The sequence below is a fragment of the Magnolia sinica genome, chromosome 17 (assembly GCF_029962835.1).
Source record: "Magnolia sinica isolate HGM2019 chromosome 17, MsV1, whole genome shotgun sequence".
NCBI classification, from domain to species: Eukaryota; Viridiplantae; Streptophyta; class Magnoliopsida; order Magnoliales; family Magnoliaceae; genus Magnolia; species Magnolia sinica.
The window spans coordinates 69,133,229-69,205,317 of NC_080589.1; the positions used below are offsets into that span (position 1 = coordinate 69,133,229).

Genomic DNA, 72,089 nt, shown 5'->3' on the forward strand with positions numbered 1-72,089 from the left:
TCGGGGTGGGCGTGCGGCTGGCAGTGGGCAGAGAAAGAGAAAAAAGGGAAAGGAAAGAGGGTGCGTGTGGTCAGATAGACACTCTAGGGTTTGTTTCTTATTTTTTTATTTTTAAGTTTAAACTTAAAACTTATATTAATAATATATATATATATATATAAAATAATATATTTATTAATCGAGCCAAGTCGAGCTCGAGTTCGAGCTTTGAATCGAGTCGAGTTGAAATGCCACCTGGTCGAACTTGGCTTGAACTCAACTCGAGCTTCAAATAAATAGCTTGGCTCAGTTCGAATCAACCATTCAAGCCGAGTCAATCCGAGCTGACTCGAGCCGAGTCGAGCGAGCTTTTCGAGCTAGCTTGACTCGTGAACAGCCCTATGTATGATACATGACTTTGTGAGCATCCAAACAACTCCCAATTGAGAAAGAAGTGAATTGTTAACTTAGAAACTCTAACCATAAAATTCCCGACCATCGAATAAGATCCTTTTAAGTTGAGAGCTAACCGTCTGATGGATTGACGATTTGCTTGTTTGTCTAAACATTCAACTGGGTTGAAAGAACATGTTTCCCCACATGATACTCATGGAGATATTTAGAGGTGGGATTGGGCTGGGTCAACTCGTGGGTCAACTAGCCCGAACCGCTTTTGAGGCGGGTTTAGGTGGATCTAAGTGGCCGATTTACTTACATGAGCCATGCTCGTAAATGGGCAAGACCAGATGACCTGACTCAAAACTTAATATATTTGGAGTAGATACATTCACGTCACAATATATGTATGTTTGTATGTATCCACTAATTGGATTGAGCTGTCATACTTTTGGTTCCATATTCCATTCTTAAACTCATGTGTGGTCGTGTTGGGTTGGGTCAGGTCAGGTTGGTTGAGCTCAACCTGAATGGGTTGGGTCAGGTTGGGCTTCAAGGGTAGGGTTTGTGGCAAAAATCTGGATTCATATCGTAAATGGGCTGGGCTTGGGCTGATCTTGACCCAGGCCGGACATGACCCATTGCAAGCCCTAACTCATATTAACACACCGGATCCAAAGGCAAAAAGGAAGAACATCTAAGCCTTTTAACTTCCATAAATTTCTAAACCTTTTCGTGAGATGAATGTCACATGTAGATCATCTGAACCGTAAAAAAGGTGGACTACACCATAAACATGGCATGGGACGAAAATTAGGATGATATATTAATCAGGATGGCTGCATGTTCAAAATAAATGGATGCATGATGGTTTCACTTAATGTAAGGGTGTGGATTCCCTAGTATGTTGGACGGTCTGGTTTTATCTTGAGGTTATCTGTTTGGTACAGCCTACCTTTTCCATGGCTCAGATCATGTATGCAAGTGACACATAGCGAGGTTGTATGTAAACAATTTTCAAACTCAAAATCCAGTCCTTTTTTTTTTTTTGGGCATGTTTCAGATACACAGGGGGGCTAGAAAAGGGAGCAGGAGAGAAATGGAAGAATGGACGATGTTCCATGCTCTTGACTGGACCCAGGTTTATCCATCAATGCATGATTTAAATAATAAAATTGAGCCCTGGCCTAATCCAGGCCCAACGAAGACTGCTTAGTGTTCACGTACGGCATTATATAAGTTAGCTTTGTGCACATGGGACTTTTAATAACACAAGCTCAGGACCAAAGAAAGATGTAACCGTCATGCATGGCTGCTTGGGTCTGTTTTGGACTAGGCTTAGACCTATTCGCCTAACTTGGGGGCCCAGCTTGGGCTCGCTTGTATATGGCCCCATCGACCTAGTGATACAGTGACTTTATCCATGGTCTTAAGTTGTGATGGTTGAAGTGGGTCCCACAATGATATTTAAGTCACATCCACCTCAATCACCAAGTGTTTAATTCCATTTTAGCCATACATCCAAAAAAAAAAAAACAAAACCCTTAAATGATCATCTCAAAATCTCATATGGTTTGTGGCAGTAAACGAATAGCCCAGGGAGAGAGAGGGAGAGAAAGAATAAGAAGAAAAGAAGAAGAAACAACATGAAAATATCTTCATTCATCTTCCTCAATCCCTGTCAACCTGCAAATGTATGGTAGAAGATGATTTAATATAGATGCATGGTTTAGATTTTACAAAATACATCACTGGTGGACCCCACATTGCTAGAACATACATCTATATATAACTTCCCTATTCTAAATTTTCGTTTTGAATTTGGTCCAAGTACATCAAAAGTCAATCAGATGGCCAGCAATTGTATGGTTTTTGATTGCCTAAATCTCACTCTGGGTGAACTTCATGATGATGGGCCTACTTATTGGGTGGTTCGAAATGTCCTACACATGACACATGGTGAGAAAAGAAATGTAGTTTGCGAACTGCCAGTTTTAAATTACGTCATTGTAGATAGAGTGTCACCACCCAAAATTATTCTAGCAATTCGATTTCAGTTTGTTTTTGAAAGTTCAAGATGGTGGTGGGCTGTCTACTGCGAATTTAATCCACACCGTCAAATGATTTTCCTGCATGGTGGTGATACATACCCTAAGGCAGTTACTGCAATCAAAACCTATGTGGGGCCCTCCAAGCTGTTCAAAAAAATGAGGCAGAATCAAAACTTAAGTGAACCACACTGTAGGAAATAGTGGGGATGGAAATGCCGGCCATTGAAACTTTCCTGGATTGTTTATATGCCATCCAAACCGTTCATAAGGTCAGCCTAACTGGGATGAACTAAAAACAAAAATATTAGCCTAATAAACGCTTTGTGGACCTGCGATTAATACCCTAACATGAGCTGGAGAAATGGTTGGATGGGTTGGATCTCGCACGGACATCTTGGTGGGCCCGGCGTAGCTTCCCACTGTAGTGAATTCCTGTAGGTGGGGCAAAGGCAAGAAATAAATGATCAATATGAGATTCTCCTACTGATTTTCATGACATACCTGTTTCGGTTTCGGATGGGAATAAAAGGTTTGTGATATGCAAAACTCATATCTTTAGCGTGACTTCTCCTGTTTTAATGTGATTTTGGCTTATAAAAGTATGATATATGTGATGGAATTCCACTACATCAAGAAAAGGATGAGATGCATAGATATGTTACAGTTTCCAAAGGTGTATATATATATATATATATATATATATATATATATATATATATATATATATATATATATTACTTCTCTCTTGATTATCATTGTTTAACATAATTATTTATTTGTTTGTGATTGAATAGTGTAAATTTACTCAAATAGCATTGAAATATTGGAGGAAACCAAAAATACAATGTATAACTCATAACCTACAAACCAATTATGAATTTAGCAACTATTGGCATTGGTTATAGGTGATTGATGTGATTGCAAGATCAATAAACTAGGGCACATAAGTATTAAGTTGATATTTGTGTTTTAGCCTCCATTGAGGTCTGTGTTATGAATGGGTGGATGGATGGCATACATATACAATGCATAGATTGAGTTGGGCCCCACAGTCAGGGCCTCCCCACCAGTCCAACAAGTTGGATGGACGGTTGGATATGATGTATATTTTTTTAATCCATACCGTCCATCTGTTTTTCGAGCTCATTTTGGGCCTTGGTATACAGAAAATGAAGTAGATATGAAGCACAAGTGGACCACACCAGGAAATAATGGGGATAATCATACCTAGCATTGAAATTTTCCTTGGTCCTGTAGATACCTAGGCACATCCGAGTAAACTGCTGCTGAATCCACCTGACGAACTGAAACATATCAGTAGCCAGAAGAAAAGAAAGCAAAAGCGGAAACACAAATATCAGCTTGATCAAAACATTCTGGCCCAGGAAGTTTAAAATGGTGGGTGTTCAATCACCATTTTTTCCTGTGGTATGGTCCACTTGAGCTTCAGATCTACTTTGTTTTTCGTGTCATACCCTAAAACGAGGTGGAAAAATGGATGGATGGTGTGGATAAAACTTCATACGTCATAGTGGGCCCCACAGCACCCAACCGCTTCCAGTACGACTAAACTATGTTGGGCCCACCATGGATGATGTTTAATTTTCATCCAAACTGAATTTTGGGACCACGCCCTAAAATGCTCTGACAAAACAAATGGATGGCGTGGATACGATGTATACATCACGGTGGGTCCCACAGACTCAGGACGGAATCCGATTACCAATTTTTCAAGAGAAGTTCATGTGTACCCAATCCACTTCCATGCAGACCGGACGCGGATTGCGTCCTACCCCGCCTGGACGGTAATCCGTCAGGCAGGGATCTCTGGGGCCCATCGTGATGTGAGTGTTTTATCCACACCGTGATAATCACAGTGATTAGCACAGTGATAATTTCCCAAGAAGTTTTAATGGTGCATGGTGGGCCCCACAGATCCCTTACCGATCAACTCAAAAAAAGAAGAAGTAATCTACCTCTTTCATCATCCGCGTTTTTCATCATCGTGATGGCTTCTTGTGAATTTCATCATGGTGACACTCCTTATCATATTTATTTCCGAATGATTCGAAGCACGCTTGACAGGGATACTTCATCTTGGATGCCTGCTTTTCATATGAGCATTGCCGGCCTTTAGATCACTGATTTGAGAATCACAGTACGGGCATTTCTTAGGGGTAATGGGAGATAGTAGATGAATATCGAAGGAGAAGAAGTATGAATCTCCTATCTTTTTTCTGAGAGGGAGAGATCTTGATTTCTTCTTGGAAAAGAGAGAGGGAGAGAGGGAGAGAGGGAGAGGGAGAGGGAGAGTTTTTGATTTCTTCATGGAAAAGAGAGAGGGAGAGAGGGAGAGGGAGAGAGAGAGGGAGAGGGAGCGAGCGAGGGATTTGCATTTGAATTTCTTCTCACGGTGAGAACTGGTTATATGTTCTTCGCATCCTTTTTCAGATTTTATCTACTAACTGCAGTGGGGGCAAGAATTGGCGGAAGAAGAAGAGGGAGGTTATTGCGGGAGAGTTCTTCAGAAAATGCTTCTGATTTTTGCCTGAGATTGCGATATAGTTGATATATCTTTTAGATTTTTGAAAAGATTTAAAGTTTTTAGAAAACATTTGATCTTTTCCTTTTGAGTTTAAGATCTCTCATTTTACAAACGTGGGAGAAGTATTCTTCGGTTTATGAGGAACACTCTTGTCATAGCCTAGACCGGATCGATCGCCACATTTTCTCGATCCAGATAAGAGTTTTTCTAATTTAGGATTAACTTGGGCATATTTTCAGGTTTCCTTTAAACTCAAGAGAGAGCAGACTTCATGTTTTAATTGTTCGTTTTCAGATTTAAGAATTTCAAACTGGAAAGTTTTAAAATCTAAATTACATTTTGTCTTTTCAAAACAATCTGAAATATGAGACTTTTCTAAAACAAGAGATTCATAAATTTCTTTGAGTTAAAAAAATTTCTCTTTTTGAAGTTTCAATTTCACAGCAATTTTACAACTTTCCTTGTATAGGGAATTGTAAGCATCTTGAAGATCATCTTCATTTTCATATTCACTATTTAGATTTTCTTCATTAGTCGAGTCATCATTATCTGAAAAAATGAATTTAGCTAGAGTTATAAGGGACTTAACATCACACGTTGACTCAATTTCAGAATCTTTTGATTCAGAAGAGACTTCAGAATTAGAAGACTCATCCCAAGTAGCCATCATACTTCTTTTTTTGACTTGCCCTTATTAGGATATTTGTTAGCTAAATGCTCATACTCATCGCAGTTGTAACATTGACTGTCTTTTAATGATGTTCTAGTTTTTTGTTTATGTTTCTTTTTATCAAATGCTTTTTGAAAATCAACCCTCTTTTTACTTTTAAAAATTTTATAAAATCTCTTTATCAAAAGAGTCATATCATCCTCAGAGTTTTCTCAATCAGAGTTTAAATCATTTTTATGAAAACCATTTTAAAAAGTTTTTAAAGCAATAGATTTACCTTTTGGAGCTTTAAAGGTTAACTCATAAGTCTGTAATGAGCCAACTAATTCATCAACCCTCATATTGTCCGTATCATGAAGTTCCTAAATTGTGGTTACTTTAGAATTGAACCGTTCATGAAGTGAGTGTAGTATTTTAACACATATCTTGCTTTCAGAAATTTTATTGCCTAAACCCCACATAGAGTTTATAATGTCATTTAATCTGGTATAGAAGTCCATGAACATTTCATTTTCTTTCATACGTATTTCCTCAAATTTAGTTGTAAGGATTTGTATCTTAGATTTCTTGACAATTGAAGTACCCTCATGTGTCATTTCCAATATATCCCAAGCATGTTTTGCAGAATCACATGATATAATTATTTTGAATTCATTCGGTAATAGTGCACAAGTAATTGTATTTAGTGTTTTAGCATTTGCACTACTCTCAGTTTTCTGAAGTGTGGTCCAAGAGAAATACGGTGTAATTTTCATAGATTTTGAACCATCAATCCCGATTACTTTCAGTGGTAGGAGGGGTCCATTCATTCACTGTAGATAGCCACACACTTTCATTCATGAATTTGTATTAATTCCCTAAAATGATCTCACCAAACGGATGGACGAGGTGGATTTCTCACAAACATCACAGTGGCCCCACCTAGCCTTTCGCAGGAAATCCGCATCCTCCTCTACGTAAGAGAAACGGATTGCGTGGTGTGTGACCTCGGTGGTTTGTTGACATTTCCAAGTTCTGTGGGCCCCCTAGTGATGTACGTTTTATATCCAATCTGTCCATCCATTTTCGGAGATCATTTTAGGATACAAAACAAAAACTGAGATAGATCCAAGGCTCAGGTCGGCCACACCCTAGAAAGAACTGGGGACAGTGATACTCACCGTTGAAACCTTCCAAGCCCACCATAATGTTTTTTTGGATAAATACCTGGATCACCATAATGTTCATTTGGATAAATACCTGGATTAAGAGAAAAACCTAATATCTGTTTGATCCAAAACTTCTGTGGAGCCCAAGAAGTTTTCAACGGTGGAAAGCATTGTCTCCAGTGGTGTGGTCCACCAGATATTTGAAATTGCCTCTGTTAGGACCTCAAATATTATTATAAAATGTATTTACATTTTGGATATAACACATACATTATTGGTGGGGTCCACGAAACTTAGTGACATCAACGTAACACCGAGGTGGCACACCGCGCAATCCGCTTCAAAGGGGGAGAGGAGAGCTGTAATTGAAAACGGCTTCGGTGTATCGCGATCCCTGACCGTGGAGCATTCCGTGATTTATGTGCCTTACATCTACGCCGTCTATACGTTTTGAAAGATAATTTTAGGGCTTTGCCCCAAAAGTGAAGCTGATCCAAAATTTAGGAGGACACAGCTCTGGAAACGGTGGTGACTGAATACCCACCATTAAAAACTTTTAGAGGGCCACCAGAATGTTTATTTGTCATCCATCCCGTTGGCAATGTTAAGGTAAAAGAGACTGGATGAAAGGACCATATAAATATCATAAATATCATCTTGATCCAAAACTTTTGTGGCCCACAGTAATTGTCAATCACCATCTATTTTTTTCAACTTTATCTTACTGTATGTTCCAAAAAACGAAGAAGATACAAATTTAAGGTGAACGACACCGATAAAAACTTTTCGTAAGACACTAAAGTTTTGGATCAAGATGATATTTATATTTTCATTTCATCCACAAAAGAATTACATGACATGCACATGGGTTCGAGCAACCGCCAACAAAAAGCTAGACGAGGCCTATCGTAAAGGATCCCTAAGGTGATAGGGTAGGACGAGCTACTTTAGCCACTCTACCTAGCTACACCGGGTTGCACACGCCGAATTTGCCAAATACCACTAGATTGACAATCGAATTTCCATTTTAATTTCATTTTTACTATAAATAGTAAGTAATTCAAGTGAGCCCCACCAAAGGAAACAATTTGGAGGGTGAGCTTTTTATGTACACTATTTTCAATTGTGTGATTCGCGCGAATCACGGATGGAGCTGATTTTCAGGCCCTAGGACTATCATGGGGTAAATCACCTGATGGTTGAGTGGATTTCACATTAATGCCACAATGGGGCCCGCAAGCTAATCATTTCTCTACTTCCTTAAGTAACATTTATTAATTCTAATTTCTCTTTCAATGAAGAAACTACTAGCTACCTACAACTAGCGTAGAGAGAGGAGATATCAAGAGAGGAAACTATTTCCTTTTGCCATGGCCAACCAGAGTTTTGGATCTGGATGGAAGTTTGGCATGGGGGGTTTGACGGGTGCCTCATCATGTGAACGGTTCAAATTTTGTGCTCATATAACGTGAGATGAGTTTTCAAAAAGTTATCATAAGTTCCCGTGAAAAATTGGTGTGCAGGTGAGCATTTCATTTCACTATATATGTATAGAGAGAGAGTGAGTCATGCTTACATGCATGCTTGTGCACTTGCACACCTTTGCATAGGTGCCATGGGCCCAGAATTCGAACGACCCATGTGATGTGGCACCCCATGAAACCCCTATAGCCCAACTTTTAACATGATCCAAAACTCTGATGAGCCGTATCAAAGAGAGAGGCAAATCAAGGGATGAAACTATTTTCTTTTACCATGGCCCACAAAAGTTTTGACAAGAACTTACGCAAGTAGAGTCGGGCATCAAGTCGAGTCGAACTAAGTTAGGGCTAACCCAATCCGATCCAGTTTTGAAATAAACCTGACCCAAACTCGACTCAACCTGGTAGCGAGTCCAGCATGCCTAACCCAATTCGAGTTCGGCCTTGATGTAGAGCAGGTTGCGGACAGCCAAGATGGATCAAAAATGGAGCGGTCGATAACAGAAGTGATCCAGACCGTCAGACCTTAGATCGAGCATATCTCACAATCCAAAATGAGTTGTCGGGCGTAAAATATACGATTTCGGGGTAGAACGAGCTACTTTAGCCACCTAACCTGAATTTGCGAAACCCGGATTAGCAAAATACCCCTGGATCGACAGTCGTTTCCCTATTTTAATTCCGTTTTTACTATAAATAATAAATTTTAATTTCATTTTTACTATAATATAATAAATTTTAGTTTGATTATAACTCTTCATCCATTAGGCTTTAGGAGTTGGGGAGTAGTGCCCAACGTGAAAAGAGCTTAGAATAATTAAGATAACGGCTTGGTGAAGCCAAATAAGAAACTATTTTTGGCGAAAAACCTTGTGCACTAGTGGACATCATGACCATCTATAAATATTAAGTTTCCTATTTATGGTAAGCTGTGAATTTTAGGAGTTTTAGTTATAATTTGCTTTTGATTTCACTCCCATTGCTTGGTATGCCTATTTAACAGGTTGTGAACTCATTTATTTTATTCATTAATCAATTTCGAATTTTGTAAAATTTATTTTCTATTTGCTTGCTTTCTTTCTCGTCGATTCGAGAAGCCTCTGCGAGGAGTCCAGAGAAGTTGGATTCGGAACAGTTATCCTCTTGAGGAAGACGGTGGTCGACCTCATCACGTCATCTCTGCGTCAAGCCTGGACTAACTCGAACCAAGTTGGGTCAAGTCAACACCGTGTCAGTTCCGTTGCAGCGGATAAGTTAGATTCGATTTAGGTTTTTATATAGACACATAAATCAAAAGAATGACTGCTTTAAAAATAGATCAAAAGATGGCACTAAATTTAGAAATATATAGAACACAATTTTGAATGGCCTGGTGTTGAAAACCACACACACTTGATGATCCTAGACATGAAAATTTGCAGCCTTAGGAAAGCTAAAGACTGGTAATTGCCTTTGCTTGGCATTCAACGACGAAAAAATGACAGGCAGTGAACTTCGGATCAGCCCGGTGAGTTCTCAACCACAGGCAGTCCATTGATAGTTCCTACTCTAGAGAGACGTTCATATCGACCAACCTACCAGCTGCCAAAATTTTCAGAAGCCAACACCAGGCCTGGCCTTGTTGACAGCCCTATAATTGAGGCAAGATCAACCTCTAGAAAAACAAGTTGAATTAAATCTCAAGTCCAGATTTAGAGAGGAGGCAGCCTTCTTTCGCATTCCTTCAGTTCTCCTACCCACTAACAGAGAGGGGCAGGCCTCTCAATCTCAGAAAATCCCAAAAAAATCCATAAATACTTCTATTGTGGCTCTGTAAAACCCTTCTGTGAAGCCAATTGAAACAAAATAAATAGCCACAGAATAAAAACGGCTAGAATGAACAACAGCAGAACAGACCAAACTACAACAACCCGACTTTGTTATCACCTCTGCAAAATAAACAGCATGTCTACAGGAAAGCACGTCCACACAGTACCAGAGAACTGATGAATAGCGGATATGTTTTCTGCTTTGTAGTTTTCAAAGGGCGTTGCAAAGGACGTGTGTTTAAGGGCAGAAGGTTCAATCAAGAGATGTATCTTTCCTGCTGCTCTTGAAGAAGCCGAGCAGAAGATTTTGCATCCAGGTAGAGACTGCTCACTTCCTCAAGATCCGCCTTTAAGAATAGAAACAAGAGAAGGATCAGATGGTATGAGAGAAATTCTAGGAGCCAACAAACACCATTGAGATCGAGTGATGAAATTCATACCTTGCAGATGTTATCTCTACCGTTCATTTTAGCCACAATGCTGGCAGGTGCTAACAGCTGAACTGCATGCCTGAGGAAACAGAAGAAAGCTTTACATACTACCAGTCGTGAAACTCTAGTTCACTGGAAATGAAATACACCTCATGTGTTTGAGAGGGCACAGCATGTAGGTCTGAGCCTGTGAGGTGCATTTCATGCATATCAACAAGCATATGAACAGAAATGATGGCGCATGGATGGATGTATTTGCGTGGGTACAATGCATGCATGATACATGCAAAAGAATGGGAGTGTCAAAAAAAAAAAAAAAAAACTAAACAAATGTGTAGGTAGTTCACATGCATGATGGACATTTGTGTGCATATAAAGGGAGGCAAATGTGTATATGAGGGGGAGAATGTGTATATTAAGGGCAAAAGGCTGCAACATGGATGGATATGTGGTAGCAGATGTGAGTGCATCTAGGTGTGAGAACACATTGTATGTGTCTAACATTCATGTGCATGTTGAGTATTTGAACACCCGTGTATCATGAAGATAAAGATTGAGTACAGCAGTGATGGGGACATCACGCGCACATGCACACGCATGCCGCCCCCCCTACGCACGTATGCAAGGAGGAGGAGGGCCCCACCGTCGATCTGGATTGATGACGACGTCCAGGGAGGGCCCCCTAATTAGAAGACTGAGTTTTGGTTCTTTAGAGTGGGCCCAATAGTCAAATAAAGCCCATCATGGGTTCTCATGATCGTGGCCCACTAGTCTGATTAGTCTCATATTTTAGGTTTTGCTTATTAATGTTATTTAGAATATCATGGACAGTTTATATTACTTTGATTAGTTATTATTTGTGTTTACTTCATCGCTAAATAATAGGTTGTGCACATTGCACGAGTTTTAGGAGTATAGGATTTTCTTATAAATAAGCACCCCTTGTAGGCTTTTTTTCTCAATGAAGATTAATAAAAATTGCAGCGTTTTCCTACTCCTTTCCGAGTTATGAAAACCTAGTTGGGTGCGAAGCCCTCCCTTCTTCGAAGGGCTAACTACCGTGGTGCAAAGCCACATCTATCCCGATTTGCTCTTATCTGCTACCATCTACCCTTCTCATCTCGCATAATCATCTGCGCTACAAATCTGTCCTTTATTGCAGCAATTTTCCTTTCTTCAGTAGAATTCCATAATCTGGCCCTGCAGGAGGGGCTGAAACTTCGGTGGATCACCACGCCTAGACTGTACATCGGATCGACTTGAAACTTCGACGTTTTGAAGCTCAGCCCTGGCCAACCAAACCCAAGAGGGCATTTTTTGGGTTCGTGGGCCCCACACATGTGCGGCCAACCATCAACGCACGTGCGTCAGGCCCAACCTGTTGTCCACACACGTGGGCTGGTTACGGGTTCTCTCTCTCCTCTCTTTCACTCTTCTCTCACCTGATTTTCTTAACCCTAACCCTAGATTGTCCTAAATCTCCAATTTCTATCCATTTTCTTTAACCCAAGGGTTTCCCAAATTGAACATGTGACTCCCTTGGATTAGAGAAATATTTCTATGCATGTGTGAATGAATTTACTCTCCTTTGAGCATTGTTTGGCCTATAATATTAATTGTTTCAGCTCTAGCATATGTAGGCCTGGACCCGCATAGATTTCCCTTGTTGAGTTCTTGACGTTATGTGGGATGTGGAATTTTGTGTGATTGTGTTTGAACTAGTATGATCTGAAGCCTGGAATTTCGTATATCATATTTAAATTTTCATGTCCTGGATCAAGCAGCCAGTTCTAGAAAATATGCCATTAATAATAACCATGCACAAAGAAACAGATTGTTGAGACATGAAAGAGTACATGCACTTAGCATAGGAAAACTGATAGGACAGATGCGGCATAAGGAATAAAAATATATAAATAAATAAATCTTAATAAAAAGAGGACCTTAAAGATGCCTGTTGCCCCATCTCTCCTAGGTAAGCAAGACTCTCTTCATCAATGACCAGTTCCTCAACCTGGGCGCGGATTGCCAATATCTGGCCACAACCCACAGAAATGATAAAAGAAAAGAATTCATAGTACAATGAAATCACCATAATTGAATTTTTACAGAAACAGAGAAGTAATTGAGCATGAACCTGTATCATGTCAGCTGGACCTTAAGTTTCTGTCCGTATAATCACAAGACGGTCTTACAGGTCAACAGGTTTGCCATGTGGACTGCTCATATCAGTTCCCCTACATCATATGCATTGAAGAAAAAAATAGCATAAGCTTGCAGGAAGATATTGCAGATTAATGCTAAAAAAGGCATGTAAAGATTTCTAGGAAGGACACAATTCAGATAAGAGAACAAAAAGTAGGATCTTCCAAGAAGCAGTGTTACATGTAAAAGCAGCTGATATATGTGAAAGCAGTGTTCAAGAATGAACTAGCTAGTGGACCAAAAATGCTAACAAATTGACTTGCTTTGAAGTTTGAACAAGCACTGAGTCCCTAGTCCCAAACCCTTGATTATTCAAAATAGACCCACTTGATGGACTTGGGCACTTTTCATGTGATTGACGACTTACTCATCCACTCAGCCAAACTGAGCATGGAAAACAAATGACTTTTCATGGAATCAACTTTGAGACCTTTTCACATTTCATGAAAGCCTAGAGTTTCTCATTACCTGACATTGCATATTCCTCTGTTCGTAGCAAAAATTACTATTGGTGATAGTGAGCTTTCTAGGGCGCGGTTAAGGTATGAAAAGCATTCCATATCGAGCATGTGAACCTGCAAATAGGATATGTCAAACCAGAGGAACTGTGAAAACTAACCCATGTAGGAAATGAAAGAGGCTTGAAAGGAAAGGGCACCTCATCAATGAATAGGACTCCAGGGACAAGCTCTGCTACCCCTTCATCGATATATCTGTTAACAACCTGTTAACCATGTGGTTTTTTCAGAAGGTCACACATTTCCACCATCCCACTATACATATTTCCACTGGACTCGCTACTAATTGCCTAAATACGATGAATGGTATCTAAGGCTGCATTTGGGTGCTCCAAACATCATGAGATTCCATGATATTTCATGATTAAGCAGCCTCGTTTGTTGCAAAATTTCATGAAATTTCATGATATTTTGTGCAAGAAAACGCAGCTTAAAATAATGAATTTACATTAAAGGCCATATTCCATGCAAAGAAGAGTGGCAGAACCTTGTTAATTTCTTGTCGTAGCTTTTCAGTAATTTCAGTCTTCCTGGGTTTCATCATCTGGCCCATGAGCGATAATATATCTTGCCCTCCTTGTGGGCGAGCATTTGCAGCATCCAAATCATGGAGTGTAACATCCTAGCAAGGAAACGAAAAATAAACAATCAGAACATCTCAAAAGAGGGAGAAATGGGTGGGGGGGCATAAAACTTATGGTACTTATGCAAAGAGAGAAGTACTTGTGCAAAGAGAGAAGTGAAGATATTCATCACGTTATGGTCTACCATAAGCCCATTCAAAGATCCAGAAAAGAAAAACTGCCAGTCTATCATGAAAAGAATACTCTGCATTTGGTTTCGCCAGCATGAATACAAAAATCTGAGCCAAACAGTGACTTCAAGTCTTTTGGGTCCAATAGTAGAAAAATTATGAGGCCCACAAAACATATGCTGATATAATGACCACAGGCCACCATTAAATGCCATGTTTCAAAAAGGACTGCCTGTATGAAGAAAAGTGCCATGGGACAATATTTAGCAAATGGCTAATTACCATCTCCTAACAATACATTTTTTTTCAATGGATCTCCTAGCAATATATTTCAAGCTCTTAAACTAAAAGACAACTAAGGGGGCATTTCGTTGCAACTTCAGCAAAGGAGTTTTATTCTGAAGTCCTATCCTATCAGCTTCCAAGTAAATATAGCCATGGGTAAAACACTATTTTGCTAACTTTTAAAAAGTAGCTTCTAATTCTACTCAAGACCTGCTTTTAGCTTATAAGGTTGGCTTCTTTTGCTATTTGTTCGTAGGACAATTGATGGGCCCACATGATGGAGTCCAAGTCCATGTAGGCACTACCTTTATTCCATGAACCATAGGTAAACCCACGGGAGGGTTCGTCTAGTCTTAGTCATTGATTGGTCCAACTAGGCCGATATTGAAAATCAACGGCCTAATTGGACCAATGTTAAAGCCGAATGATCTAACTCATACAATACTAAAGATGAATGGTCAAATTGGACACATATCAAAGACAAACAGTCAAATTAGTCCAAATTAGCCCATTGGACTGATATTGAAGATGAATGGTCTAGTTGTGTTCAAATTGGAGATGAATGGTCCAATTGAGCCGATATTGAAAATCAACGGCCCAATTGGATTGATTATCAAAGATGAATGGTCTAATTCAAATAATATTAAGGATGAATGGTCTGATCGGACCAATATCGAACACAGATGGTCCAATTAGTCTAAAAATGAAAATCAACACTTCGATTGGATCAATTTTAAAGATGAACTATCCGATTGCGTTGAAATTGAAGATAAATGGTCTAATTGGTCCAATATTGAAAACAAACTGCCCGATTGGACCAATGTCTAGTTTGAATATTCTGATTCGAGTAACATTAATATGGACGGTCAGATTAGGTTGATATCAAAGATGAACAGTTTGAATTGGCCAAAATTGATGATCAACGGTTCAATTAGGTCAATATTGAAGATGATTGGCTCAATGTTAGATATTAATGGCCCGATTTGGTTGATATTGATGATCAACAGTCTGATATTGTAGATGAACAGATCGATTGGATCTAATCAGTCGTTCATCTTCAATATCAGACTGTTGACCATCGATATTGGCCCAATCGGATCATTGATCACCAATTTCAACGCAAGCAGGCTATTCATCTTTAATATTGATCTAATCCAATTGTTGATCTTCAATATCCACCCAAACAGACTGTTGATCTTCAATATTAGAAAAATCCGATAATTCACCAGTAATTTTGGCCCATTTAGAATGTTCTTCTTTGATATTGATCCAAGCATACTGATGATCTTTAATCTCCACTCAGAGGGGTCGTTCATCTTCAATATAGGTCCAGTCAAATCGTTGATCTTCAATTTCGGACTAACCAGACCGTTCATCTTTGATTTTAGTCCAATTGGACTACTCATCTTTAGGATGATACTATCATTCCAATCATATCATCTGGATTTACATCAGTCAAATTAGGCCAATCATGTTCAACATTGACCCAATCGGACCATTCATATCTAATTTCATCTCAATCAGACTATTCATCTTCACTATTGCTATCAAGTGGTTTAAAGTTGTTTTTGCCTTAATTAATTTGGCTAAGAGTGAATTCATGGGTAGTGATGTCTCTCAGGAAGAGGTGTCCTGGTTAGCTGATATCTTTGGTTGCTGGGTTGGCTCCATTCTTTCTTACATGGGCCTTCCTCTATGCTTTGGGAATCCTGCGTAGCACCTATGGGATTGGGTGGTTAGAGAATGGAGAAGAAGCTTTCTCCTTGGAAAAGCAAGTTGCTCCCTCTTGGGGGGCAGGTTTACCTTGACCAAAGCCTCCCTCTCTAGCCCCCCCTTTTACTTTATGTCCATGTTTCGTTGTCCCAAGTCAGACCGCGGCAAGGAGGTGCCTCGACCAAGAAATTCCATTTGCTCAATTGAAAAGAGGTTTGTTGTCCTATTGCCAAAGGGGGTGCTGGCATAAGGCGTCTCGATGTGGTTAACTCGGCCCCGCTAGACAAGTGGGTTTGGCATTCTGGAGTGGAGGAGTCCAGTTTGTGAAGGAAAGTCATTGCTACAAAGTATGGTTCTTCCCCCATGGGCTAGTGGATCAAAGATTCATCTTTGTATCAACCTCCTTCATTTGGAAGATTATCACTCGAGTTACTCTGTTAATGTCTGCTGGTTTGAGCTTTGCAGTAGGGAGGGGTCCAGGGTCAGATTTTAGGAGGATGTTTGGTGCAGAGACTCTTCACCATTGTTGTCATGTGCAATCGCATAGGCGCATATGCGATCGCATGTGCGCATATCCATATGCCGATCGCATATGCGATCATGGCATATGCGATCTGGCACATGCGATCGCATATGTTGCATATGTGAAAATATGCGATCGCATATTGGTCATGGAAAATTGAATTCTTATTTTTATTTTTATTTTTTTGCAAAAAATAATAATAATAATAACATTTTATCTATAAAAAGGCTTCTCACTATTCTCTTAATCTCTCTCTCTCTCTCTCTCTCTCTCTCTCTCTCTCTCTCTCTCTCTCTCTTGGAAGTTGGAAGATCAAGATTCAAGCACTTTTAAGTTTCAAGGAAGATAGCTTGTTGATTTTCTACCATAATAAATAAATAGCTTGTTGATTTTGTTGTTACTTCTTGTTAACTATATTGTTAAATGTGAATGACTTGATGTTTAATTGATTTTATCTCTTTCAAATGTATTTTAAATATGTAAAATTAGTTATCTATTAACTTGGAAAAGTTCTCCTCATTTTCTTATATTTTTGAATTTTTCCCTAACACACACACACACACACACACACACACACACACACACACACACACACACACACACACACATGATCACATATGCGATTCGACAACATTACTCTTCACTTCTATCATCCTTCTCTGCTCTGGCTAGCCTCTGCCTTGGGGAAAATATCTCTATGGCCGGTTGTTTTCGAGCCAAAATTCAAGGGGAGTGGGTTCCTCCTTGCCACCAGGATTTATATGATTTTAAAATCGATGATCTAGCTTCTCTTCTTTCTTGCTTGCAGGGATCTCACTCTCCAGGTGTGGAAGACTCTCGTTTGGCGCTTCAACAAATCCAGTATCTTCTTGGTGCGATCCTTTTATTCTTTATTGTCCCGGTCTAAGACTGGGGGCTTCAATAGTCACATTGCCAATGTGTGGTCTTACAGTGCTCCTCCGAAGATCATTGCCCTTGCCTGGTTGGCCAAGAGAAATTGGGTTCTAACTATTGACAATCTTTGTAAGAGATCCACGACGTAGCCAAATGCTTCTCCTGTGTCTAAGTACTAAGGAGTCTGGGGACCATTTATTTATCCATTGCTCCTCCAGAATGGTGTGGTCCAGCATTCTTTGATCCCCGAATGTTTCATGGGTGATGCCAAGTTCGGTTGAGAGCCTATTCCATTCTTGGCACGTTGGAGGAGGGGGTTCCCTTGGTATTTGCGGATGGAGGATTGCCTTGCTCGCTGTTCTCTAGTCTATTTGGATCGAAAGAATAATCGTTGCTTAGTGGCTATATGGTCGGGGTTCTTCATAGGGTTGTCATGTATATCAGGGAGTGGGCTACCTAAGTATGTAGTTTCATGGGTTTGTTCTATTTTTCATTTGTCTCTTTTGTTTTTGTTTCTTTGAATTTTTGGTTGTTTTTCTTTTTTCAGCCTTGGGCTTTAATAAATTGAATCATCTTTCAAAAAAAAAATCTTCACTATTGGTCCAATTGGACTGTTGATATTCAATTTTAGACTATTCAAATTGTTCATCTTCAATATCATTTGAATCAGATCATTTTGGCTTAGACATCAGTCTAATCGGACCATTCTCTTTCAATATCAGCTCAATCTGACTGTCCATTTTTAATATCGGTCCAATCGAACCATTGATATTCAATATTAGACTAATTAGGTCTTTCATCTTTGATATCAGTCCAAACAGGCCATTCATTTCTATTATCATTGAAATTGGACCATTAAACTCAGATATCAGTCCAATCAGCCCATTAATTTCAAAATTGGACTAGTTGGACCATTTATCTCCAAATTCAACATAATTGGGTTGTTCATCTTTAATATCCACCCAACCGGACCATTGATCTTCAATTATTGGCTAAATATTCATCTTTTATATCCGCCCAATCCGACCATTCATCTTTGGTATCGTCTGGAGTTGGCCATTCGCCTTCGACATCAGTCCAATTGGGTTGTTGATTTTCAATAAACCATTTACTACAATTTCAACACAACCAAACCATACATCTTCAACATCAGTCTAATCAAGGTGTTGATCTTCAATTTTGGCCTAATTAAACCGTTCATCTTCTTTTCTTTTCTTTTTTTGAAAGATTAAAACCATTCATCTTTGATATTTATCTAAGCTAACCATTCATTTTGTATCGTTCGAATAGGACCATTCAGGAACAACCATCTAATGTCCACACATATGATTACAGATCGAAGGTGTGGCCCACATGGACCTAGACTATCTATCATGTCGGCCCAACAATTGTTTGACTCTGAGAGAGAGAGAGAGAGAGAGAGAGAGAGAGAGAGATATGTCCCCCCTTACTTTTCTTGGGAAGCACTTCTAACCTACTTTTCTTGTGGTTGTGTCAGTGTAGTTATTTCTTCCTTGGGTCACTGGGTTTCTTTTCTCAGCCTTGGGGCTGTGGTTGTATTTTTGTCCTTTTTTCTTGTTTTTATGCTTTTCTGGTTGTTGTTTGTTTCTGCTCTTCTTCTTTTTTTGTAACAAAATTTCTCATCTTTCCAAATAAAAAAAAAAAACTACTTCAAATTCATTAGAGAAAGGTTCTCATAAGAAAATGTTCCCAAACACCTTTACACTTTAGAACAGCTTTTATTTTAAAAGAGAAGCTACTAAGTAGCTTCTGCTAGTGTTACCAAATGCACCCTAAAATCCTACATGGCTAGCAATGCTGACTCTAGCATAGGATTTTGAACGTGACTTCAACGCACTACATTCTTCTACCATTAGACCAATCTTATCCTTGATGATCTAATGGCCCAACACTAACTCATCTACGAATTTACCTATGCACACATCCAATGTTTCAAATAAAATTTACCATTGCACTAATATTGCCATTACATACCACACAAATTATTCTTGTTATTTTTATTACGACTTTTAGTAAACAGGTCATGAACAACTTTGTACAAGGCCACACATGCAAATCTGGCACAGGGACATGCATCAGGTGGGTCCTAACACCATGTAGATGATGTGACCCAAAAACATGACAGTTTACTCATCAGGTAAGCCACATCTCTATGTTAAATGTGGACCATTCACAATTTTTTAGACTGTTCATTGTTCCCACACACGCATTGCCCACCTGATAAGCGGACAAAGCCTGATTTTTTAGTGAGATCGTCTACAGAGGACAACCGATTCGCAGCTAAATGTCATGTGCACATGCAAGATTGAGACCAGCAGGAGAGTATCCCCAAAGGACACCTCTATCCTAAGAACACCCTTTTTAGCTAGAACACATGCCAGGTTGAAAAAAGGGAACTTGACGACCCACAGATAAGTTTCTCATCTCATCCACCCACTCAGCTACTATCCAAGAGTACTCAAATGATGAGCTTACAACTGAATGACATTCAACAGATCACCCTCAAGCACTAAAGGCCCTGAGTGCACACGTAATGGCTCTTTGACCGCTGTCCAAACTCCGAAGAGTTCATGTATCCACCTCAGAGGAGTTGCAAACCCCAGCCAGGCCTGAGACATCCTTTCTCACCCCTCCATAGCTGTCCAATGTTAGACCACCCACTCCTGCCAGACCAGTTTCCCAGGGAATAGCCATCAGAGTTTTTAATTAAGCAGTCCAATTGATGGAAGACTCCATCTGTTCACCAAAGTAGATCTCTTCTCACATCTTCAACACTTGACCCATCCTCTTAGAAAATTGGCTTTTTTAAATCCCCCCCAACTCCTGACAAACTACCAATGAGGCAACTCTTCCCTGGCTTTCTTTCCACAACTCTTTACGCTGACTCCCTTTTGTTCTTAAAGGCACAATTACATTGCTCCTTGCATATGGACCATAGAATATCCCAAGAACAAGGTGCCAGATCATGCAGCCTCTAAAAGATAGAAACCCAAACCCCCGAGTTTCCAACAGCTGCTATGGGAGACACTGTGGTAGCAGGCATGACCAACTCCACTCCAAACAATCCCCAACAATAAAGAATACTGACACTGAATGGATGAGTAGATGGTCCACAGACTCCGCATTAGTAATAGGAAGAACGAGCTTTCTGTATGGACTATGGAGATGGTCTGCTGGAAGAGTTTTATCAAGGCCTGCCTCCCAACAAAAGCTAATGCTCTAGGGTTGGACCCTTTTTTTCCTTCTTCTGAATGGTTGCCTTGCACCTTATGTTTGATAATGGCAGATGCAACCTACCGGGCATCTCACACACGCACCTTAATATATATATATATATATATATATATATATATCTATATATATATATATATATATATATATATATATATATATCTTGGAATGATGTATATTTATAAAAAAAAAAAAAAAAAAAAAAGGGTGCACACAAGAAAAAGAAAAGAGAACAAAAAAAAAAACTATAAATTTAAAACTATCAAGCTCAAATTGCTGTGAAGCCATGAATCAGTACATTATAGACCAAATGGACGGAGCTTAGGGACTGAATACAGGGAGGAAGATCAAAAGGGGGTTGCCTATCAGCTCAAATCTACGACGATGAACCCGTGTCAGCTTTTACTCCATATTTTGAGAACACGCCCATTATCTTCAATCTCCTGGCGGATCCAGGGGCTTCTAATCTTAAGGCCTTGTCAGATTTTTCTTTGACCATTTGCTGCTTCCATACCACTCGATTCTTACTCCACTGCTTAGGGCCCATTTGGATACCGCCAAATAAGTTACTTTTCTACTTACATCAGTAGATAAGTAACTTATTTGGGATAAGTAAGTTTGGTTTAAGATCAAATATAACTTTTTTACTTAAAGCTACTTACTCACTTCAGCTTAATAAGTAGAAACCAAGAAAAGCTACTTAAGGCATAAGTAGCTTATCTTAAGTAACTTATGATCCAAACACCCCCTTAGAGACCACTTCTTTCTTTGGTCTCTCACTTTCTTCATTATTTGGCTCGGATACATTGACATGTTTGATACCCACTTTGATCTCTTCCCAATCTGAGAATGTATGCTCATCCTCCATGCTGTAAACAAACTCAGCAGAATCTTCAGTGCTGCCATCGATCGAAATTTCAGATCCTCCTTCATAGAAGGCTCCTTCCTGTAAATCCCAAGAAAGGCTATCTGCATCTGTCTCTTCCTCCATTTCAGAAACCTCGGCTAGGTAGACGGAGAAATGCAGATCGCTATTTGTTTGTAATAGTACCGTGGATTTGCAATCTCTCAAGTTATCTTTTTAATCTTACCCAACTGTATACTTTGCTAGAAATATGTCTGCACAAACCTATTGCAGTCTCTTCAAATTTGAAGTAAAGGAAGGCAAAGCCCTTGCAAACAGGGTCCCTCGTCTTTTTGTTTCCAGAAACCGTTGGCTTATATTAACAATGCCAGGAAACCCTTTAAATGCCAACTGCAGATCCCCATGGATGTTCTTTTTCTTTGGAAGGTTCCCAACATGAACCTGAATTCCATTTGGAACAACTTCAGGTGCTTTCTGCACTTGCTGTTCCAGCTTCTTATTCGAGAGAGGGGCAGCGCTCTTGAGCTTATTGATGTTGGTGAGCTGGGCTTGCCTGCTCTGCTCAATAACCATCATCAGCCGCGACATTGTTGCTGCTTTTACGCTTGCTCAAAGCCAAAATGGAGAGCATAGCTTGTGCCATTCACAGGAAGAAGGAGAGCCCTTAACCTTCCAAAAAAAAAAAAGTACAACCCTTAGTTTCAAGGATTGAACAGAGATGTGGCAAAGCACCCTGAAATTTTATCACATCCCATGTGACCTGCCTCGAGCCCAACCGGAACCTTCCAAAGGCTCCACTAGAGAGGTGAAAACCTTTCTCCTGAAAGCAGGATTGAATCCCAGCCTGAATGAAATTTCCTTTGAAAACCTCTTAACCACTTCTCCAAAATGTTCCATTCCACAATCAGCAGGAATATTTTGCTAAACACTACCCCTGCCGAGTTTTCCTTCCCATTAAATATCCGGTGATTTCTCTGCTTTCAAATCATCCACAATGAAGATTCCAAAGCAAGCATTCATTGCAATCTTGCCACAGGTCTCAACCTCAATCATTTCCACCCCGAACATAGATCCCCCCATAAAAGCTGGGCAAACCCAATTGACCCAAAGTTGTTAAATACTGCTTCCCATATTTGCCAAGCAAAGTTGCAATGGACTAGCAAATGAGAACAGTTCTCTTCTGCTTGTTCACACATCACCCATCTGTTTGCCAACTGCATTCCTCTTCTTTGGAGACTGTCAACAGTCAATATACTGCTGCAGCACACTTCCCAACAAAACAGGTTAGCTCTCATGGGAGCTCCTTGGATATTATTTCTTTTAGATGACTCCAAATTCTTCATAATGTGTTGAGATTTTAAGGCATAATCATGGATTTTTAAAGATAGTGGTTCCCTTATTATTGAAAATTACAGTTGATCAGAAAGCGAAGTACTACTATTGTCAAAGTTAAATGCTTGGACTAGTAATGTTAAAAACCTAGTAAGAACATCGACCATTTACTGAAAAGCCTAAGAATAATAGGTGTCGTGTTGAAATTGAAATCAAATTGAAAATTTTGAGTAGAACATGAAGAGGTGATTGCATCTTGGTGGAAACTTGAGGCTGACTGTAGAAACCAGTCAACTACGTCACTGAAGATCCCAAGCAAAATAAAATCCAAAAACCGAAATGGAGAGCAAAGAAAGGAAATAAACAATATGATTGCCAAACTCACAATAGAAGTTGAAAAATTGGTAAAAACCTTCACAATTCAGCAAAATTTTGTGGAAAAAAAAAACCAGTCCAACACAATGAGTCTTTTTTTCAACCCTTTTGGATCTCGTGGATCATCAATGGTGGGAGATCTTATATTAAGTTTGGCAATGCAGCTTGTCTGTCCGAAATGGTAAGATCCCATTGAAAATGGTCCCATGTGCAATTCTATGGGGAATATGGAAAGAACAAAATTGCAGAATATTTGGTAGCAAGGTTGCATTGTCAGAAAGCATTTAAAAAGAAAGAAGAAGAAGGAGAAGGAAGAAAGAAAGAAAGAAAGAAATAGTAGTCACGTTTGTGATAGAGTCGAGCCTAACTAGACCAGAGATGCAAGGGAGATCTAAAAATGATCTCCTTCTTGACTAAATAGCAGTTATCTTCAATGTTCGAAATATCGGTATCATGTCACATATCTCACCCTTGGGATACATATACGTATCAGTTATCGCATGGGATATATCGGTGGTATCGCGTAATGTATCATTGTTATTGGAAACATGGGGAAATATTGGAAATTGGTCAAATTTTTCAACAAAATTTTAGTGCTTGTTAAAAAAGACATCAATACACACTTAGAAATCAAAACGTTGCAAAAAACAAGTGCACATAATAGGTTTCTTTGTATGGGATCCTAATCTATGTGTTGTCTAACTAAAATGCTACAAGTATATTCAAAGCCTATTCATATAATTTATAAATGTACGAAGATGTGTGGAAACACAAGCAATATATTCAAAAGCAAAAAAAGAGTCACTAGATTAGGTTACATACATGTTTGATTTTATTTTATTTTTTTCCGCAACTCGGTCCTTCTCCTCCAAATCTTGAAATCGAAGTTCCCAATTCATGATTTTTCATGTCATGCAAAACATGACAAATCATGGATTTGTAGCAATTTGACACTAATTTAACATGATTTACAGAAAAATAAAATAAAAAATTGCTCACCGGATCAAACATGTGGGATATATCCCACTACTTGTGTGTTTTGTATCGCACGGGTGGGATACAAGATATATCGTGGGATATATCAGCCGATATCATCGATATTTAAAACACCGTGGAAGCCACCTCCCTCCTGGTTTTTCAAGCTCAATTTTGACTGGGAACCCAAGTCCTTCAAATTCTGGAGCTGTCCAAAGAAATGGTTGGGGCAAAATTATATTGGTCACTTACACGCCTAGAATTGAGGTGGGATCAAATGAGGCAAAGATGGTGACCCAAAGGAAAGGGCTTTGCATTTGGAATGCTCATATGCTGGGGTTCTTGTTATTGATGGCGATGCTCAAAATGCCATCAGGTAGGCTTCTCTAGTGTAGATGCTCCATGGAAATAAGCTTTTGGTATAGCCAAAATAAGGACTCTTTTGTTATATAGGAATGTTGCCTTTTAAATGCTCAAGGGAGGCTAACAAAACTGCCAATTACCTTGCAAAGTTGCAGTGACGAGAGGTTCACCCAGAATTGACTCCCTGATGATGTTTTGCTTTTCTCTTTGAGTGCATTTTAAGTTTACCATTCAAAAAAATAAGATAAAATAAAACCAGTCCAAACACATCCTATAGGCTATAAGGAGTATGTAATGCCCCCAACGGTAATTCTAATCACAGATTCACGATTGTCAATCCTATATAAAAGAGCTCTAAATAGACCAAATATAGAAGTATTGTGGCACATTAGTGTAGCAGGATTGTGGTGTCTTACTGTAGCTTGTCAGTGTAGCCGGTCCTGTAGTAGCAGTATTTTGAAACACATCTTATGTGAGCATGTGATGGTTCCACATGACTAACATGACATAGAAACCCAACCACAGCTGCATCACATCTTATGATTTATGAAGATTTATATCTTCCAATTTATGGGAACCAAGTTGTGTTTTGTGTATATGAGCAAAGAAGTAAAGCATGCACTTATCCATGTGTTAGGATTTCCACTCTAGCATATATCAAAGGCTACCTGCACAATCTCCTTCTTCTTGTGAACCTCTCCTTTGGGAAGTGGAACATACTCTTCTGCCTCAAGATCGAATTCCGTGGCAAAAGCATCACTTCTACCTACTCTTTTGACTGCACCACTATTTGCCTCAATGTATATAACATCACCAACAGCAACCTGCAGATGGCATTAACCAAAACCAACATGCAGAGGTCAACAATTAACAACGAAAAGTAGCAGGAAAAATATGCATGCACCAGCAGTAAAAAATAAAACAAAATTATTTGTAGAGTGATTTTTTTTGAAAGATATGTAGAGCGAAATTATCAGAGGATTCCAGCCAGACCATTTGATACCAAAGCAATACATTTCTGCAGTGGACTGATAAAAGAGAACTCAGAAAACAAAGAGTAAGAATGTTAAAATTTGGATCATAATATTTACATCATCCTACAAAATGCTATAATAAACCATAATTACCTAGTTCCTCAATCCTTTCTTGAACTGAAACCATTAGACCAGATAAATTCGGCATTTATCGAACAGTGAACCATTTCGACCAGAAAATTCACTGTTTGAATTGCCATAAAATTACAGGTTGGCTGCATATTTGATTCAGTTCGCAAATTGAATCAACTTGATCCTTAAAAAGAAAAAGATGATGGTGACAATGATGACAACAACAGCAACAATAATGACGGTGTCAATGATCATGATGCTGGTGTTGAAGAAGTCGTTGCTAGCAGATGATAGTGATTCTTAGATTTGCAATCGATCATTACCAACCCTACCTGCTTCCTAGAATCACAGGAAGGGAGCAAAAACACAAAATCATTACCCACGTGGCCATGCCTAAGGCTAAAGTGTTAATTCACCACCATTTTTCATTTTGTGGTTTTTCAGCTGCTTTGCGCAAGTGCATACATAAATGTCAATCTAAAGCACCTTTCAAAAAAAAAAAAAAAAACAATCTAAACCATCTGAAATATAGGGCCCATTGTGGATGACCTAATGGTTGTTCTGACGCATGGATAGAAGCTTGCAAGGGAAAGTCCATGTCAATGTTTAAATCCTAGTGCTTCGATGGATGTTGAGATTTTGTGTCTAGATTAATGGAATTGGGGTCCATGGATGTTGAGATTGTGTTTGGATGACACCTACTAGAAGTACTTTCTCTAAAGAGTATATAATGCATAGGCATTTTCACACAAGGCTCGAGTGGGGCAGCCTGTGGGATGCAAGGGCACACTCAGGGTAGGCGGCCCGTGAAAGGCGGGTGGCTCGTGTGAGGCTGAACCCATGTGATGTGGGGCCATTCGGCCGAAGACCTAACCCATGGGATGTGAGAGAATCCAATAAGCTATTAAAATTAAAATGTATAAATACCAACAAATAGCTTGCCAAGGACTTAGAGCTTCTCTCTCACTTGCTTCAGAATTATCTTGTATATTCGTGTTCTTTGGAATGAGAGAAAGACTCAATTTATAGGTAAAGATATCAAAACTTTGGCTAGCCTGAGATAGGGGCTATGAGATAAAGAGATTGATTCGTCACGCTTTATCAGTTCGAGCTTTTAGCGCAAGTGGTTAGTTGTCCTGCATCAAAGTGGTATCAGAGCGGGAGAACTCATGTTCGAGACTCCTCACCGGAGGTGATTAATGCAGGGGCATAGCAAGTGGTTAGTTGTCCTGCATCAGTATATGGCCGAAGAAATATTAAAGAGGACTGTTGTGGCACACATGCCACCACAGCAAACACGTGCAAAATCTAAACCATGCACTAACTGGGTCTAAAATGTAAAGATGCTCTATTCTCAAACGGGGCCATGTACCAACAGGTTGCATCAACCAGAGCATGGTGGTTGAATTAGGAAAGTGGAGTAGAGAGCCATTTTGGTAGATAGACTTGTCCGTGGATAGCTGCATTCCAGCCTACCACGTGGGCACAAGAATACGCAATTTTTTTCTAGAAAGCCATGTCCATGGGAAGCCTTCAGTGGGGCTCTTTTGATTGGTGAAATCAGTTTGAAAACCATGGAAAAAGATGTGATGTTTTCCCATGTTTGTGGAAGAAAATTTATCTATGGACTGGAAATAGATTTCCATTTCCATGATTTTCTCAAAAAATGGTGATTTTCATTTCCTCGGAATAACTTGTCAAATCTAGATTTTCATAGTTACGGGAGACAACATTCACTTTTTTACCATTGTCCTTTTAACATTTCTATGGAAATTACATGAACTAAAATAAACAAATTAGCATAGATTCTTTTCCACACATTTCCCTTTCCTCTTGTGTGATATTGGGGTTTCCATACCGACATTTTGGTTTCCGCCAATCCAAACAGTTAAGTGATAGCTACATCAAAACAATAGAAACCTCTGCACACATGGTAAGAAGAGTTTTCCACACATCAAACAACCCCTGAAGTAGCATTGATCAAATGACCCCCCAACAAACTAATTGGATAATTAGACAATTAAAGATAAAATGGTTCATTGTCAAAAGGCAATGAGAGAAATCAAATCGTTAGCATCATTGATCAAAGTAAATTTTGGGCTCAATGCTATCCACAATGTGGCCCAAGATTTGGACAATCATGATTTCCATACATGAATCACACATCTAGTGGATGAAGCACCACAACTTAAAATATGATGACAAATGACAAATCCAAAATAAATCAGTTCCCCAAGAATGTTGTCTCACCCTTCTCTCGGTTGATAAACAACTATTCGTCCTTCAACTGATTAAAACCCATTTTCAAATGCTCAAAGTGTTCAAGCAAAATCCAACTAAAGACAGGAATAGTTTATCTAGCCTTGACTTGAAAATGTTTTCTTCTCTCAAATCAGGGAAATATTATAGTTATATATTAGTTTTTAAGATGTTGTCTCATTCACCATACACATGTGATGCAGTGCAGGTGGGCCTAACCTATAAAATGCAAATCATGGGATCATTGTGGATGTAGCATAACCAGACATCACACTGATTGAGCATTCCTAACCATCCAAGGGTGCTACCAATTGCAATGAAAGATATAAAATGGTTAGCGGTCAACAAACCAGTTCAAATCATTAATTTGTTCAACTAACATAAATTTCGAGCAATGGCTCAGTGGTAGACAGAGTGCGTTTCAACATTGAAGTCACGGGTTCCAGTCCCATGTTACCTTAAATTTAAAAATAAATAAATAAATAACCATAAATTTTGAGCAATACTCAATCCACGGTGAGGCACACAATTTGAGAGCTCCAGATTACCATACATGTATGCAGTGTGTACAGTGGATGAAGCATTGCAATAGAAAAAATGGTGGTAAACTATCATTATTTTCTAGGACAGTAGCCATTTAAGGTAATGAGAAAAATAATTGATGCTCTTGGGGAGTATGACAGTCCACAACATGCACATGGCAACCATGCGCATGGCATACATGTACTTTGAGTCTGAGCTAACGATCCAAAGCACGTGTCCCACTGTAGTCAGACATATCATAACCCAAACTTGCACTCTGAAAGCATCATTCCAACCATCTAATTAATGGCATCAAATAGATAGTTAAAATGAAAAATAAAAAGTCCGAAGTCAATAACAAGTGTCCAGTTTCAATGTGTGTTGAGATGTGCATGTATCTATATTTTCTTCTTTCCCAAGCTGACTGGGTCCAGCAACCAAAATTGGGACTGAAATATCTGAAAATTGGATAGGCAAATCATAAATGGTGCAAGTAGATTCTTCAAATGAGATAGTTTAGTCTTTTGGTAGTCGTCCAACCTCTCAACATCCTGCATTCATTTATAATGATTAAAGAATGTCTCCCCGTCTTACATTAATTTATAATGGTTTAAGAATGTAATCCCGCCATATGGAGATCGATTATCGGCATCACTGAACTCCTAGAGAGATTATTTGTAGAACTCACTAGCTAGTGAAGGGATCCTTAAGTTCTTCACTTTGTATTGGGACTCTTATCCATTGCGGACTTGTAAGTTTTGCCCATTTGGTGCTTCCAATAATTATCTTAATATGAATCAAAAAGAAAATAAAAAAGGTGTTGCTTGTCCAATCAATCCAATTTAGAAGCATGCCCAATCTACATGGGATCCACAAACCATGAAAATATTATTTTAATTTTCAAGAAAACTAGCTAAAGTTTCATGGCATGTATCTAAATGCATCAAATTAGATCATTGAACTAGGCCAACTCAATTTGCAAATTGGGAATCTCAAAACAAACTAAAGGCCCATTTGGACACACTTCCACAAAAGGGGGTTTCCACAAAATGGATTTTCAAGCCTACTTCTTCAATCAACTTGCCGAATCAGTGAGCGGGCTTTCTAGAGCCTATTTTCTCAAGTGTGGGATCAAATGGGAGTCCGCAAAGTGCATCCAAATGCATCACACCAACTGCAATTTGGCTCAATACAGGGTTTAGGCCTCAACCGCCCCTTTCAAGGGTACATCCAAACAGGCCTCTAAATGAAGTCTACCCACAAATTAGGGTCCTTCAGAAGGTATCAAACTGCAAACAGTGTGACAAATATCACCAAGATTTTGAAAAAATCAAGATAATATTGCAAAAATACACTAAACAATATTATCACAATATCATCGCAAGATTTTCAAAATCCTAGCAGATTTATTTTAAAATATCGTGATAAATATCATAATATTAACTTAGAAAATAGTAAAAAAGCTTAAGTAATTTGTTGTGTAAATATATTTAAATTTTAAATTTATTCATTAATTTAAAACAAATATTTTATTTTCAGCAATATTTTCTTTTTTTAGAGATAACAACAATTTTATTGAGTTGTGGCAATGGTTGTGACTGCTTGTACAGAGACTGCCCATCCCGAAACAAGACCTTTAATTCTTCTAATAACCTTCTCATAGACGCTCTCTTATTCCTGAAACAACCCGAAGTAAGGCCGAGATAATCAACCTTCATCTGGCCTTCCTAGATTTTCCTACTACTCCCCCATGTGAAGCCCACGGAAGGTAATCCATTGTCTTCGACATTACCCAATAAGCATGAAGGAGACACAAAAAATGCTTCCAAACCTTACTCACAAAAGGGTAGCCAATAAAAAAAAAAAAAAATGATCAATCATCTCCGCATTCTCCATAAACATAAGGCAAACATTAGGCAGGACTCACAATCTCCTATGAAGGTTGTCTTTTCCTGATAATATCCCGAGAAAATCCTCAAATTTTGAAAATCTCTGAGAAATTTCTAGCCAAGAAATTCCTGAGAACCAGATTTGTCACTATGCTGCTAACTCATACTCTAAATGGTCAAACCGTGAACCCGGTAACTATGCAATAAACAACTATATAATATTTATTTGGAGTTTGTAGGCAACATATTGAATTATCAGTATAGAGGGGGAAAATGGTTACCTACAAATGCAAGAACAATTGAATGGAAGGAAAGATGGGATCGTTTGTATTCCTTGCCAGTAGATATTTGTATCAAGAGACATGGCGTTCGCTGTGACACTATTTGTATGGAAGTTCTTTCCCTTTTTTATATTCTAATTGATAGTTTTATCTCTTAAAAAATCCCTTGGTAATGGAAATAGTTGACTAAATTTATGGAATTTAATGAGAATAACACTAATGTATGTCGTTAATGTTCCCCAAGAAAATCTTAGTAATGTAGTTGGAAGCTCTCTAAAGTGGCAGTACAAAATAAGTAAGTTCTTTCAGGAAGGAAATCAAGAACAAAGGTAAACTTACATAATATTGTCTTTGATCTCCCCATACCCCAACCTCTCACCATCCTAAACATATATACGAAGATACAGTAGCATCTTACAAATCAAGAAGATTTCCAAATATTCCATGTTCAAACATGAATGCATTGAAAATGACCCTCTCGTTACATGCTCATTCACACTGTTATACTTGAGAAAATAAACAAACCAAAATGCATTACCTTTTCCTTAATTAAAGCATCGTAGATGGTTGGATCCAACTTCAGCTGCTTAGTTCCCTTGATTGTCTTAAGTCCAATAATTACATGACTAATACTTTTCCCATAGCCACCTGTCGTACTCTCAGTTTCTTCTGGCGAGAGTTCAGTTACCTAAAATAAGAGTGTATCCATAGACACTAGATATCAATTGTCAAATGTCAATCCAGATAGAGAGAAAACGAAAACCCTAATACAATAATTGGATGCATCAAATGTCAATCCAAATACCCTCATCTAAACAATTAAGCAGGAAACACTTGCCTCTCCTTCATAAACTTCCTTATTTTCCTTGATACGTAGGCCAATAGCCCTTCGAAAATTTTCCATAAGGACTTCTGTTTTCTTTACTTCTGACGAGTATACTTCTGAACCCACCATCGGGCAGAAGGGAACCTGCATTCATTCAGTGACATGAAAATCGAGCAAATATTGTACATGTCTTTGTTAAAAAGATACAGTTCATAACCAATTCGAATAGGAGACCAAACGGAATAAGCCCATCTTTCATATGAGGATTGGATAAATAACACATCCCAGGCAGACAACTGAGCCTTTTTATTGTGCCTTTCTACACAAGAAAAAACTACAAATCCTACTTGAGATGAAACAAGTTTGCAAAGCAGATTATAAACTTGAAGAGCTCAAAAAACTTGTATAGCCTGATCTGCAAACTTGTAAAATACAGGCCTTTATAGATCCTTTCATGGGAGAGAACGCTTCACAATGCTTAGCCAATACCAGTGGCATTTTTCCCCTTTTGGTGCCAGCATTCTGCAAATATGGGGCCCGCCTTGCAGCAGCTAAAATCATTCATGATTCATCTGGTGACCACATTGTGGATGGGTGATGGAGTAGATATCTCCCATCCAGGTGATGGACTCCTTCCAACGGTCTATGGACAATTGGTTGTGTTCAACCTTTAACTATCCTTCTTCAGACTTCAATTTTCCTGCATCATTATTTTGTGAATTGCCACCTATCCACGGTGGGCCCACCAGACAATTGTAAGTGGGCCCCACTGCATGGAATGAGGTTAAGTAGCCCTGTTCGAACCAAATGTTATGTGCATATTTCCTCTTTCGACGAACTTCAACCTTCCATTCTGCTCTGTCAAAAGACGATAACATAATAATAGACAAAACCAACACCAAATTCTAAGCCTGTTTGGATGCCTATAAGTTCTTTAAGTTGTGACTTACAGGTAAGTCACTTACATGTGAAAGTCACTTACAAGTGTTTGGATGTAAGTTGTAAGTCACTTACAGGTAAGTTGGTTTTTGTGTTTGGGTAACCTGTAAGTTACTTACAGGTAAGAAGCTGTATATTCACATCGAACCAAGTTTAGCGTAGGGAATCATTCCAAAATGTTATGATTACATTAAAAAAAAAAAATCTTGGCACCAAATATACAATTACGTTAGGCCCATCTAGATAAATATTTAAGCCAATTCTTAAGCTAAAACAATTATCAAGTTAACCATAAAAGTGGGCCCACAAATTCAAAATACTTGTAATGTAGAGCAATAACTTAATATAAGAATTGGTAGGAAACTATGGGAAATTTTTAATTGGACTCATTAAGAAATCTTTTTGTTGTAGCACCTGTTGGATGTAGGGGCACACTCGAGGTGGGTGACCCATGTGATTTGGGGCCCATGGGGGAGGTCTCGTGTTCGAGACTCCTTACCAGGGGTGATTAATGCGCATTTCACACCGGGCTCGAGTGGGGTAGCCCGTGGGATGCGAGGACACTCAGGGTGGGCGGCCTGTGTGGGCAGCCCATGTGATTTGGGGCCCACAAGGGGGGTTCGTCCGAGGTCCTGACCCATGAGATGTGGGGCATGAGCTATGAGATAAAAGGGATTAATTCGCCTATAATATAGAGCAATAACTTAATATAAGAATTGGTATGAAACTATGGGAAAATTTTAATTGCGCTCATTAAGAAATCTTTTTGTTGTAGCTAGATGATTAGGTTCTTTGCCGGATTTACAACAAGAAGAATGACTATAAGAAAATAGTGCAACATACTAAAGAAACATCCAACAAAGAGACTATGGATTCTTTCGAGGCCATTGAAGACATTAGATTAGCCAGAACTCCAGAAGCAGATGTTGATAATAACTCATTTATAGAGTTGGATTGTATATGATTCAAATTGTTGGAAGCAACTCGGCTTTCTCACTCAATGCCAATCCTGAAAGCCTGAATAGAGCCTGATCATTGTTCATTGTATAACTTCTGGGACCACACATGAGATGGTTTAATAAAATAAAATTGGTCCATCTTAATGGGCAATAGTTAAATAAAAAAATTAATAATATAAGAGCAATGGTCCACCATGATGGACTGGACCATGGGACCTGCCTTGATGCATGTTTCATCAATTCATTATGAGGCATGGCCCCAAAAAAAGAAATCCAAATCTTAGATGAGCCACACCACAAGAAACTATGGTAATTGAATGCCCACCAATAGAATTTCTTGTGGGCTGCAAAAGAGTTGGATCAAGCTTTATATTTATGTTTTCCCTTATCTACGTATGTGTGACCTTATCAACAGGTTGGATGGCAAATAAACATAATGATGGGCCCTATGTAGTCTTTAATGGTGGCATTCAATCACCATTGTTTCATGTGATGTGACCCACTTGAGATTTGGATTTGCCTCATTTTTTTGCCCAAGCCCTAAAACGAGATTGCAGAACTGATGAATAGTGTGGATATATCAATACATGAGGCGGGTCCCATTGTCACGGCCTCAACGAATTGGGCCCGATTCAAAAGCAAGAAAAAAAAAAAAAAAAAGCTTGTAACCCTAGCAACCGGAGAGAGGCGCACGGCAATTGTAGAGAGAGAGGGAGAGAGTTGATTGCAGAGACAGAGAGAAAGAGAGACGATTGCAGAGAGAGAGAGAGAGAGAGAGAGATTGGAGCAGGTAGGCTGTTGGTGCATTTCTCCCCCTTTCCCTCTTTTCAAAAATCCGAACGTTGGGCCTGTAAGTCACTTACTTCTCACCCCCAGCCCCCCGCAGTTTCCTGGAAGATTTGCCTATAAGTGACTTACAGGTGAATTTTCTCCACAAAACACCACCTGTAAGTGACTTCCCTGTAAGTCACATACATTTTACCCAACTTACAGGCATCCAAACAAGAAATTCAACAAAACAACTCTGCTTGCAAGATGAAACAAAAGATTGGCAGGGGCAATGGCAATAGAAAATACAAATGAAGACGATAAGTACCTTGCTTCCGAGCTCCTGAGATATACCGAGAGCCAATGCAGTCTTCCCGGTCCCGGGAGGCCCCGCGAGTAGAAGTGCCCGGCCCGCCATCTTCTTCTGTCGTATCATATCAACGACAAGGCCAGCAGCTTCTCTGGCCCCAACCTGGCCCACAAATCCAGCAGCCATGGGAATCGCTCTCCCATTTGCCTGTAAAAATATACAAATACTATTACAATCTCATAACCCAAAACCAATCAAACAAAAGCCTTAAAAATCCTAGACCCAATAGTGGGAAAAAAAAAAAAAACGAATAGTTACATGGATGCCTGTAATTTTTTTAAGTTGTAAGAAAGTTACGTGTAACTTACAGGTGAAAGAAAGTTACAGGTAATACTGTTTGGATGTAAGTTGTAACTTACTTACAGGTAACTTCATTTTTGTATTTGGATAACTTGTAACTTTTTTATAGGTAATAAGTTGTATATTCACACTAAGTAGAGCTTGAAACAGGAAATCGTTGAAAAATCAGATTGACACATGAAAAAGATTGGATAAAATTATTCCATTTTATTAAACCCATGTAAATGAATAGTTTGGTCGATTCTTAGGCTAAACTAATTAACAAGTGGGCTCATGTTTTTGAAGTGTTTGTAATGTGGGAAAGAAACTCGAGGTAACGTATCTAAGCAAAAATTTCCCACAAGAGTGACTCTTGTTAGCAAGGATCACTTAAAAAGAAATCACAAGCATAGGAAGCTGCTTCTACCAAATTCTGCATTAGCATTTAAATTTTCCAAGTGGGACATTATTAAAATGGATCAATATCAAATGACTGTTTAAAACCAGATATCTTTACACTTCAGTGTACCCTCAATTTCCCACCATCTGACAACATGCAAGAATCTAGATGCAAATGGAACTTGGGACTCTTTGAAGCCAAATATGAAAACACAGCAGTGTAGACTCAATTTCCCATCACCCTGAGGACATGTGAGAATCCAAATGCAAATGGAAGTTGGGATAGTTTCAAATGGATATGTTAACCATGCAGTGCACACTCAATTTCAAAACACCCGAGGACTTGCGGAATCCCAATGCAAATGGAAATTGGGAGTGTTTAAAAAACCATATATGTTAAAACAGATTTGGGACCTACTCGGGGACAAGTTGCACTGACCAACAAGCCCCACCTGTACAAAATGAACAATGGAATGGCATGGATATAAATTCTCTCCATTATGTCACCACTGTTTCATGTGGTGTGGGCCACCAATGATTTGGTTCAAACTGATATTTGTTTTGTTTCCTTCATCCAGGTCTTTCTGACCTAATCAACAGGTTGGATGTGAAACAAACATTACAGTAGACCCTAGGAGTTTTTTAATGGTGGACTTTCAATCATTACTGTTTTCTGTGGTGTGGTTCACTTGAGATTTAGATATGCATCATTTTTTGGAATCAAGCCCTAAAACGATTCAAAAGAATGGATGGACGGCATAGATAAAATAAATACAAGATGGTGGACCCCACAAACCATCGGCCATTACCCACGCCTCCTAGCCAAAAACTGTGTCTTACGCAAAAAAAAAAAAAAAAAAAAAAAAGGGAAGAAGAAGAAGAAGAAGAAAGAAAGAAAGAAAGAGAGGGGTTTTCCAACATTGCTAAAGCTCAATGGGGGAGGGAGAAGGAGACTAAGAGAGGGATACGGAGGCTGAGAGAGGGAGATAGAGACAGTCGAGAGGGAAGTTGCGATTCTTTCCAGAAATTTTGATTTCAAAATTTCCAACCGTTACGCGGATCAAAGATACAGGTAACTTGAAAAACGACTCAAGTGCCTGTATCATTTTTGCATCTTTCTACTGTAAGAATGTCACAGGTTGAGAGAAAGTTACCTGTAACTTTCCTCCCGCAAACACCACTGTAATAATCTCACCTGTAACTTTGTTACATTTTAGAAATGTTACAGGCATCCAAACAGGCCCTAAAACCCTAAACCCCAAAAGCCCAAAAACCCAAAAAACCGATTTCTCAGATAATAGAGAGGTGTTTTACAGAGACCCAGAAAACCAAAAGGCGAGAGAGAGAGAGAGAGAGAGAGAGAGAGAGAGAGAGAACCTCGAGACCAAGGCCTTTGATGTGGGTATGAGTAGCTATTCTCTGCTTCTTCGTCGTCGACTGCACCTCTTCTATCCTCACCGTCATCTCTTCCTTCAAACTCTCTCTCTCTCTCTCTCTCTCTCTCTCTCTCTCGGTTCTCTCTTTTCGCTCTCGGGTGCGCCTGCTCTAGGTTCGTGGAGAGCGGAGAGGAGTCTCGGCGGAAGCGGATTAGCTCCGGTACCACACATAGAGCTGCTGCATTGACGTCAGCAACTTCTGTGGGTCCCATTATTAAGTATACGTTATATCCAAACCGTCCATCCATTTGGCGAGCTCGTTCGTAAGGCTTGAACCGAAAAATAATAAATATATAAAGACCAAACGCACCACACTGAAAAAAGCAGTGGGACATTGTATGTCTACCATTGAAAACCTTTTGGGGTTTATAGAAGTTTTGGATCAATATGATATTTATTTTTCCTCTTAACACAGGTCTTTTTGACTTTATAAACAGATTGGATGGAAATTAAACGTTAGGGTGGGCACTAAGAATGTTTTGACGGTGAAAAACATTATCCCAGCTGCTATATGTGATGTGGTCCATTTGAGCTTTGGATATGATTCATTTTTTAGGTAATACTGTAAAATGATCTCGCCAAATGGATTAATGGTGTGGATATAATAAATAGATCATTGTGGGCTACGTAATTTTGATCCCATTTTAGCCGTGGTCGTAGGAGTGTGGACACGCACCCACAGCAACTATATAGCTGGTGTGTGGTACACGAAGCCGATTGCGAGTTAAACTCTGTGGGGGTCCTCCGTGATTTAAATATTTTATCTACTCCGTCCGTCCATTCTAAAAGATAATTTGAGGGCTTGAACCCAAAAATTGAATATATCCAAATCTCAAGTGGACCTCACCATGGGAAACAGTGTGAATTAAAATTCTACCCTTGAAAATTTTGATGTTCTGGATCAAGCTGATATTCTTGTTTTCCGCTGATATCCGTGTTTTCCCTATGTCCATGTCTTGTTTATCTTATGAACAAGTTGGATGACAAATAAACATCACTGTGGACCATAGCAAGGTTTCAACGGTGGAAGTAATTATTCCCACTGTTTCCTTTTAGTGTGGTACCCTTAAGCTTTGGGTATACTTGTATTTTGGACTCAACCACTAAAATAACTGAAAAACGGATAGATGGCGTAGATAACCAACGTTCATTCGTAGTAGGCCCAACTGAGTTTACTCAGTACGATAAAAGCGTACTGACAGTACGCAAACCGATTTCATGGTACACCAGCTAATCCGCTTCCGGTCTCGGCAGGGGCTCTCTGGGGCCACGGTGATGTCTGGATTTTATCCACGCCGTTCATCCATTTTTCCAGGTCATATTAGGTCGTGAGCCCAAAATCAGGCAGATCTCAGGTGGAGGACACAGTAGGGGATTGAACGGACGCGGCTTGGCTCGTGACGTTGCCACTAGCCAGGTGGCTAGCGGTCGATGGTCTCTGGCCCCACCATGATGTACGTCCACACCGTTTGGATATATATCCATTTTTCCATATGTCTTGATCCTAAAGATGAGTTAGATTTAAATCATATGTTGACCCCACCATAGGAAATAAAGTAGTTATTCAATGTCCATCATTTAAAAAAACTTAGTAGGCAACTGTAATGCTTATTTGACGGATCCAGATCTACTAACAGTCTATACTAATTGGGCCCACTTAATGTGTGTTTCATCCCCACCATGCATCCATTTTAGAAGCCTAAAAATGAAGTAGACCTAAATTCCAAGACATGCATCATAGAAAACAATGTTGATTGAATGCCTAACATTAGGGATGGTTTGGGAGTGTGGATTTGGAACCCCTACATTCAGAACCCCCTGGATTTGAAATCCTCCTAGCGTGATTGGTATTGCGCATGTAACGTTCCGGATTTTCACTGTTTTAGATTTTTAAAAATTCTTAAAATTTTTTTTATTAATTAACTTATAAGCATTTCAAACAAACCACAAGACAAGATATACATAAAAAAACCCCAACAAGGGTAAAAAACCACGATGCAAAACTTCCACTATGAAGAAAATGAGATTACAAGCAATATACTAACCTTTTTCCTTTAGATGTATAGAGAAAACCCTTTGCCCACACTTTAGAATACTTCTCATTACCCTAGAAAAGCCCTAGGGACCCCTATTTATAGTTTAGGCAACTTCTCTTTCACATCTCTTGCAAAACCATCTCAAAAATTCGCAGTCCGTGCAAAATCCGGAAACGAATCTGTGTAACCTCGACCGGTCAAGCAAGGGCCTCGACCGGTCGAACACCTCGGACCAAAAAAATCATAACTTGCTGGACTTTGAGTCGAGCCAGCCCTCAACCGGTCAAGTGGGCCCATTGATCGGTCGAGTGGCGCTGCCCAGATGTGACTCCACATCTCAACAATCTCCCACTTGGAGACACATCGCCATAAGCCTTCATTTTCTACATCCAGAGTGTACCACCTTCCTATCTTTAAGCCTAAAGACCAATCAAAGCTGAACAGAGTTTCAGCTTCTCCCGTGTGACTGCCTTAGTCGGCATATCTGCAGGATTCTCACTTGTATGAATCTTCTCCAAAGCAATCGATCTATCTCCGAGTAACAAATGTATGAAGTGATATCTGATGTCAATATGCTTGGTCCTTAAATGAAATGCTGAATTCTTAGCCAAGTGTATTGCACTTTGATAACGTACAACTTGCAATCTGCTTGCTTCTTACCCAATTCTTCCATGAAACCTTGCATCCATATCATCTCCTTGCATGATTATATACATGACATATTACTTAGTTGTACTAATAGATAGTATCTTATAATGAGAGACCCAACGCAGACTACCTAGAGTAAAGACATAACTGTAGTGCTTCTTCTGCTGTCGATATCTCCTACTAAATCGAATCTACGTAGCCTTGTAGCTTGATTTCCGATCCTCCATAACACAGACCCTATATCCACAGTACCTACCAAGTATCGAGGATCCACTTCACAACTTCCCAATATTCATTCCTGGGTTGTTCATGAACACATTAATAACTCTCACCGCTTGAACAATGTCCGGTCTCATGCTCGCCATAGCATACATAAGACTCCCAATAGGACGCATATGAGACTTTACCCATGTAGTCTCGTTCCTCCGCGTCTTTACACCTTACTTCTTAGAAGCTTGAAGTGGTTGGCTAATAGAGTACTAACCGACTTAACACCTCCCATACTAAATCGATCAAATACTTTGGCTATGCACTCTACCTATAACAAAACTAATTTCTTATTTTCTGTCACCCTTTATCCTCATGCCTAGGATTTATTTTGCAACTCCTAAATCCTTCATGGCAATTCTCTGACAGTTGTCTTGTGAGATCTGAGAGGTCCTTCATACTTGATCTAGCCACAAGCATATTATCAACGTACGAAGAAGAATGATGTACGACATATCAAACTTCTTCAAATACCAACAAAGTGGTCTACATGACATCTCCTATAACTATTTCCCAACATGAAACTGTCGAACTTCTTATACCATTGCCTTGGGGCTGCTTCAGGCCGTATAGACTTTTCTTCAATCTACACACTTTGTTCTCCTTTCCGGTGTCACGTATCATGTCGGTGATGCATATATATCTCTTCTTCAAGGTCCCCATGAAGAAAGGTTGTCTTAACATCTACCGCTCTATATGTAAGTCCTTTATAGCCACTATACTCAAAACCATGCAAATCGTAGACATTTTCACTACAGGTGAAAATATTTCAATGAGTAAAATCGATACCTACCTTTTGTTGAAACTCTTTCATAACCAATCTAACCTTGTACTATTTCAAACCATTCTCCTCCTTCGGTTTGTAAATCCACTTGTTATGAAGAACTTTCTTACCCTTAGGTAGAGTGAATAGATCCTATGTACAATTAGACTCAAGAGAGTCCATCTCATTATCCATGACTGCTCCCACTTAACCCATGTATCCATGTAATGCCTCTTCAAAACACTCTGGTTCACCATTATATCAGGAGTAGATAATGTAAGGAGGGTGAGTATCGGGCGTGGGTCTCCTCTTCCGAGTAGACCTCCTCACAATCGGTGTCTTGGCTCTGCCTCATAATGCTCATGTGCATGATTATCCTGTGGCACTGTAACACCCGTGTTCGGTAACTCTTTTAACTCTACAAATTCTTTCTCATCGGCTTTATTTTCCTGCACAGTGTCCTTATACCTCACTTTTTCATTGAAGAGTACGTCTTTGCTTTTGATGATTTTCTTGTTTTCTCTATCCCAACTGTAGCCAAAATCATGATGCCCGTAACCTATAAACGTGCATCTCATGGACTTCGCATCCAACTTGTTTATGCGTTGCATCAATGTGAACATATGAAGTGTAACCGAACACTTTGAGATATGCAAGGTTTACTTCTTTCCTAGTCCACATTTCTTGGTAGCCCACCATCCAATGGTGTTGAGGACTTCTATTGATGAGATATGCGTGATATTTAAAACATCTCGCCCAAAACGTCGTAGTCAATCTGCATGTAACCTCGTGCTCTGGCACGCTCAAGAATGGTCCTGTTAATGCGCTCACCACACCGCTCTGCTATAGTGTCCCTGGAATCATTTTCTCGATGTTTGATTCCATTTCTTGCATAATCCTCCTCAAACTTCTCTCTCCCATTATATGATTTGAGACATTTTACCGTTTTACTGTCTCGTTTTCTACCATAACTTTTCACTTCTTAAATACATCAAATACATCAGATTTGTGCTTTAAGAAATAAATCCACAGTTTTCTACTAGCATCATCAATAAAAGAAATAAAATAACATGAGTCACCAAGAGATGATACCTGTGTCGGTTCTCACACATCAGTCTGTACAAGCTTCAACAGATGTGTCTTTGGAGCGCGTCCTGTCTTCTTTAAGCTTACCTTCTTCTGCTTGTCATACACGCAGTCCTTGCAAAATTCCAAGTCAGTAGACTTCAGCCCTGGTAACTTTCCTTTAGACAATAGCACTTTCATCCCCTTCTCACTCATATGTCTCAACCTCTGATGCCATAACTGTCCATTCACTCTAGTTGATGCGACTACGAGTGAATTATACAATCCTAACGTTATGTATAAAGTACCTTCCTTCTTGCCTCGAGATATCACCAAGGCACCTTTTGTGATCTTCCAGGAATCACTAGTGAATGTCGTTACATAACCGATATCGGTCAACTACCCCACTGAGATCAAGTTATGTTTTAAACTCGGTACATGTCTGACATCCTTCAATTTCAAAACCGTTCCGTATTTCTGATTTACATGAACGTACCCTTTTTCAATAATACTGCACGACTCATCATCACCTAGGTAGACTCTCCCAAAGTCACCTGACACATAATCACGCAGAACTTCCTTACACGAAGTGACATGAAACAAAGCACCTGAGTCTATAACCCAAGACTCATTCCTCGCATCAAGAGACAAGATCAACGCCCCTGTGTCACTTTCCTCAGATAGATTCATGAATCCTTCCCGCCTTGAGAGCTTCCTTCTTGTTTCTTGAGCGCCCTCCAATCACGTTTCATATGCCCCTTCTTGCCGCAATGCCAACACCCGTCTTTGTCTTTCGGTCCCTTGGACTTCTTCCTTGACTTAGAACGTCCATGTTTATTGCCTCCTTTGTTCAGCGATCTTCATCTTCCTTCAATGTTTAGAGCATTCCCTGAATCTCCCAAAACTCTTGATGCCTTTCTTCTAGATTCTTCGTTGAGAATTAGACCGGCCACATCATCAAATTTTAGCTTTGTCGACCCTAAAAAATTGCTCACAGTAATCACCAAACCATCCCAATAGTTTGACAAACTGGACAAGATTAATAACGCCCTGACCTCATCCTTAAAAATAATGTCAACGGATTCCAACTGGCTCATGATTGTATTTAACTCGTTTAGATATTCAACTACGCTCCCATCATCTGACATCTTCATGTTGAATAGTTGTTTCATAAGATGAACTTTATTGGATGCTGAGGGTTTTTCATACATAATGGCTAGGGCTTCAGTTAATTCTTTCATAGTTTTCACCTTAGATATATTGAAGGCGACGCTCTTAGACAAAGAGAATCAGATCATTCCTAAAGCCTTTCGATCTAATAAAAACCATTCATCATCTGTCATCTTTTATGATTTCTTCTCTTTTCCTCCTAGAGGAATATAAAGGTCCTTCTGATATAGATAATCCTCCATCTGCATCTTTCAGAAGGCAAAGTTTGAACCATCAAACTTCTCAATTCTAGTTTTCTCTTCTTCCGTCATCGCTCCCAATAGAACTAAACCAATAGCTTTGATACCAGTTGTTGTGCAGCACGCCAACAACGTAGTGAACCGAGATCCAATCTCCGATCTCACCCATAAACAATAAACAAGAAGAAAAATAATCTATAAGTAGAATCTAAGCATACTAACAAACCACAAAATAGAATATACGTGGAAAAATTCCAACAAGGGTAAAAACCACGGGTGCAAACTTTAACTATAAAGAAAATGAGATTACAAGCAATATACTAACTTTTCCCTTGCTCCCATACATAGAGATAACCCTTAGCCTAGCTTTAGAAAGCCCTTTTTCATACCCCTAGAATAACCCTAGGACCCCTATGTATAGTTTAAGCAACTCCCTTTCACACCTTGCGAAAGACCGACTCAAATTTAGTCCGCACCAAATTCGGACTAGGATCTGCATAGCCTTGACTAGTCGAGTACCCTACTCGACCGGTCGAGCACCGCAGAATTTCAAAACATTAGCTCATTTGGACTTTGAGTCGAGCACCGCTCGATCGGTCGAGCGGCCCACTCGACTAGTCGAGTAGCGCGATAATGCCAAGATTTGTGAACGGGCGCATTGGTGTGTTGGCTCCACACCTCAACATCCTTTATCAAGCTCAGGAGCCTAAAGATATACCATGTTTAGTAACAAATTCAAATATCTTACTCCTTTCAAAAATATGTATAAAGCACCAACTGTCTAAGAATAATGTGGTAAGGCAAACAATATAATGTGCAAAGACATAATTCTAGGAAAATGCCTTCAAAATGAATGAACCAACAAAAAAATAAAAAAAATTTTGATTTTGAAAAACAAAGGAAGATTTTACGCTTTTATGAGTCCTACTCACTTGTTCTCCTCCAAATTGCCCTTCATGCTTTCGTCAGTGATGCATCCATGGGCAGAAGCCTTTATGTATCCAGCTTGGGGCAACATGATCCCCTTTCTTGGAAATGCCAATTTTAGTTAAAAGACCACCATCAGGTTGCTGGAACAAACTTCTTGAGAATTTCATCAGAAGACTAGCTCAGTGAAAAGATAAATTTCTCTCATTCAGGGATCACACTTATAAAATCTCTTCTGAAAGTCTGTTAATCGTTTTGTGATCTATTACCAGATGACCGGTGAAGATAGTGGCAAGAATAGTCTTTCCTGAAAAACTTTTTTTTGGAATGATGAAGAAGGGAACCATAGGTTTCATCTAGTTGCATGGGACCAGGTATGCGCAAGCCAGTTGATGCTGGTGGGCTGGGCCTTTGTGTCATCCAGTCTATAGATATTTCAGCTTTAAGCAAATAATTGTGAAGAGATGGAGATGGGAGTTGTTCATTGCTGAGATTAATTCTTGTGGCCCCCAATGGGTAGGAGATCATCCCAGTAAAATCTTAGAGTGGGATCTTTGATATTGAGGCCCGCATCCTGAGGCATCATATATATTATAGCTAATAGGGGTGCACACGGATCCGTTCAGGGTTCCACGGTTCTACCGGTTCGATGGGATCAGGCAGAGTCCGTTGTGTGAGAGGTTTGAAAGGTTTTAGCTTCTTGCAAATTACAGATGTGTGTTGATCAGTGATTGGTTTCAAAGAAATAATGAAAAGGTGATCTAGATTCTCTCTTTTTGTAGAAACCTCCTGGACCAGGAAATAGGATAACTCTCTTCTCCGTTGACGACGCTGTTGGAAGCGTTTGTATTCCGTTTGAGCGAGCGTACCGGTGCATCCGGACTTGAGCCAGATGGTATTTCTCAGTTAGGTTGTGATATTCATTAGTATCTAAAGACAGGGGAGCTGGTGGACCAAGGTCCGTGTGACTAAGCCTCCCCTCAACATGAATGCTTTTGTTTGGACAGCTGGACTTCAAAAAAAACCTCAAAAATTGTGATTTGATGATGTTGAATAGGTGTCTAACATGCTGCTCCAGTGAGGAATAGATTAATCATTTACTAATATTTTATTGCTCATGAGCAAAAGAAATTTCCACACCAGTGATTCATAAGTTCAAGATAGCTTAAGTCTTCCCAAAATGTGTGCAATCTGACTCAAGGCTGGTCTGCCAGGGCTTGGGCAGCTTCAGGGCACATATTGTGGAGTAGTATCCTTCTAAAGGCCCAGGCTCAGAAAAGACAGTCGATTGAACCTGGCATCACCCAAAACACGGAAGCCAAACTGAGGATACCAGACCAGACAAAGGAAGAGAAAGGGCAATGCATGAGCAAATGGTCACGCAAAAGCAGCTACTTTCAAAGGAGCTCCATGGAGCCAGATCCTCGGGGTGTGGCTTTCTTCTCCAGTGAGAATTGAGTAGCAGGATCTAGTAGAAAAGATTCCTGAGTTGGAGAATTTCCAGACGAGGGAGTCATGAGTAACTTGAGACACTTGAATCCCCTGAAGAAGAGAGATAACAGAGCAACAGGTTCCTGAAATTCTTCTTCATTTAGGCTTCTTCTCCAATATCCTACAAAATTTCATTATATTTGAGACAACTCTAAAGGGTTGAATATATAGAGATCTACAATCATCTATACATGGTAAATGATAAAAATAGAATCTATATATGGAAATTAGCTATATAAGGCATGTGGCCTGTCTAATATGGAAATTAGCTATGCAAGGCATGTTTCTTGTCTAACATCCCCCTCAAACTAATGTTGGTCATCGACAAGTAATAGTTTGTCAACTAGAAATGAGTGACATACAGTGAGGGACTTCATGAGAATGTCTGCAATCGATCATGGGATGCGACATGTGAAAGAGAAATGAGCCTAGATGAAATTTCTCTCGGATGAAGAACAATCAACCTCAACATGCTTTGTGTTCATGAAAAATAGGGTTAGAGGCAATCAATGACACTAAGATTATCTACATGAAGTGGAGTAGATTTTATAGATGAACGCCTAAGTCGGAAAGAAGTCCATGTAACCAGACAATCTCACTACAACAGCGGACATACTCGACTTCCGTGCTTGATTTGGAAACAATGACCTCGCTTCTTACACTTCCAAGAGATAAGAGAAGTGCCGAGAAAAACATAGTAGCCAATAGTAGATCTTCGTGTGAGAGCGCAACCGGCCCAATCAACATCCGAATAAGCACGAAAATCTAGAGTTGCCGTGGAGGAGAAGAACAGTGATCGATCCGCAGTTCCACGTAGTACCGTAGGATGCGCAACATCGCAGTCATATGAAGAGTCCGAGGAGCAGATACAAACCAGCGACGACTTGGATAACGTAGGCAATATTGGATGAGTCATTGTTAAGTAAACCGGACTCCCAACCAAGCGGCGGTATAAGTCGGGCTGTGCAAATACATCACCAGGAGAGATTTGATGGGGTTTCCTCCTCAGTTCAGGGGAGAGACAGCGCAGCGGGTTGAAAATTCGGAGTAGTTCACCGCGCTGCTCGACCGGTCGTGGGTGGCGCTCGATCGGTCGAGTGGGGCTTGACTCAAAGTTCAGCGACCAATTGATGTATTTTCTCTGAGGTGCTCGACCAGTTGAGGGAGGTACTCGACAGGTCTAGTGGGCTGCTCTACCAGTCGAGGACACTGCTCGACCAGTCGAGCTTAAGCAGATTTGAGTCCGAATCTTATGCAGACTGCGCAAATCTAAGACCTTTCGCAATAGGGTGCGAAAGAGAGTTTCCTAAACTATAAATATGGGTGTCTAGGGCTTTTCTAGGTAATGCAAAAGGGTTTTTTAAAGCTTTGCAAAGGTTTACGAAAGGGTTTAGGGCTATCAAAGGTGTGTGTGAGAGAGAGAAAGAGAGAAAGGAAGCTTGTAGAAGGGAGGTTATGCTCGCGGAGGTAATCTACTATGCAATCAACATCTCATCACTTCTACGTCCTCGTGATCGGTGAGATCTTTCAGTTTTTCTTTTATTCTCTTATTGTTTATCCACTCATGCGTGAGTGAAGAAGGTTGTAACATTCCACTTCATAGTGGATAGTTGATCTGGACGAGGTCCCGTGGTTTTTACCTCTTTGAGAGTTTTCCACGTAAAAATCTCTTGTGTGGTGTGGTTTATACTTTGATTTATTTCATTGCGTTATTTGTTTTGGGAGGCTAGATCCTAAGGTTTTGTGCGAAGGCCCCCAACAAAGTGGTATTAGAACTAAGTTCATTAAACGCAGTGGGATCGGTTTTGAATTATGGAAAGTGGCTCATCGAGGATGATCGGCCTCAATGGTTCTAATTGGAGCATATGGAAGGCTAAGATGGAGGACTTGCTTTATTGCAAGACTTATATTTTTCAATTTTAGGCATATCAAAGGCAAAATCCGAGGATATGCCGATGATGATTGGAAGAAGATGGACCGAAGGCGATGGGGTTTATTAGACAATGGTTGGATGATTACGTGTTCTACCATATGTCTAAGGAGACTTCAGCCGCAGCCTATGGTTGAAATTGGAAGGGTTGTATGAGAGGAAAACAGTCGGTAATAAGATTTTTTTGATAAGGCGACTTATGAATCTCAAGTTCAAAGATGGTGGTTCTATTGCCGAGCACATGAATGAGGTTAGCAATATAGTGAACCACTCACCGCTATAAAGATGGTCTGGATGATGAATTGCGAGGCTTTCTATTGCTTAGTTCATTGCCTAACAGAGTTGGGAGAGATTGGTGGTGTCTCTAAGTAACTCCGCGCCGACGGAAAAATATCCATGGAACAAGTAACCAGTTGTCTCTTCAATGAGGAGACAAGGAGGAAGTCTCGTGGGTCTACTCCAAGAGACCCTTGTGACACAGAACGGGGAGAGGAAAGAACAGGAAGGGTAGGAATGCTGAAGATAAATCCAGAGGCAAGTTGAGTACCAGGAAGGATGTTGAATGCTGGAATTGTGACAAGAAGGGCCACTACAAGCATGAATATCGTGGTAAGAAGAACGACAAGAAAGGAAAAGGAAGGGAAAAGGAAGATGAATCAGATTCCACTACGGTCGCTTCAGATTGCAACATTGTAGTTATTCTTTCTGCAGATCATGATGTTTGTCTCACGGCTATGAGTCAGGACACTGACTACGTGATAGACTTGGGAGCCTCGTTTCATGTGACTCCACGCAGGGACTTCTTCACAAGCTACAAGTCAGGTGACTTTGGGACCGTGAAGATGAAAAATTCTGGCGTATCGAAGATCGTAGGGGTCGGTGATATTTGTGTGAAGACCGATGTGGGCTGCACATTGGTTCTCAGGGATGTGAGGCATATCCCAGACCTTCGCCTCAACTTGATGTCGACGGGAAGGTTGGATGATAATGGCTATGAAAGCCAGTTTGCTAGTGGGCGCTGGAAGCTCATCAAGGGTTCGTTGATCACAGCTAGAGGAAAGAAGTGTTGCACCCTTTACAAGGCAAGTGTCAGTGTGTGCAAGGGTGGGTTGAACGCAGCGGAAGATTCAGCTATTGACATGTGGCACAGGCGTCTAGGCCACATGAGTGAAAAAGGGCTTCAGCTACTAGCGAGGAAGCAGCTCCTTCCAGACATGACAGGTATACCTCTCAAAACCTGTATTGATTGTTTATCAGGGAAACAACATAGAGTTTCATTTGTTAAATCTGCTTCTCATGTTAATAAAGTGCATGCATTAGATTTGGTTTATTCTGATGTTTGTGGTCTTATGAGGACAAAAACCTTGGGTGGGGCATTGTATTTTGTCACTTTTATAGATGATGCATCTAGGAGGGTTTGGGTTTATGCTTTGAAATCCAAGGACGAGGTCTTTGGTGTGTTTAAATTATTTCATGCTATGGTCGAGAGAGAGACAGGTAGATCATTGAAGTGCATCCGCACTGACAATGGTGGTGAATACATTGGCAACTTTCATGAGTATTGTAAGTCCCTGGGTATACGGCATGAACAGACGGTTCCCAAGACCCCCCAGCATAATGGTGTAGCTGAGCGAATGAATCGCACCATTGTAGAGAGAATCAGATGCATGTTATCCCATGCGAAGTTGCCCAAGATGTTCTGGGGAGAAGCAATGCACACGGCAGTGTATTTGATAAACAGGTCTCCATCAGCCCCGTTGAATGGAGAAGTACCTGAGAAGGTGTGGACTGGACAAGATCCATCGTACAGTCATCTCAGGGTGTTTGGATGTAGGGCATCTATTCACGTACCAAAGGATGAGAGGTCCAAGCTCGATATGAAGATCAGGCAGTGTGTGTTCTTGGGGTACGGTGATGAAAAGTTTGGTTACAGATTATGGGATCCGACCGAGAAGAAGCTCGTCAGGAGCAGAGATGTGATTTTCTTTGAAGATCAGTATATAGAAGACATTGGTAAGCCAGGAAAGAACCAGCCTAGTTTAGGTGACCTAGAAGACATAAATCAGGTTATTCCTCCCGTGGTGCCTGATGATGGGGGAGTACAACAAGGCGTAGAGGACGAGGGAGTTCCTACAGAAGATGGACCCGGGGAGCAGCCCCCACTTGATCCACGTGTTGAGCCATAGGTGAGGAGGTCGTCTAGGGACAGATATCCGTCCAAGATGTATTCGCCGCATGAGTATATTATGCTCACTGATGGGGGAGAGCCAGAAGATTATTCTTAGGCCCTAGCCGACTAGCATAAGGGGAGTGGTTGAAAGCTATGCAAGAGGAGATGAAATCCTTGCATAAGAACCACTCCTATGATATGGTGAAATTGCCTAAGGGCAAGAAAGTTTTGAGCAACAAGTGGGTATTCAAAAAGAAGATTGAGTAAAAGAATTCACAAACGAGGTTCAAGGCCAGACTTGTGGTGAAAAGGTTTGGTCAGAGGAGAGGTATAGACTTCGAGATGATATTTTCACCATTGGTGAAGATGACATCCATGCGGGTGTTGCCTAAATTGGCGGTTAGCATAGATCTGGAGATAGAGCAGTTGATGTTAAAACTGCATTTCTCCATGGTGACATGGAAGAAGAGATCTACATGCACCAACCGGAGGGGTTCAAAGTCAAGAGCAAAGAGCATATGGTGTGTAGGCTGAGGAAGAGCTTGTATGAGCTGAAACAAGCTCCAAGGCAATGGTACAAGAAGTTTGACTCGTTCATGTTAAAGCATGGATATGACAAGACGGAGTCGGACCACTATGTGTTCACGCGCAAGTTCTCAGATGGTGATTTCTTAGTTCTACTTTCATACGTTGAGGACATGCTCATCATGGGAAAAGACATCAAGAAGATTAATAGGTTAAAACAAGAATTAGGCAAGTCGTTTGTGATGAAAGACTTAGTCCTGGCTAAATAGATCCTAGGAATTGAGACAACTCGTGACAAAAGCAGCAGAAAGCTTTGGTTGTCACAAGAGCAGTATATTGAGAAAGTCCTAAAGCGATTCAATATGAATGTAGCGAAGCCGGTCAGTACTCCACTGGATGGTCACTTCAGATTGAGCGGCATGCAGTGTCCCAAGATGAAGGTAGAGGTGGATGAGATGTAGAAGATACCCTACGTGTCAGCACTAGGAGGTTTGATGTATACTATGGTGTGTACACGGCCAAACATAGCATACGCGGTTGATGTTGTCAGCCGGTATCTTGCCAATCCTGGCAAAGAACATTAGGTAGCGGTGAAGTGGATACTACGATATCTAAGAGGCTCATCTAGGTTGAGCCTATGATATGGTGACAGAAAACCTGTGTTAGAGGGCTACACAAATGCAGATATGGCAGGTGACATAGACTCCAGGAAGTCTACATCAGGGTTCATGTTCACATTTGCAGGGGGAGCAGTCTCTTAGCAGAGCAAGCTATAGAAGGTCATAGCATTGTTGATGATAGAGGCCGAGTACATTGCAGTCACAGAAGTATGTAAAGAGATGCTTTAGATGAAGAGGTTCCTACAAGAACTTAGCCTGAAGCAGGAGCAGCACATGGTCTATTGCAATAGTCAAAGTGGTATACACTTGAGCAATCCAAGTCGGCACTCCAAGTAAAAGCACATAGAGATTCGGTATCACTAGATCGGGGATACTTTGGAAGAGAAGGTGTTACGGCTTGAGAAGGTCCACACGGACGATAATGGGTTAAACATGATGACCAAGGCTTTACTTAAGGGCAAGTTTGAGGTTTGTAGAAACCAGTGGCTTGAAGAAGGTGAATCCCTCCTAAGTCAAAAAGGAGAGATTTTATGGGGTTTTCCTCCAGGTTCGAGAGGAGAGACAATGTCCTTGTAGGATGACGATTTGTCTATTTATGTGCTGCTCGATTGGTCGAGTGGGCCGCTCGACCGACTGGTCGAGTGGGGCTCAACTCAAAGTCCAGTGACTAATTGATGTATTTTCTCCGAGGTGCTCGACCGGTCAAAAGGGTGCTCGACTAGTCGAGGACTCGACTCGACTTGAGTTTACGCAGATTTGAGTCCGAATCTTGTGCACTGTGAAAATTTGAAGCCTTTCGCAACAAGGTGCGAAAGAAAGTTTCCTAAACTATAAATAGGAGTGCCTAGGGCTTTTCTAGAAAATGCAAGAGAGTTTCCTAAAGCTTTGCAGGGTTTCTAAAGGGTTTAGGGCTATCAAAGGTATGTGAGAGAGAGAGAGGAAACTTGTAAAAGGGAGGTTATACTCATGGAGGTGATCTACTATGCAATCAACATCTCGGCGCTTTTACGTCTTCGTAATCGATGAGATCTCTCCGTTTTCTTTTATTCTCTTATTGTTTATCCACTTGCGTGAGTGAAGAAGGTTGTAACGTTCTACTTTATAGTGGATTGTTGATCCGGACGAGGTCTCATGGTTTTTACCTCTTTGAGGATTTTCCACGTAAAAATCTCTTGTGTGGTGTGGTTTGTACTTTGATTTATTTTATTGCTTTATTATCCCATAATTGGTTTGTTTTGGGAGGCTAGATCCTAAGGTTTTGTGCAAGGCCCCCAACATGAGTAACTTGAGACAATTGAATCCCCTGAAGAAGAGATAACAGAGCAACGAGTTCCTGAAATTCTTCTTCATTTAGGCTTCTTTGACTGGGGGGCACTCCAACCACCACAAAGTTACAGGTGACTTTGTTACAGTTGATGTTTGGGGGAGGAAAGTCACAGGTAACTTTCTCTCAACCTGTGACTTTCTTACAGGAGAGAGGCGAAAATCTTACAGGCACTTGAGTTGTTTTTCAAGTTACCTGTATCTTTGATACAGGTAACGGTTGGAAATTTTGAAATGAAAATCGTTGGGAAGAATCGCACCTGCATTGAAGAAGCGTACCTACCTTCTCAGACGGAGTGAAGGCCTCCGTTTCCCTCTCTCGGTCTCATTCTCCCTCTCCTAGTCTCCTTCTCCCTCTCCGATCCAGCTTCACCAGGGTTAGAAAACCCCTTTCTTTCTTTCCTTTTTTTTTTTTCATCAGGGTTGACGGAGTCAGTTTGGCTAGAGGCGTGGGTAATGTCTGATGGTCTGTGGGGTCCAACATCCTGTATTTGTTTTATCCATGCCGTCCATTCATTATTTTGGATTGTTTTAGGGCTTGATTCCAAAAATGAGGCATATCTAAATCTCAGGTGGACCACACCACAGAAAATAGTAATGATTGATAGTCCACCATTAAAAAACTCATTGGGCTTCTGTAATGTTTGTTTCACATCCAACCTGTTGATTAGGTCAGAAAGACCTGGATGAAGGGAACAAAACAAATATCAGTTTGATCCAAAACATCAGTGGCCTACCAAAAGTATTTAATTGTGGGCATTCAATCAACATTGTTTCTAGTGATTTGGTCCACCTGAGATTTTGATGTACCTTATTTTTGGGTTGATTTCTTAAAATGATCTAGAATAATGGATAGATGGTGTGGATAAAACAAATACATCATAGTGGGGCCCACATTCCATTGTTCATTTTGTGTAAGTGGGGCTTGTTGGTCAGTGCAACTTGTCCCCATGTAGGCCCCAAATCTGTTTTAACATATGGTTTTTTAAACACTCCCAATTTCTATTTGCATTGAGATTCCTGCACGTCCTCGGGTGTTTTGAAATTGAGTGCCCACTGCATTGTTAACATATCCATTTTCAAACAGTCCCAAGTTCCATTTGCATCTGGATTCTTGCCTGTTGTCAAATGGTGAGAAATCGAGGGTACATCGAAGTGTTAAGATATCTGGTTTTAAACAGTCCCTTGATATTGGTCCATTTTAATAATGTCCCACTTTGAGATTTTAACTGCTAATGCAGAATTTGGAGGAAGCAGCTTCCCATGCTTGTGGTTTCTCTTTAACTGCTCCTTGCCAACAAGAGTCACTCTTGTGGGAAATTTTTGCTTGGATATCTTACCTCAAGTTTGAAAACGTGAGCCCACTTTTATGGCCCACTTGTTGATTTGTTTAGGCTAAGAATCAACCAAACTATTCATTTACATGGGCTTAATAAAATGGAATAATTTCATCCAATCTTTTTTACATGTTAATCTTATTTTTCAACGATTCCCTATTTCAAGATCTACTTAGCGTGAATATGCAACTTATTACCTGTAATAAAGTTACAAGTTATCCAAATACAAAAAGTAAGTTACTTGTAAGTAAGTTACAACTTACATCCAAACAAAATTACTTGTAAGTTACACTTGTAAGTAAGTTACATGTAAATTTCTTACAACTTTAAAAAGTTACAGGCATCCAAACAGGCCTCTACTGGGGTGACTCCAACCGCCACGTTGAAACATTGAACTATAGGGATATTTTGAGATGTACTACGTAGAGGATAGTCACCACACCAAACATCATCCCAAAATCTCATTCCAATTCCCTCTCCCACTGAGAATTTGAAACCAGCAAATATGATAGGAGCCACCGCTGCCACAGATTTCCAAACACAAGAAGCCTTATATATGGAGGATTCCTAATTCCACCAACCATTGGATGTTCAGCCTTACTTGGCTTGAATCATCATTCTCCAAAAGACTCGTCTCCTCCACAAGATATAGCTCTTGTCCGAACAATCATTTAATATGGTAGGAGGAGCTATTTCTATTGTTCTTGGATTCATTCCTTCAAGATGACAAAGCAGTACTCTTCCATCCTGACTTAGAGCATAAAACTTACCTTTATGGTATATGAGATCCATGATATGAATACCAGAAGAAGAACTAGTGTCTACATGTCTCCAACTCTCGTCTCCCTTCTTTAAAAAAGCTAATTTCTTTGTTTCTGAATAAACTGCCATGACAATGAAGTCTGGAGATGAAGCTGGATCCGAAGATATAATTGCTTTATGGATGAAAAGAGTGTTTATTGGCTCTTCTGGAGCATCAGTAAACTAATGAAATGGAAACTTTAACAGTGGTGGAAGCTAAATTTGTATTCGTGCCAAGGGATTCAATAGATGAAGTGACTCTGAATTGTTGGATGCTGTTATTAGCCAACCATGAGATGATCCATAGCAGCGCATTCCATGGATTTCAGGCAGCTCAAGCCTAATGATTTTATTGTCGAAGAGTATGAAGAAAGCATGAGTTTCGAGACTTTTGTCGTCGTTGGAGAGTACTAAGCATGGAAACTTGTAGTGGCTTCTCTCTAAGATGAGAGATCTCCCTGAAGAGCAGACAACACTGAAACTTTGATAGTTGGCAAGGTAAGAGTCGTTTGGCAATAAGCTCCGGCACATCTTTGTCTAAGGTGGGCCCAGTCTGCCATGATATGATGAAGAGAAGAAAGACCTGAGAAATTTTCACGAAACAAAGGAAAAGATAGAGAGCCAGAAAATCTTTCAAGAAACAAACAATCACACGAGTGGGAGATCCAAATCTTAGATGGCCACAGGCCCACAGCACAGGAAATAGTGTTGCCCACCATTAAAAATATCCTGTAACCCGTTGTAATGATTATTTGCCATCCAACCTGTTTATTAGGTTACACATGGCTTGGATGATAAGAAACATAAATATCAGCTTAATCTAAAACTTTTTGTGATGGGAAACACAATGATTACAATTCACTCATCATTATTTCCTATAATGTGGTCCACCTGAATTTTGGATCTGCCACATTTGTAGTATCATGTCATAAAATGAAATAGGAAAATGGATGGATAGCGTTGATGAAATACATATATCTTGGTGGGGCCCACAGAGAACCGATCAGTATGGGAAGGTTCACTGCAAAATCCGAGTCCCATTTCAGTACTACTATTAGTAGTATACTTGTTTATATTGTAGAGTGATTGCCAGACTCGGATTTCCTACCGTAGCGAACAGCTCAATATTAATATATGTGTTTTATCCGCTCCGTTCATCAATATTAGGCTATGAATCTGAAAATTTTCAGGTAGAATCTAAATATCGGGTAGACCACATCATAGGAAATAGTGGTGATTGAAGGTTTGCCATTATAAACCTTTTAATGGCCACAAAAGTTTCATGACCTAATCAACTGATTGGATATCAAATAAACGTTACAATGTGCTTTATGAATTTTTTAACCGTGGGCATTCAATCACCACTGTTTCCTACCGTCTGGTCGACTTTGAGATTTGGATCTACCTTATTTTTTGCGTCATGCCTAGTATGAGCTAGCAAAATAGATCCTCGGAGGGGATAAAATACATACATCATGGTGGGTCCAGAGAGCTTTTCCACATTACCAGGTCGGTGCTGTGCATGATCCCAGGTTGCCACCTTCATGTGCCAGCTTTTCATGCATCTTGGGCCTATACACCTTACAACACCGGTTTTACGCTCAATCTCTGATGGCTCACCATGTTGTATATGTATATCCATTCCATTCATCGCTTTTCTCAGATCATTTTAAGGTATTTTCATAAAAATGATGCAGGTCCATGGCTCCCGTGGACCACGCCAAAGGTAGCTGCAGTGATAATGAAACACACTGTTGAAACCTTTCTAAGGGCCACCGTAATGTTTTTTTACCATCCAACCTATTCATAAGGTCACGGAGACGTGTATGAAGTGAAAAAACAAATATCGGCTTGATCCAAAACTTCTCTAGCTCCCGAGAAATTTTTAATGGTGGAAGTTCAATCCCCACTTTGTGGTCCACTTAAGCCCTGTACCTACCTCATTTTTTTCTCCTGCTCCCGAGAAATTTTTAATGGTGGAAGTTCAATCCCCACTTTGTGGTCCACTTAAGCCCTGTACCTACCTCATTTTTTTGGCTTATATCTTAAAATGATTGGAGGAAAACGATGAACGGAGTGGATAAAATGCTTACATCAAGGTGGCCCCACAGAGCCCTACTCGGACGGATTACTGTCCGGGCGGGGGTAGGACGCAATCCGCGTCCCACCTTACAACACCGGTTTTACGCTCAATCTCTGATGGCTCACCATGTTGTATATGTATATCCATTCCATTCATCAGGTGGCAACCTCTAATTGAGCCATACATAATAAATATCATCTTGATGGATCACACCCATTGAAATATTTTTTCTCTTTGTAAATTTGCTTTTAAAAGCTCTTAGTTCTCGCTACTTATGGCTGCGGGTTGCAGATGTAGGCTAGTAAATGTGCGAGAACAAATTACCTAATGATGTAGAGCCGGTTGCTTTCATGGCCAAGATGGACCAGAAAAGGCCCGATCGGAGACTGAATTGATCTGGATTGTCAGAACTTAAAACGGACGTATCTCACAAACTGAAATGAGTTATAGGACGTACCATATATGATTTTGGGTTAGGATGAGGTACTTTACCCACCCAACCCGGTCATGCCAGGTTGCGCACGCCAAATTTGTGAAATGCCATCAGATCGACAGTCGAGTTCCTGTTTTAATTTTGATTTTACTATTTATATTAAGTTTTAGTTTGAATATAACTCTTCATCCATTGGCTTTAGGAGTTGCCCAACATGCAAAGTGCTTAAAATATTTAGGGGAACATCATGGTTCCATGAATAAGGATGCTTACTATTTTTAGCCGAAAACCATGCGCAATGATAGCAATCAAGACTGTCTATAAATAATAAGTTTATTATTTAGAGTAAGTTGTAATTTCTAGGAGTTTTAGTGGTAGTTTAATTCCTAAACTTCTTCCATGATTTACTATCCCTATTTAAAGAGGTGTAAACTCGTTTATTCATTCATCAATTCATTTATGAATTTTTTAGAATATTATTTCTATTTTCTTTTCTTTTTTACCTCGCGGATTCAAGAAGTCTCTCCGAGGAGTCCAGAGGAGATTGGTGGATTTGAAGTGGTTATCCTTGAGGAAGACGGTGATCAGCCTCATCATGTTGATCATCCCTGCATCACCTGACCCAAAACCCATAACAAATTAATAAAAAAATTAGTAGATTCATTCAAATCATATCTCCACTAAATGGATGGATTTGGTTTACCTTTGGCCCCAAATTCCATTCTTAAACCCATGTGATCATTTCACTTGGGTCTCAAGTCAGGTTGGTTGGACCCAAACCAACTACAATTGAAAGGGTTGGGTCAGGTCAGGCTTGGGTTTGATGAATTTTGAGGGAGTGGGGTTGGACCACAAGGTAATGAGTTGCTAGTAGGGCTTGCAGCAAAATTCTTGGCCTCTTCATTAAATGGGCTGGATGAGGGTGATTGGGCCTAACCCATTGCCACCTTAAATATTAAACACATCAGATACAAAGGCAAAGAGGAAGACAGTAATTTCTTACCTTGAAGAATATCTTCATCTAATGGTGAATGGGTGAATAGTTGATTTACGGGTGAGAATATTATGGTATTTGCTTATTTGACTTGAGAATTGAAAATTTGATGGCTTAATCTATAGACGAGAGTAATCCCTGTGATTTAGATTCAAGCTAGACTATGTTTAGATTCCAGCTAGACTAGATATGAAATGTTAAAATCAATCTATACACATACGTACGGTTACGTATGGTTACACTCAAGCACGGGTAAACACGCACCTAAAATTGCTGGCCATATGCCATATGACAAATCAGATCCACTCAACCACATCGATCAACCATGATCTTAACCATCTAAGAACCATTTGGACGTCGAACGATGGATCAAGTCTATTCCATTTCATCAATCAAATCTGATATTGAACGTCCAAAGTCCCGATTGAGGCAAATTGGACACCATATGACGGATCCGATCCACTCAACCACATCGATCAACCCTGTTCTATACCATCCAAGTTTCAATCGGAACCATTTGGATGCCGGACGATGGATTAGGTCCATGCCATTTCACTGGTCAAATCCAATCTTGATAATCTAAAGTCCTGATCGATACAAAGTGGATGTCGTAAGATGGATCAGATTTGATTAATCACATCAATCAACCATGATCATGCCTGCCCAAGTTTCAATGGGAACCATTCGGATGCCGGATGATAGATCCATTACATTCCATTGATCGAATCTAATCTTCTTCATCCAACGTCCTGAGACAGGCAAATAAAATGTCATGTGACGGAATGGATTCGCTCAACCACATAAATCAACCCTGATCTTAACCATCCAAGTTCCAATCGGAACCATTTGGACATCGAATGATGGATCAGACCCATTCTATTTCATCGATCAAATTCGATCTTTATTGTCCAAAGTCCCGATCAAGGCAAATTAGACGATTTTGGGGTAGAACGAGCTACTTTAGCCAACCAACCCCGCTGTCGGGTTGCGCAGCCCGGAATTGCGAAAAACCCCTTGATCGACGGTCGTTTCCCTATTTTAATTTCGTTTTTACTATAAATAGTAAGTTTTAGTTTGATTATAACTCTTCATCCGTCGGACTTTAGGAGTTGCGCCCAATGTGAAAAGAGCTTAGAATAATTAGGAGAACGGTTTGGTAAAGCCAAATAGGACACTTACTATTTTTGGCCGAAAACTTTGCGCACTAGTAGACATCACGACCGTCTATAAATAGTAAGTTTACTATTTACAGTAAGTCGTGAATTCTAGGAGTTTTAGTTGTAGTTTGATTCTGATTTCTTTCCCATTGGTTGGTACCCCTATTTAAAGGGTTATGAACTCGTTTTTATTCATTCATTAATCAATTTTGAATTTATTAGAATTTATTTTTATTTTTTGCTTTCTTTCCTCATGGATTTGAGAAGTCTCTGTGAGGAGTCCAGAGAAGTTCCGTGGATTCGGAATAGTTATCCTTTTGAGGAAGACGGTGCTCGACCTCATGTCCTCCCCTGCGTCAACCATCCAAGTTCCAATCGGAACCATTTTGACATCGAACAATGGATCAGACCCATTCTTTTCATCGATCAAATTCGATCTTTATCGTCCAAAGTCCCGATCAAGAATAATTGGACATCGTATGACAAATTGAATCCGCTCAACCACATCAATCAACCCTGATCTTAACTGTTGGAGTTCCAATCGAAACCATTTGGATGCTGGATGATGTATCAGGTCCATTCCATTTCATTGATCAATCCAAACTTGATCGTCCAAAGTCTCGATTGAGGCAAATTTGACATCGCGTGACAAATCGGATCCACTCAAACACATTGATCGACCTTGATCTTAACTGTCCAAGTTCCAATTGGAACCATTCAGATGCCGAATGATGGACCAGGTCCATTCCATTTCATCTCCCAAATCCGATATTTACTGTCTAAAGTCTCGATCGAGGCAAATTAGACGTCGTATGATGGATCAGATCTGCTCAAGCAAATCTATCAAACCTGATCTTGACTATCCAAGTTCCAATTGAAACTATTTGAACATCGGACGATGGATGAGGTCCATGCCATTTCATTGATCAAATCTAATCTTGACCATCCAAAGTCGCAATCGAGGCAAATTAGATGTTGTAGACGGATTAGATCCGCTTAATCATATCGATCAACCCTGATCTTCACCATCTAAGTTCCAATCGGAACCATTTGGAAGCCGGACAATGGATTAGGTCCATTCCATTTCATCGATCTAATCTGTTCCTGACCATCCAAAGTACCGACCGAGGTAATTGTATGTTGTATGACGGATCTCCGTTCAATCACATCGATCAAATCCAATCTTAATCTTTCAAAGACTCGATCGAGGCAAATTGGATGTTGTATGGTGGATTAGATTCACTCAACCATATCGATCAACCCTGATCTTGACTGTCAAAGTTTTAATCAGAAACACTTGGACGTCGGACATGGATCAGGTCCATTCCATTTGATCAATCAAATATGCTCTTGACCGTACAAAGCCCCAACTGAGGTAATTGGACGTTGTATGACGGATTAGATCTGTTCATCCACATCAATCATCCATGATCTTAACCGTCCAAGTTCCAATCGGAACCATTTGGACGTGGGACGATAGATTAGGTCCATACCATTTCATTAATCAATTTCGATCTCAACCATCTAAGGTCTCGATGTAGCCAAATTAGAAGTCATGTGACGGTTCAGATCCTTTCATCCACATAGGTCAACCCTGATCCTGACCATCTAAGTTCCAATCGAAACTATTTGGATGCGGGATAATGGATCAAGTCCATTCCACCACATCGATCAAATCCAATCTTGATTATCTATAGTCTTGATCGAGGCTATTAGACGTCTTATGATGGATCAAATTTGCTTAATCACATTGATCAAGTCTGATCTTGTCTGTCCAAAGTCTCGATCGAGGCAATTGGACACTGTATGACAGATTGGATCCACCAATCACATCGACCAACCCTGATCTTGACCGTTAAGGCTCCAATCGAAACCATTTGGACATTGAACGATGGATCAGGTTCATTCCATTTCATCGATCGAATCCAATCTTGACCGTCCAATGTCCCAATCAAAGTAAATTGGATGCCATACGATGGATCGAAATCTGCTCAACCACATCCATTAACCTAAATCTTAAACGCCCAAGTTTCAATCTAAACCATTTTGGATGTAGGATGATGAATCACATCCATTCAATTTTATCGATTAAATATGAACTTGACTGTCCAAAGTCCTGATCGAGGCAATTGCACGCCGTATGATGGATCGGATCTACCAATCTCATCGATCAACTTTGATCTTGAGCGTCTAAAGTCTCGATCGAGGCAAATTAGATGTTGGATAATGGATCGGATTCACTGAACCAAGTCGATCAAAACTGATCTTAATTGTCCAAAGTCCCAATAAAGGCAAATTGGATGCCATATGATAGATCAAATCCATCAATCACATCAATCAACCCTGATGTTAACTGTCCAAGTTCCAATTGGAACCATTTGGACGTCAGATGATGGATCATGCCCATTCCATTTCATCGATCAAATTTGATCTTAATAGTCTAAAGTCCCGATGAAGGCATATTGGACGTCATATGATGAATTTGATTGACTCAATCACATCAATCAAATTCAATCTTGACCGTCTTAGAAGGGATATGTGTAGAATGTGCTAGAGAGGTTCCACTTGAAAAATGTTAAGCCAGTTAGCACGCCTTTTGCAAGTTACTTTAATTTGTCAACTAGGTTGTGTCCAAGTACAGAAGATGAGATTTCAAACATATCACGAGTGACATATGCGAGTGCAATGGTGAGTCTCATGTATGTAATGGTTTTTATGAGGCGGGATATCTCACAAGTGTTTAGTGTGGTCAACAGATAAATGACGAATCCAGTGAATGAGTATTGGAATATTGTTAAGTGGATTCTCAAGTATCTCAAGGGCACAGTCAACACTAGGATCATGTTCAGGAATATGGAGCTTTAAGTAGAGTTGTAGGCTACATAGATTTGGATTATATAGGTGAACTAGACAACAGGAGGTTCACTACGTGATATGTTTTCACATCAGCAGGCAGACCGATATGTTGGAGATATACGTTACAATCTATTATAGCATTTTCTACAATTAAGGAAAAATACATAACTGTAACGGAGGCGTCAAAGGATGCACTGTGGTTAAAAGGTCTGACAAGAGAACTCAAATTGAAGCAGGAGATGATTTGGTTGCATTGCGATAGTCAGACACTATGCATTCAATGATGAATCGGGTGTATAACATGAGAACCAAACACATCGACATGGGTTCCACAAGATACCTGAGATCATTATTTTAAGAGAGTTTATATTTCAAAATATTCACACATATGAGAATATCGTAGACATGTTGACAAAGTTGGTATCACAGAGAAGTTCAAGCATTTCTTAAGCTTGATCAATCTCTCTAGTTATTGATGAGATTGTGCACCTTTGCACAATGGTGTAGATGGAGTTGTGTTGCAGGTGGAGAATGCAGGGAACAGTCTACGGTCAAGGTGGAGGTTGCACGTGATATCTTCAGAGTGACTTGGCAAAATGTAAGTCATGATGAAGATTGTTGTGCGGATGCCTTGGATTATGCCTATCTGATTGTGCAGAGGAGACCACATTCGATTTGACTGAATTTCTCCTCGATCCAACTAAATTAACGGGTGAATCACAGTTTGCACGTTGTGATGTTTTAGACATTTTCAGTTCGACCGATGGAGTGTGAGTCAGTTCGACTCGGTCCGACTGAAGGCCCCGGTCAATTCGATTGGCTTGTTTAATTATGCAAAGTTGTAAGTTGGGGTATTTAAGTCTGAATCACAATTAGGTCTTGATTAAATTACGGCGTTTTCTTTTTAAGGGCAATGGTTTGCGAGGTGAGGGAGTTCTTAAACACTTGTAAGGGCTTGTTAACGGATTTTCTCAAGGGGTTAGGGTTTTCCTAAAGTTGCATCGCAAGGGAGATCAGGTGCATCTGTAATCGAAGAAAGTGAGTGGCGTAAGCTCTAAGATTTCGATTATAGCGGATTTCTATGACTTTGTGCCATTGTTTTTTTTTTTTTTTCCAAAAGATTTTTCTACGTTAAATATCTTTTGTTCTATATGTGATTGCTTTTTTGATTGGTTATTCTATTTATTGTGATTGTTTTATTTTTATTGAACATGCTTCTATATCATGAATCAATGTAATATTAGATCTGAATTTCTAATACTTAAGGTTGATATAAATGTATCATGCCTCATGATTATATTGTAGTCGCGTGATAAATGAGTTAGAACTCCAACACATAACTTTGGTCCCATATTCCATTCTTAAACCCTTGTGTGGTCATGCCAGGTTAGGTTACGACAGGTTGATGGAGCCTAACTTGATTACAAATGAATGGACTGGGTAGATTAGCTACATGTTAACAGTAGTGGGTCATTCCTTCCCACACCCAATATATAATTTGAACTATGGACATTGCTTTATGCTTCGGGCTGGGTTGGCCTATATTAATCCATCCAATGCATGATTTAGATAAAATAAGCGGGCCCAGGCCTAGTCCGAGCCCAATGAAAGTATTCACAACATGAAATAAGTTGGCTTTGTGCAACCGTCCACGTGGGACTTTAAAGTAGCACAAGCTCAAGAACGTACACCTCCGGGCAGCCTGCCTGGCCCTTTTTGAACTGGGCTTGGCCCTATTATGTTTGTACAAATGGGGTCTATGGTACTTAATCCAGAACATTAAATTACACCATGGATGGGCCATGCCTATAGTATATTGACGCTAGCCACCAACGTTGGCTATCATCCATCCACGTGCAACTAACTAGATCAATGGTCCTGATGACTTTCAGGAGAGGCTGCTACCAACTATGGCCCATTAGAGTAAAATAGTGTGAAATTTTGATCACAAGATCTAAACAGCTTGGCCCTTGGCCCACTTGATGTACAGCAGAGGCTACGTCTCACTAAAGCTATTTCTCACCATTTTAGACCTGAACGGAACCTCAATGTGGGCCAGGTCCAGTTTAGAACCATCACAAAAATCCACAAAGAAACTGCATCATTGTAGGTTAAGGTTAACATAGATTATTTCATGTAAATAAATAAATTAAAAAAATCAACAAAAAAGATAAAAGAAAAATGAATCTCAAATGATCATCTCATTAAAATGGTTTGGGATAAGAAATGAATAACCTAGAGAGAGAGGGAGAGGAAGAATAAGAAGAAGAAGAAGAAACAACATCGAAAGCTCTTCCTCAACCGTCATCTTCTTCAATCCCATCATCGAGTTGACTGCCTTTCAGCGACCTTGCAAATGTATGGTAGAAGATAATTTAATATAAATGTATGATTTAGATTTCACAAAAACGTCACTTACATGGTTAAAACACTTACATCACGGTGGGCCCCACAGAGCCCTGCCCGGACGGATTATCTCATGGGCGGGGTAGGAGGCAATCCGCGTCCGTCTTACACATCAATTCAACAAATTAAAAAACCCAAATTTTTAAAAAAATAAAAAATAAAAAAATTTAATAAAATGAAAGAAAAGAAAAAGAAGAAGAATTAATCGAGAGTGCGCTATTCAAGGGGACGCGGCTTGGCCAGTGACGCTGCCACCAGCCTGTGGCTAGTGGTCGGTGCTATGTGGACCTCACCATGATGTATGTGTTTTATCCTCGCCGTCCATCCATTTTTAATGATAATTTTAGGGCTTTATTACAAAAATTAGGTAGATCTAAATTTCATTTGGACCACACCATGGGAAAACAGTAGTGATTAAATGTCCACCATTAAAAATATACTAGGGCCCACTGTAATGGTTATTTGACATCTAACATGTTGATTAGATGAAGAGAAAAAATGTCTGTCAGTTTGATCCAAAGCTTTTGTGGTCCCAAAGAAGTTTTCAATGGCGGGCATTCAATCAAAACTGTGCAGTCCACTTGAGATTTGGATCAACCTCATTTTTGGGCTCATTCTATAAAATGATCTAGAAGAATGGGTGGACGACATGGATGAAACAAATACATCATGGTGGGGCCCATAGAGCACTGACCACCAGCCATTGGTTAGTGGCAGGGTCAGTGGCCAATCCGTTTTTGGTTCATCCAAGTCTGCGTGAGCTGATCAACAAGTTGGATGGAAAATAAAGATTCTGGTGCACCATGGGAGTTTTTAATATTAGGCACTTAATGAACACTGTTTGTTGTGGTGTGGTTCACCTAAGATGTAGGTCTAAATCATTTTTGGGCTCATTACCTAGAATGAGCTGTAAAAACGGATGGACATAATGAATATTTAACACATAGATGAAGGTAGGCCCCACTGTACCGGACTGAATCTGTCTTTGTATTTGAGTTTTGAGGGACATGGCCATCCTAAGTTCTGAACTATGTAAAGTTTATAATTTTTATCATTAATATCTGTAATTCAATTAATAATATATGTAAAAGAACTAGGGTTGTACACGAGCCAAGCTAGCTCGAAAAGCTCGCTCGGCTTGGCTAAATCTAGCTCGACTTGACTCGACTCAAACGATGAATCAAGGCGAGCCAAGCTTTATATGACCCAGCGGAGTTCGAACTTAATAGAGCTTGACTCGACTCAACTCGAACCTGTCTTGGCTCGAAGCTCGAGCTCGGCTTGACTCGAATATATATTTATATTTAAAATTTTAAAAAAATTAAAATATAAACCCTACCCTACCTGTCTGTCACTTTCTTACCATTTCCCTTCCTTATCTAACCTGTCATGCTCGATTTCCTCTCTCTCTCTCCCCACTCAGCCACTCACCCGAGATTGACTAAGTGTCTACCCGACTTGTCTCAGCCACTCGCCCAAGATTGACTGTCTACCCGACTTGTCTTAGCCGTATAGCCTACACTCGTCTGAGCTCTCTCTCTCTCTCTCTCTCTCTCTCTCTCGGCACCAACAACAAGGTAACCTCTATGACTCTATCTAATATTATATATGCATATTATTAATTGAATATTTGATTTGGGAGTTTAGTCAGTTGGGTCGGGTTGCTGGGTTGAGTCAGGTGCGGGTTCAGGGTTGGGTCAGGTTAGGAGCAAGCTCGACTCGACTCGAGATAAGATTGCCTAGACTCGATCCACTAGCTCGACCTGAAAGTTTTGGCAAACAAGCCAAGCTCCAATGGTAAGCTTGAGGCCAAGCTCAAACTCGAGAAGAGCACGGAGGAGCCAATCCAAGCTTGGCCCACCTCGACTCGACTCGGCTCGATGTACAACCCTAAGAAGAACGTTGACCTATGAAATGAAAATTTTCAATAGCTCACGTTCAACTATAAAACCGAAAGGGAGGGTCATCATATGGCCCATTCAAATCATTAAACTAACTCATCGTTTTTATCCTAGTAGGTTACAACTAAGGATTATGTAGTGAACCCTCGGTACAGTTGGTTCTCTGTGGGCCCACCATCATGCATGTGTTTAATCCACAAGTCATCCATTTTTCCAACTCATTTTAGGGTATGAGCCCATAAAAGAAGTAGATATGAATCTAACACCTTAGTGGGTGTTACCCTTACCGTGAGGCCCACCTTGGTGAATTGTTATATATCAATGCCATTCATCTATTTTTTCAGCTCATTTTAGAACCTTGTCCCAAAGTTTAATGGTCATTCACCACTTTTTACATCAATCAAATCCAATCTTGATCGTCCAAAGTCCTGATAAAGTTAAATTGGACGCCGTATAACACATCTTGTGTATCCACTCACTCACATCAATCAACCTTGATATTGACGGTCTAAGTTCCAATCGAAACCATTTGGATGTCGGATGATGGATCAAGTCCATTCCATTTTATCAATCAAAACCAACTTAACCATCCAAAGTCCTGATTAAGGCAAATTGGATGTTGTATGATGGATGGGATCCACTCAATCACATCAATCAACCCAAATCTTCACCGTCTAAGTTCCAATCAGAACCATTTGGACGGCAGACAATGGACTAGGTCCATGCCTTGATTTGGTGTTGATTATGACAGATCACACAATACTGACATGAGTACTACACTTAAGCTGTCTAAAGATCTATCTAACAAGTGTGTAGATCAGTACCTATACCAAAGCATGACAGGGAGTCTCCTTTATCTCACCGCTGGCAGACCATACATTGCTTTTAGTGTGCGAGCCATTGCTAGATTTCAGGCTGATCATAAAGAAACATATTTGTCTGTAGTCAAAAGAATTGTGAGATATGTGGCATGGACCATTGAGTATGGTCTGTTCCCATATAATTCCTCTACTTTGGGCATTCAAATGCTGCTTGAGTTGGGGTGTTGGGTTGACTGACAATTCGACCTGCAGTTTGTCAGGCCCAGTTGGTTCGACCAACACATCTCGTCAATCTGAGTGACAATGCGTAGGGTTTTATGCAGGAAGCTTTAAAAGCCTCCTTTTGATCTATTGTTTTTCATTCTTCATTCTTGCTTTCCATTCTTTTAATTTCTCTCCCAATTCTTTCCAATCTCTATTCCTCACTTGAGTTTTTCTTCATAGTTTCCTACTGGGTTGCTTTTCTTGTCGTTATCTTTGTCTAATCTAAATCACGCAAAATGCCTTGCTCTCTGAACTAGTGTCTCATTTATGGTCCAAGGATCAATTCATTTTTAAGGGTTCCGAAGCTTTTAAATTAAGGTTTAATAGGGTCATTTTAATGGTCAGATAAAAGCCAGATATGATCAGTATTCTAGAGCCGTTTGTGGAAGCGAACCTTACAATATGGAGCCTCTGCATGAAAATATGGTCAGTATTCTAGAGCGTTACATGGACCGATGATCAGGTAGACCTCTTAAGTCCAATTAGGACAGTTCATCAGGTGGAGCCCACTGTATGAAATGACACAGATCAGGTAGATCTCTTAAGTCCAATTGGGCCTAAATTAAGATGCCCAATAACCAAAAGAGCTGGACCATTGCCTATTTTTAGGCCCCACTAAATAGACGGCCATTCAGGCCTGGACTGGCCTGGCCCATTTCTAATCTGAAACATGCAAATAGAATGGACTCTCACAAATGAATATTGTTCACCTCCGACTCATTACCTTGTAAACAACCTGGCCCACTCAAAATTCATCAAACCCATACCTGACCCGAACTAACCCATTCTTAGGTTGGGTTCAACCAAAGGTACTATGCCAGCCCAATCCAATTAATGGATATGTGTGTGTGTGTGCGCGCGTGCGTATTTAGATAAATGAACAAGGGTCCTAACTTCAAGTGACACAAGTCAACCAGCTCATCCAAACCGTCCATCAAGCAAGAACTCTTATGCTCAACATGCTTGAAAAAATAAATCAAGTGCCACATAGGCTGCCTGTAGGGCTGGATATGGGCCGGTCTGGCTTGATGGGCTTTTGGTTTGGCCACGTGGCCTGTCTTGGGTTAGAGTTTCAGGCCCTCACGTTGAATTTGGATGTAATGTGTGAGCACATTTTTCAAGCCAGCTGGACTTTGATATATCTGTCTAAAAGCCCATGAGTCTAGTTGGCCCCAGAACTTTTCAAAAATTTAAATTTTATATCAAAATATTTTTCTTCTAAAATTTTAAAATTTACATCTTTTTTTCTAAATTCGAATTTTAAATTAAAATATTTACCATCTCTCTCTGCCGAAATGGGAAGAAGATCTTTGGTTTTTGTGCACATGCAACTTTACAAAGCTGTCGACAAAGAGTCTTATAAAAAAGTCAAAACTGAGGAGAAAATAGAATGAGTGGAGAGAAGAGCTGAAATCTCGAAGTATTTTTTGTTTTCCATGTCAGCTCAAATCTCAAAGTTCTTTTGCTCTCTCTCTCTCTCTCTCTCTCTCTCTCTCTCTCTCTCTCTCTCTCTCTCTCTCTCTCTCTCTCTCTCTCTCTCTCAATCTTGAAGTCTTTTTTCTTTTGAATGTTTTCTCAAATTTTAGAGGTTTTTTTTTTTCCCTACTGATCCCTTTGAAAAATTAGGACTTGAGTTGGTACGAAAATGGGATCTTAGACAAAAAATTTCATATGAGAAAACATTAATAAATGTGTATTTTGTCCTGTAGAACTAATCATGAACTGTGTTTTATTCATTCCCTTTGCTTATAAAAATCCAGTAGTAAATCCAGGTGGACCACATTATATAAAATGATATTGATTGAACACCGACCATTACAAATTTCTTGATGAATTAAGCAGATATTTGTTTTTTTTTTTTTTGCTTCACCTGGGTCTATATCACAGTGGGCCCTAGGAAGTTTTTAACGATAGGTGTTCAATGACCACTGTTTCCTGTTGTCCGGTCCACCTAAGATTTGGATCTACTTTATTTTTGTGCTCATGCCCTAACTCGAGCTTGCGAAATGTATGGCCGGAATGGACAAAGAAAATACATCATGGTGGGGTCCATAGGTCTTTCCCACAGTACCCAGGTCGGTGCATCTGATGAACGATTTTGATTAAAGGATGTTTGCCCTACGTACAAACCTCGACCTGAGTCGACGGAGGGATTGGAATCCTTTGCAACACCTACACCTGTGTAGAACAATCAAGCTTTGTGGGCCTGTGAGGTGTATATTGTAAGATCCAATCCATCCATCAGGTTCTATGATCAAATTCTATTTCCTTTGGATAGACAAATCAGCTAGATCCCACTCTCGGTGGGCCACACCAAGGGGTACAATGGGAATAGGATGCCAACCATAGGCAACGTAAACTTGAGCTTTTAAGAGCAAATTCGAAAAAAGAAAAGAGTTTTTGATTGGTGTGGCCTATATAATTTCGTATCAGGATGATATTTATTCCGTACGACTCAAGTAAAGGTTCCCACCTGATGAATGGAGTGGATATACATATACGACATGGTAAGCCCCAGGGAGATTGGGCCTAAAACAAGTGTTGAGAAGGGTATTGTCCCAAAAAACACAGAACGCTGGCTCAGGCAGGGGCAATATCTGATCGTGCACAGCACTGAGCTGGTACCATGGAAAACATATGTGGGCCCCACCATGATGTATGTTCAATCACCATAGTTTCTTATAATGTGGTCCACCTCAGATTTAGATCTGCCTGATTTTTGGATCCATGACCTAAACAGATGAAAAAAGTGGATAAAACACATACTACATGGCTGGGCCACAGGGCTTTTACAACACCACACGGTAACGGGGTTGTGTGCTATGTTAGGCAATGCAACAAGTATACTGGAAACGGATTGGCTACTCACCCTGCCACTAGCCCGGTGGTCCACTTGAGATTGGGATATATCTCATTTTTGGGCTCATTCCATAAAATGATCTAGGAAAATAGATGGATGGCATGAATTAAACACATACATCATGGTGGGCCCACAGAGGCCCGACCAAGTGGCAGGGGAGTAGCCAATCCGTTCTCAAGTATACTGCTTTTAGTTGGACCTAAACAGACTTGGATTTGTAGTACTGATGCCTCTGGTCGATTTTATGTGGGCCCTACATGATGTTTGTACTTGCTATACATTCATTTTTCCGTTTTATTTTATGACATGATTCTAAAAATGAGGTAGATCCAAATCTCAGGTGGACCACACCATTGGAAACAGCAATGATTGAATGCCCACCATTAAAAACTTCCTAAGGTCATACAAGTTTTAGATTAATGTGATATTATGTCTTCCCTTCATCTTGTGACCTAATCAACAGATTGGTTGGAAAATCAACAGATGCTTTTAATGATGGTGATGAGTTGATACTGTTTACAAGAGTGTGGTCCACTTGATATTTGGATCTATCTCGTTTATAGTCTGTTTCCTAAATTGAGCTGAAAATGGCATTGATAAGACACATACATCATTTTAGGGCTACCGTAGTTTTGCAGCGGCACGGATATCGGTGCTGCATGGGTCACTGCGTAAACCGAGTCCGACAAAAGCATGCAGTGGGAATAAGATAACAAAGACATGGATGAAGGTAAACACAAATATCATCTTGATCCAAAGCTTACGTGGTCTCCATGAAATATTTTTTTTCATAGTAGACGGTCAATTTACACTGTTTCCTGTGGTGTAGTCCACTTAAACTTTGGATATGCATCATTTTGAGATCAAGCCCTAAAACTATATGATAAAATGGATGGACAGAACAACGATTACAGTAGGATTAGGGCACTGAGCTACTCATTACGCAGTCCCCTTCCGCGGCTTTGGTGGATCCCTGCCTGTGGGGCCCACGGTGATATACGACTTACATCAACGCCGTCCATCCAATTTGAAATCTTATTCTAGATCATTATTCCAAAAATTAAATATATTCAAATATCAGGTGAACCCCTCCACAATAAACAGTGGTGATTGACCATTAAAAACTTTTTGAGGGCCACAAATGTTTTGTATCAGGATGATATTTGTATGGTCACTTCATCCCTGTCTTTTTCATCTTACCTAGAGGTAGGATGGAAAATAAACATTCCAGTTTCCCTCTTGAAGTTTCTAATAGTAGGTATTCAGTCACCACCGTTTTCAGTGATCTGTACACCTAAAATTTGGATCAACTTCATTTTTGAGAAAATACTTTATGGACGGTGTAGATGCAAGGAAAATAGATCACGGTATGATCCATGGTCAGGGATCCACCGAAGCCCGTTTCCGAGTAGCGGATTGTGTGGTGTGCAACATTGGTGTTGTGTTGATGCCACTCTGTTTTGTGGACACCACCATGACGGAAACAGATTAGCTAGTCCCTTGCCACCAACCAATGGCTGGTGGTCGGTGCTCGATGGGCCCCACCATGATCTATGTGTTTCATCCATGCTGTCCATCTATTTTTCTAAATCATTTTTTGGTTTGAGACCAAAAATGAGGTATATCCCAATCTAAAGTGAACCACATTACAGGAAACAGTGTTAATTGAATGTAGACCATTAAAAACTTTTTGGGGGCAATAAAAGTCTTAGAACAAGTTATCTTTGTTTTTTCATTCATCTGGGTCTGTATGACCTAATCAACGGATTGAATGTCAAATTAATAAACAGTACAGTGGGACTTAGGTGGATTTTAATGGTAGATATCCAATCACTATTGATTTCCTGTGGGGTGGTTCACCTGAGATTTATTTCCCGGTCATTTTTGGGATCATGCCCTAAAATGATATGTAAAAATGGATGAAACACATACATCATTTGGGGCCACAGAGAACCGATCACCAGCCATCGGGGAGTAGCCAATCCGTTTCCCACTATGACATAGGTCATATATCCAAACGGTACATTCATGATGTTTTGGATCAAACTGATATTCGTTTTTTACCTTCATTTAGATCTTTATGACCTTATGAAGAGGTTATATGCCAAATATACATTATGTTGGGCCCTAGGAATGTTTTAACAATCGGCATCACTGTCCCTACTGCTTTCTATGGTGTGGCCCACCTGAGCCTGGTCGCGGACAGTTTCATGGCCAAGATGGATCAGAAAAGGCCCGGTCGACGGCAGAAGTGATCCGGACCATCGGACCTTAGATCGGGCGTATCTCGCAATCCGGAATGAGTTAGCTGACGTAAAATATATGATTTTGGGGTAGAACGAGCTACTTTAGCCAACCAACCTGGCAATGCCGGGTTGCGCAGCCCGGAATTGCGAAAAACCCCTT

The 72,089-nt window shown here is 40.0% G+C and overlaps 1 pseudogene; it reads right to left on the reverse strand.

The window, feature by feature from the left end:
• Window positions 1–9,923: 9,923 nt before the first annotated feature.
• Window positions 9,924–41,576, reverse strand: LOC131230601 (ruvB-like protein 1; annotated as a pseudogene).
• Between the last annotated feature and the right edge of the window lie 30,513 nt (window positions 41,577–72,089).